At 41.2% G+C, this 60,948-nt stretch overlaps 4 protein-coding genes across 11 annotated transcripts; 1 reads left to right on the top strand and 3 right to left on the bottom strand.

The window, feature by feature from the left end:
* Window positions 1–453: 453 nt before the first annotated feature.
* Window positions 454–7,529, bottom strand: LOC130252227 (histone RNA hairpin-binding protein-like). Its single transcript, XM_056489598.1, has 9 exons — window positions 7,275–7,529; window positions 6,816–6,947; window positions 5,215–5,319; window positions 4,635–4,694; window positions 4,272–4,403; window positions 3,466–3,615; window positions 2,148–2,232; window positions 1,342–1,449; window positions 454–763 (listed from the first exon to the last, which is right to left on the bottom strand). The coding sequence occupies exons 1-9, from the start codon at window positions 7,316–7,318 to the stop codon at window positions 746–748; spliced, it is 834 nt and encodes a 277-aa protein (XP_056345573.1). The 5' UTR covers window positions 7,319–7,529; the 3' UTR covers window positions 454–745.
* Window positions 7,530–10,073: 2,544 nt separating this feature from the next.
* LOC130252226 (histone RNA hairpin-binding protein-like) lies at window positions 10,074–20,904 on the bottom strand. Of its 6 annotated transcripts, none has more exons than XM_056489591.1 (12): window positions 20,786–20,904; window positions 19,191–19,307; window positions 17,857–17,961; window positions 17,375–17,506; window positions 16,967–17,116; window positions 16,017–16,154; window positions 15,291–15,407; window positions 14,782–14,889; window positions 13,624–13,737; window positions 13,170–13,283; window positions 12,225–12,417; window positions 10,074–11,371 (listed from the first exon to the last, which is right to left on the bottom strand). In XM_056489591.1, the coding sequence occupies exons 1-10, from the start codon at window positions 20,836–20,838 to the stop codon at window positions 13,178–13,180; spliced, it is 1,140 nt and encodes a 379-aa protein (XP_056345566.1). In that variant the 5' UTR covers window positions 20,839–20,904; the 3' UTR covers window positions 10,074–11,371; window positions 12,225–12,417; window positions 13,170–13,177. The 6 variants fall into 6 exon arrangements, with proteins under 6 accessions (XP_056345566.1, XP_056345567.1, XP_056345568.1 ...); XM_056489592.1 differs by having other exon boundaries at window positions 12,350–12,417; XM_056489593.1 differs by having other exon boundaries at window positions 12,225–12,400.
* Window positions 20,905–24,863: 3,959 nt separating this feature from the next.
* TMEM129 (transmembrane protein 129, E3 ubiquitin ligase) lies at window positions 24,864–33,356 on the bottom strand. Its single transcript, XM_056489590.1, has 4 exons — window positions 32,894–33,356; window positions 31,405–31,879; window positions 28,979–29,138; window positions 24,864–26,491 (listed from the first exon to the last, which is right to left on the bottom strand). Exons 1-4 carry the CDS (start codon window positions 33,096–33,098, stop codon window positions 26,243–26,245), a joined length of 1,089 nt encoding a protein of 362 aa, XP_056345565.1. The 5' UTR covers window positions 33,099–33,356; the 3' UTR covers window positions 24,864–26,242.
* Window positions 33,357–35,128: 1,772 nt separating this feature from the next.
* TACC3 (transforming acidic coiled-coil containing protein 3) lies at window positions 35,129–54,898 on the top strand. 3 transcript variants are annotated; one of them, XM_056490022.1, is made up of 16 exons: window positions 35,129–35,228; window positions 38,892–39,072; window positions 39,194–39,339; window positions 41,667–42,737; window positions 43,884–43,983; window positions 44,433–44,625; window positions 45,624–45,670; window positions 46,502–46,635; window positions 47,217–47,328; window positions 48,028–48,180; window positions 50,443–50,519; window positions 50,610–50,653; window positions 51,606–51,766; window positions 53,044–53,150; window positions 53,356–53,476; window positions 54,732–54,898. In XM_056490022.1, the coding sequence occupies exons 2-16, from the start codon at window positions 38,893–38,895 to the stop codon at window positions 54,795–54,797; spliced, it is 2,712 nt and encodes a 903-aa protein (XP_056345997.1). In that variant the 5' UTR covers window positions 35,129–35,228; window position 38,892; the 3' UTR covers window positions 54,798–54,898. The 3 variants fall into 3 exon arrangements, with proteins under 3 accessions (XP_056345997.1, XP_056345998.1, XP_056345999.1); XM_056490023.1 differs by lacking the exons at window positions 46,502–46,635; window positions 47,217–47,328 and having other exon boundaries at window positions 35,142–35,228; XM_056490024.1 differs by lacking the exons at window positions 35,129–35,228; window positions 38,892–39,072; window positions 39,194–39,339 and adding an exon at window positions 40,631–40,678.
* Window positions 54,899–60,948: the final 6,050 nt, after the last annotated feature.

Raw genomic sequence — 60,948 nt, 5'->3', positions numbered from 1 at the left:
CTTGGAAGTGTCCCCTTCAGATCAAGCTACCTGATTTCAAAAGTGCATAACAAATTAGACAGCTGTAAGCAATATCACTAGCTAAAATACTCCCCTGAGTAGATGAGTTTAAGGAGTGTAACATCAACACCCAGAAATTCCATTTTAGAGATAAAACCAGGTGAGGTGAATGTAAAAGATGCCCTGTTAGTAAAGAAGATTGAAGTGTTCACCCAGCTCTTGTAGCAGTTTTTTCCTAGAGAACTTGGCAACCAGCTTGTGGACATCTACTAAATTGTCTCAAATTCACTCTGGTGGCCAAGTAAATAGATTTTAAGGTCTCCTCAAAGTCAGAGGATGGTGCTAACACAGATGTATCCTGGCTTAATACCAATTTCAGACACTTGGCTTTCAGTATTTCCCTGCATTTCATTATCCACAGAGCACTGTGAGCAGGAAATGAAGAGTCGTGTGTAAAAGTAAATGCAGTTCTGTTTATTTTCCAGCAACATCCCACACAAAAGCAACAGAAACACAAACTGCTCCCAGCAGAAAATCTGTACAGTTGTTAACATTTACAACAGTTTTACATTAAAAACAGAAAACTGGAAGAATCAAGCACCCTCCCTAGATACTGTTTTCTTGACAGCATTAATAAATGACTGATGACTATTTACAAATTTAAAATTAAGGCTACTGCTTCTAATAAAACCCAAAACATTATTGCATAGACTTTACCATGTTGACCTCCAATTTCTTAAGGGTATTAAACTTCCAATTGTTTCTGAAACATTTTTGCAAAAAAAAAAAAAAAAAAAAAAAAAAAAAAAGTGTTTTTTTTAAGGTAGTTAATCTTACAGTAACTGCAGTAGATGGGTTTACTAGCACTAATCAGTCACATGGCTCAGTACCACGTGCATTACTTAGGTCAGGTGTTTTCCAAGAGCCAGATGTAAAAGCAAGGTAACATAAAAAGAAATATCCCTACTTGGCTCTTGATCTGCAAGTGGACAACTGAAATCATGTTCACAGTGGGGGAGGGAGTGGGGGAAAATTGGTAAGACCTTGCTGTGCTATTTATAATTACTAGAAGATAGCACTGCCCTTGGCTAGTTTTCTATTGAAAAAATTTATTAAAAAAATCTGATATACATATTAAATTAAAAGTTAACAAGAAGTCACAACTTAATTGCAATTTTACATAAGTCAGGTCTGGAAAGTATCTAGACCAATCACAGCTTTGAGAACAGTCTTCAACTTTGCTTAAGCTTTCTTACTATTAACAGGTTATGGACCAAGCTAACCTCTCAAATTTAAATGAAACTTTCTCTAAAACAGTTTGCACAAGACTATTTAACTCACAGTATCAAATTCATCCAGTGGTTCACTTGAACACACTTCCAAGTCAAATTCTCCTTCTGCTGGATAGTCAGCATGTCTAACTTTGGTGGGCGTGCCAGAACAGGTGTCCTGGAAGGGAAAGGTAATTAATATTTACTAGTTAAGTAGAGATTAATAGTACAGGTAATTCAATTAACTTCTGTAATCCATTCAGAGCACCCTATAACAAAGGCTTACAAATGCATTAAAGGCCATAAAAACTCAATACTAGTCTTAAAATCAAAGATATGTAGGCATCTGCCCATCCAACCACATTTGAAGATATCTTGCAAGTGTTCTAAGGACTTATATAGGCAAACATTAAAACATTATACAGATTTAACATTAGGAAATAAAAAACCCAACAAGAAAAGCATTCCTAGATCTTTACTGCTCAGCTGTAACAAGTGCTTTCTGGACATAAAAGGAGCCTACTTCTGTGTGACAAGAGAATTCCACCCTATTTTAACATTAGATATTGCAATCTAAAGTAGTATTTCAACTCTACATTACAGTTCAAAACTGATTTAACAGATAGATTTTCTTTTGTAGGCTATGAAAAAATGGGATATTTTTAATTAGAGATGATAATTTAAGTTCTAATTCTCTAAACCCAAGACGACAGACAGATAATGGCTATAGCTGGAAAATAGTTGAATTTCAAGATTGCACAGCTTTATAAGCAGTCCCTAAATAATGTAGATGATGGGATCTGTGAGGTATTCAGGCTACTCTGGATATAATTCTAAGCAATGAACCAAATATCAAAAAATGACAGATATGCTTACATCATTATCTTGACAGCTTGTTTGAGATTCAGTAGAATTGCTTCCAACAGATTCTGTCTCCATCTCACCAAGATCAACAGGAAAACTGCAAAATCATTTAAAAGAATATAGCATAAAACAAATTGATTTTTTTAGTGTTAAGATGCACTTAGTTGTGTAGTTCTGAAAAAAAAAAACAGAGAGAACAAAGGAGAAAACCAGGAGAGCAAAGAGATCTACAGAGATCACAGGGACAGTGGTGACAAACTGGAGAAAGCAAACAGAACAGCAGGACAGCTCAGTACTGCCAAAATGGCAAAGGACTGAATTAGAAATCTTGAGACTGAATACTGCAACTTGTCAGAGACAAAAACCCAGTACTCAAGCAATGCCTCAATGCAAATGTTAAAGGAGAGGAAGGAATTTTTTTTCCCCAGACAAGGTTTTCATCCATCTGTTTTGCAAAGATTCAATATGCACTATACACAGACCTAGACCCCAGCATCTGAAGGCAGTATTTCAACACCAGTGCACACAACAGGGTTCTGGCTGAAGTACCAACTCCTCTCACACTGATGGCAAGGGAAGCTAACAGAAAGCTTTGCTTTTAGATCCTGTTGCGCTGCACTAGTTTTAAAATCAGCATGCCATTAAGGAAAAACACTGCTTTAACACAAAACTGCTTGCTGAGGAATTAAGCTCCATCTTTGTCCCCTTCATTCTGTACTGCTAGTTTTATGTCACACATTGCTGTGTATTGCTTTCTACAGAGGAAAATGACTAGGGCATCACTCTACATCTTCTACAGGCTCGGACTGTGAAAACTTGATACCTTGGGATGAGTTCACAATTCTCCCTCTCTGGTCAAGAAACATTTTATAACCACTGTTCTTCAACCAGCAAGTGAGAACGGTGAGGCAGGTTCTTGTGCACTGGACTGGTCCAAGCTCAAGATTCAGGAGACCTGCCATTAGTGAGAACTCTCCAGCACTGCTTCTACCAGATAATTTTAAGATTGCTCTGAAAGAACTGGCTCATTTCAATGATGTGGTGATTATTTCATAGAGCAGTGCAGAACTGGTTCTGCTTTCACCATTAAAAAAGTGAGGGATATGTATATGCACCCTTCCAAGGACATTGGGCAAGGACTAGGAAGATATGGAATGTTTTGATGGGGAAGGAACTGAACAGCACTAAGTGTGGATAAATAATAAGTGAAAACATTCAGCACTCACTGACTTGTCTCAAAAAGAACTATGCTGGGGGTGATGTTTATTTCTTAAACGTGAAACTTCACATCATAATTTCTATAAAAGCATCTTCAATACTCTGTACATACATTTCCTGCAGATCACATCCTTCTTCAGCTGGAGGATCCCAGGAATGCAGTGCAACTTTCCACAGTTTAATTTGCTGGTCCCACGACCTACGGCTGTACTTCTTAAATTTGTTTGGAGTTCTGGGATGAACTCCTGGTACACGATGGCATCTATTCAGATATTAGACAGGAAAAATCTATCACTGCTTTATTCACACATACATAACATAGCTTTAAATGTTGACTGATTGCATTATTTACGAGAAGAGACCAATGTGCAAATCCAGCTCTCAAGCAAAGATTTGCCAGCTCCACATGAACTTTTTTGTTTTTCTGACTTCAAGTCAAATGAAACAATAATGATAATAATGATAATAATGATAATAATAATAATAATGATGATGATGATGATGATAATAATAATAATAATAATAATAATTACAATAATAATGCTGCCTGAAAACCTCATTCCAAGCTCAATAGCAACTGTAGCCCATTTTGTCTTGTAGTTAACTCATGAGAAAACTGACTGCAAAAAGCAGATTCATTTCCTCTCATTTACAAGTACATCCAAAAGAACTTTCATTTTCATTTCAGCAGCATGAGGTATTTCTTATATACTGACTCATTAAAATAAAATCCCAAACCACATCTCAGTTGATTGTTAGTGTGATCTAAGAGTTCAAAAATGCCTTGAAAGTTTAATTTGTAGATGCCTTTTATTTGACTGTGTATTGGATACCAAGTTTAGTACAATCATGTGCTTATAAAGAGCAGGTATGACTTGCAGGTGAACATTTACTTTTCTAGAAAGTCAAGCAGCTTACCTAGGAACTTCTTTGATGTATCTATCATATGCAATCATGTTTTTTCCATAGTTTATCTGTTTTTGTCTTCTCATCAAAACCACCTCATCTGTCTCAAATTCTACTGTTGCCGTGGACTCCTTTGAATCAGAACTGAAGAAAAAAAACCACTGTAGGCTTGAGACTACCAGAAAACCAGTTGCACTCAAACAAACCCACCTGTAAAAGGCTATAAATAAACATGTTAAAACTTTTCAAACAAGTGCTCAGGTGTTACTAAACCATGGCTTTGGAATAACTTTAGAGGAGTTTTAAGAAACAACATTGCACAATGAAAATTCTATTTTCAAGATATTCCTCAGCTAAGCTAGAAATTTAACCTACCTTCCTGAGGAGGACTTCCTTTCTCTTGAAAATTCATTTATCAGGAGTTTTCTTCTGTGTCTGTAAGAATTCAAATTAGTTTTAAGAAATTACATACACAAAAAGGAACATGAAGGCTGCACTGTCACAGCTTAAAGTGGAATTATCTTCTCAGAAAAGCAGTGGCACCCCAGACACTGCAAAGTCCTTTTTGCTATGAAATGGAGGTTTCAGTTTTTCCCTTAAAAACCAATAAATATACAAAGACTTTTTCTTTCCTAACTATCTTCCCTGAAGCAACTTCTTATGATGACACCAGTCATCAGTGAGAGGGTATTTTAAGTATTTCAATCTAAGAGATTCAGGAAAAGCTTCTTCCAAAAGAGAGATATTTAGGGATACACATCCAATCTCCAGAGAGCATCCCATGACATTCCTGCAGAACTTAACCCAAAGCTGATCTAAAAGCAGCAGACAAGAGGCTAAAGTTGACCTGATTTTACTACAATGGTGATGTTAAAAATACAAGTTGAAACAGATTCTACAAGACAACTTCCATTTCCCTTCCTCTCACCACTTCATATGAAACACTCAGGGGTACCTTGCAATTTCTTTGTTAATGTTGGTCCTCATTTCATCTTCTTCCACTGCAGTTCCCCAGTCTGAACACCGGGAAAGGGGTCCAGGACCTTCTGGTGTTGTAAAACTAGAAAGAAAAATAAATTAAGGCTCTGTGTTAAAAATTTGGGTTATTGTATTTACCTCCCCCATTCACAGCCTGACCCCTTCATTATTTACAGGACTCAAAATGGCTGTGAAAACCTAGTGTTCTACTGAAATTTAAATCACTGTAAAATTAATAATCAGTTGTGAGTTCCACCTTGTGGCTGTGTGCTTTGGGTTGGGTTTTCTTAAAATTTATGTAGGTATCTATTGAAACATACTACTGTAGCTTGATAACCCAGCCCATGCTTTCAGTAACTTCCAGCTGATGTTCTTCAGAAAATGGTATGTGAAACACCAACTTTATTAATTTACTCACTTGTTTTGACTGCACAAAATGACTTAGCAATTATTTATTCTTCGAGGACTGCAAACTCATTAGCTATATAAGAGGTAAAAGCTGGAACACAGAATTAAGTTGCAAAGCTAATTAATTAAAATCACATGATAGCACCAGGAGCTGCTCCATGTAAATAGCTTTTTATACTTGTTTGATTCTGCACCTATGCTGGGATTATCAAGATGACCCAACCTCATCCTGATCTTTATTTTTGAGAATTTTGACATGGTTGGATTGGCATAAACAAAAGGTATTTTTGGCAGAGGAAGAAAACAATTTCACTCAGAGCTCAATCCAAACTGAAACCAGGAAGTATGCCTGCACAATTCAATACTGGAAGACACACAGAAGTGATGCTTATTTATTGAAACTATCTGTAAAGTTTCACCCTTGTACTGCAGTTCAACCATGCTTCCTGGAATTGGTTTAAGCTGCTCTGGATAGTGTAACCTGAGGCACTGACCAACGTGTTCTCTCCTTATCAGCAAAGGAAAATGGATGGGCACAACCTACCCCATTTTAGATTAGAAACCTTGATGTAATCAACTGGGCTGAGGCCACAACTGCCATCCACAGATCAAAGTGACTAAAGAGACTGTGGCATGAATAGCTCAGACTGTAAATGTGGTATAAAATAAGATACTTAATCTGGCTGTGATAGGAAACACTGAAGGCAGCATTATGAGGTGACTGCAAACCTGGATCCCCCACAAATGTGCTGAAATATAACACAGCTTCTCAGGGTGGTCTGTACTCCCTTCAGAAACATAAAATAGGAGATTTCTAAGAGCTGAATTTTTGTAATTGCTTTTAATTTTACCACAACTTTTTTGTACAGCCTGTATTTACAAACATAATGGGTCTGTACAGTATGAGTTCTTGATAAATGGCAGTAAACCAGTACGAAATAGGATATAAATTATCAAGAACATATCTCAAGAGGTAAGAATGAAAAATGTTGACTCTTAAGAACTGACTCCAAGATAAGAGCACTGCACTCGATCCTTTTCCCTCCTTTATGACCAGCGATTGATAAACAGGCAGGGCTTGAAAAACTGAGTAGAAGGATAGAAAGATCAGCTCGGCAGCTCCTGGTGAACAAAGAGCAGGAAGCCGCTGCCACTGACACCACTGCTCACCTGTCCAGCCGGCCGTCCCCAGGCCTGGGCTTGTTGTCCTCAAACACGGAGGATTCGGGCTCGTTCTGCCTCCGCCGCTTCCCATCGGCGCCGCGTTTCCGAGCCTGGGCCCAGCGCGGGGGGTGCTGCGGGCTGGGGACAAACAGCGACACACGAGCACCCAGCTGGGCTTGAGCGCTTTAACCTCCTTCAGAGACCGCGGTAAGGGTGAAATAATTCACCCGTTTCGTTCCCACCAACACAGAGGCGACGCCGCTCGCGGCGGGCCCTGAGGGGCTCTGAGGGCTCCCTGAGGGGCTCTGCGGGCCCTCTGCGCCCCCCCCGCCCCCTCAGAGAACTCGGCCCGCGGAACGGCGGGGAGCGAAACGGGGCCCGGGGAGCCCGGGGGGAACGGAACAGGGCCCGGGGAGCACGGAGCGGGGCCCGGCGCCGCCACCCCCCTCAGCCCGGCGGCCCTACCTGCTCTGGGTGCTGCCGTGCGGGCTCCTCTGGCGGAAAGACATGGCGCGGGGGATCCACGGGAGGGAGGGCTGGAGGCAGAGCGGGGCGCGGAGAGCTGCGGCGGGCGGTGGAGGAGAGCCGGGCGGTGAGTCTGAGGCAGAGCCGAGGGAGCGCTGCCGCCTTCCCGCTCAGCCCCTTCGCATCTCCCGCCGGCGCTGAGCGGCACCGCCCGCTCCGCCTCCCCGCGGGGCGCCTCCACGGGCACAGGTGCGGAGGGGGGGCCAGCGGGAAAGCGCAGAGCCGCCCCGCGCTCTCACACGCTCACACAAATCCCGCACCCCCCCGCCAGAGCAATGGCTCAGCCCGCTCCGCCCGGCCCCGCCCCCGGGGCGTGTTGGCGGGAGAATCGAGCGCGGCGGCGCGCGGTTTTGGCGCGCGGCGGCGGCGGGACTCACGTGAAACAACGGGAAAAAAAACCAGCCCAAACAAAAAGAAAAGTACAAATACCCGCGATTTAAATATTAAAGATGGCGGTCCCCTGCACGGTTCTACAGTCGATGAAGCGGACAGGGTATTTCAAGGGCCAGTTCAAATCCCACGCCAGACGGTTACCACATAAATTTCGCAATGACATGGCATTAAATTTTGTATCAATAGTGAAGAAGGTTGGGTAATGACACGGGGTGGCTATGCCTTGGTTCGTGGACCTTTCTGGAGCTTTTACTTGCACATAAATCCCATTCATCCTCCTATTGGGCATACACTCACATTTTAGAGCAGTAATTTAGAAATAAGCTGAAGTACTCTAGCAGAACAAAACCAGCTTTAAACAATAATACATTTGCAACCTGAGGACTGGACACTTCAGAGAGATGGTTTTCTTCTGGCCTTACAATCGCAGGATTACTAAGGTTGAAAAAGCCTTACAATAACAGGTTCATTAAAGTTGGAAGAGCCCTCTAAGATGATCAAGTACAACCATTATTAACAAGGCTCTGCTAAGTCCATTGCTAAACCACATCACCAAGCACCGCATCTGGTAAAAGAGCTGGCAGAAGTAGCAAACAAAAATTTCTTTAGTGAGTTTTTCTAATCAGCTTAAAACACAAAAGCAACTATCAAGAAGCTTTTGGAGAAACTATCTGAGCACATAATGACAGGCAGTGTTTGGTTTTGATCTTTTTTTTAAATAAAGATACACCTCAGCCTTGCTATGCATGAAAGGATTTACTTTGAAAATTCCATTACTGTTTCCTGGCCTTATTGTAGTAAATTTTGTACAAAGTCACACATCCCCTTTGTAGCATCTGCATGAACACCCACATTCCTGCAGAAAAGTCTGCTCTGCTGGCACCTCTGCTTTCCCACACACTACTATGGAAAACATAACTGTGTTCTCAAACCAATGTCATGCTTGAAGTACAGCAGAGGTTCAAAACATGCACAAACAAACTCCCCTCCCTTCAGCCTGGCTCTGACTTCAGCTAGAACAGTATGTTTACCTGAACACACCCAAGCAAGGCAGAGAGAGAACAGCTACAGCCTGGAAGCCACACAGTACTTTTAGCACACTATCTACAAATTAAATTCAGTTCACCCAGGAGAACTATCTGCTGAGACACACCTCAGGGATTACAGCTGCACTGCATCTTTCTGTCCCTGTCAGCAAAAATCCTATAGAAAAGCAGTTTGATACCATGGTGGGAACTTAAAGGGAGGAGATATCCTCAGCTGTGACCTCAAAGGAGTTTTACAAATAAAACTAAGCACACACAACCCCGGCATTTCAAAACTGGCAGCAAAGGATGGTTTCCACAAGCACAGATAATGTATCATCTGTAAGGAGACTCTCCCAGTGGAAGCTTGCCAACAGAAGATGCTTGTCACTTTTAGGGAGAAATTGAAACCTGTCTGATGAAGTTCAGGGTATATTTTGGCTTAATTACAAACTGAGCACAGATTTATGCAGAGGAGATTTAATTAAGTTGGGTAAATTTAAAGGAAAAACTGGGGGCGGAGTGCCAGACTTCTGCTTCACTTACCTCAGTTGTAAACTGTGTCAGACAGCCTTGGGTAGGTAAACAAGTGCATGGACAGGCTCCATTCCAGCTCCAACTGATCTGTTTCTACTAATGAGGTTACTAATTAGAACACAGGATGATTCTACTACCAGTGGCAGCACTGCATGAAATGACCTCAAACTTCATCTGCTGTTTCATTCCTTCACTTGTGCTACCATAGCTTGTTCAAGCACACAGATTCTGGATTAGGGAATAAATCTGCCCAAAATTTAACTGCCACAAGCAGATTGGTTATGCTGTGTCTAATCTAATATCTTCAACTAAGAAATAAAAAGATATTTTAAGGACTGCTGAACTTCAAATCCTATGGATGTGCCCTAAACCCACTGCAGGCCCTGTCCATTACAGGGCTCTCAATAACTCATAAAAAACTTAAAATGAGTTTTTCTTGACAGCCTATTACTCTCACCTAGCAGTTCCATCTATCTTCTCCAGCAGGACACCATTCCATGGCAGAATGGGTGCTGGGACTCCAGCTGCTCCCTTCCACTAAGCTACGATGCCCTAAACAAACTGAGGGGCTAGACAAAACCAGAATTGTAAACTGCCTTCAAGAGTCTAATCTTAATCTCTGAAGACTCCTCTTTTCCCCTTTCAGCAAGGGCTAAAAATCCAAAACCACTACCTAAAGCAAACAAAACACTCTAAAAAAAAACCAAAAACAAAAGGACTACTGAACCCACATATTCCTTTTATAATCAAACTGACAACACAACTGCAAAAGCAGACCAACAAGGATTTTTAAAGTTAAAGTTTTTAATTCTTCTGCATAAAGGCAAATTGCCAAAAATGTAACACATTGCTTTATTTACAATCACCATAAATTATAAAGAAACATGCACACTGGACAAGGTTCTAAATAATACCCCTTAGAAAAGTGCTGTACAGATGTGTCCCTTGCTCACACACGCTCTGTGCTCTGTGGTGTGTGACTGATACACCCTTGTTTTAGGAAAAAAATGTGTGAGCATGCCTGGAAATAACATTTTGGGAGTGAGAGTAGTTTCTGAGGAAGAAGCTTACTTATAAATCAGCAGCCCAATGGGCTCTTGGCCCTGGGTATTGCCAGCCCCACAGCATGGGAAAGCAAGACCAAATTCCTGCACAGAGACAACTCCCAGCTCTAGCAGACATTGGTATCCCAGTACATCCTACACGAGGACTGTAAAATTCTTCTAACTGGCACATGAATTTAGTCTAAACCACTGTAGCCACAGCTCTCACTTAAAACTTCTGCACACAGTGCTGGCAGAATTAAAAAAAAGGAGAGCCTATCCCAACACTATCACAACCCTTAGTCTGGACAAGAGCAGCTCCACACCTGCAAATACTGCTATTCATCCCCAATAGTTGCAGGAACAACAGGCACTGAATGCATCCTCTCCTACTCTTTAACTGCAGATTGGCTCTTTGGGTAAGGTTGCAACACACATAAAAGCAAAATCCAGGTATTTAAACTGTGCTGCTGTTCTAACAGTCACTCAGCCCCTTCAAGACAAGGAACTAGTTTTGATAAACCATCCACCTTTCCTTTCTCTTCTCTCACCTGGTTTAGGCAAATGCCAGCTTAATACATTCCAGAGAACAGTAAACAGGCCAAATGGGTGATCACCCAATCCCAAAGTTATGAACAGCCTATCTTTAATGACTGGAGGAAAGCTGAAATCATCAACATTCTTTTAAAGCAGTTCTTCAGGCTGGATGTCCAGTTTTGGTCCAGTGGAGCAGAGTGGGTTCCTTGGTTGGAGAAGTCGCATTTTTCAGTCTGACTCAACACTGGACCAATTCACTGGTGAAACATCAGCACACTCTGAGGAACAAGTTCTCCAGAGGGAAAGGCAGGATCCATCACCTGAAGCAGCCTTTGAAATATCATGCACGTCACCTGCCAGCACAGGCACAGCAGAAATGTCCTCACAAAAGCTTTAAGGAACATTCATTGTCATTGCAGCACAGGCTTCATGAAATCTGAAGTTTTACACTTGAGGCACAGCTTGCAGGAAACAATCTATCCTTATAAAGATCTGAAGAAATCTAAACAAAAAAACAGGTAACAGCATTTTATAAATGCTATATCCAGGCATTAACAATAAAACATTTCCTCTTTTAAGCTCTAGTGTTACAGTAGCAGTAAACGGAAGAGAGCACTGCATATGGTGAGTTTATAGCACATTATAAAGGAGAAACCTACAATGTCCACACTAAAGGAACTGTTACAGCTAGTATGAACATTTTGAGAACATAAATTACTGAAAAAACACAGTACTAGATACCCTATATTTCTGAAGTATTTGTGAGAGAAGAGGAAGCAACTGAGTCTATTTTCCCAACCTCTTGCATTGTTTCCATCTAAATGTCATTATTAATTCATAAAACAGGCTTTTATCTATATTCTAATTAACAAATTTCCACCATACATTAAGTGTCCTATTGACTATGTTTTTTCCCTAGAAAGCAACCAGATACATTCACATTTATTCCTGTTTAAGAGCAAAATTTTCTTTTAGCAAAAACGAAGGTAGTGTGGAATTCCACCAAGCAATTCTATCAAGCAAGATTAAACTTCCACAGATAAAGTTCCTGACCCTTGAGTTAGAGCTCATCACATCTAAAAGCCAAGGTTAAAGGCAATGTTGCTCTAAATACTGATCTTTCCATCCCAGAAAGCCAATGTGGTACTCCACAGAGAAGGTATTTAATTCACTTTATACATTCTGCATCTAACAGAGCTTTTTCTTCAATTAGAACAAGTGATTATAAACCCACTGAATATACACACTCCTTAATGCAGCCTTATTTACAAAAGACCACTGCAAAAAAAAGCTAACTATCAACTGTGTAGAAACCAGAAAGGCTCTTAACTGTGACAAAGAGATGCTTCTTTTACCTGAATAATTTCACCTTATGTTGATTGCACGTATGCTGACTGTAAATCTCTTCCTTTTTCAGTGCAGATCCTACATGACAGCATCCGTTTTCCAAGAGTTGATCTGCTGATCTCAGACTACATACCTATTCTTCAAGTCCTTTTCTGTCACAGGAGAAATTCCTTCTTCAATACTTCTATATACAAAGAGAGACTAGATATTTTCAAATATTGAATTAGCACTTTAGAAAAGTGAATGCATGTTAAATCTTATTCATGCTCAAAGAATTTAAATTGAAAATCAATAAAGACAAAAGAAAAATGTCATCAGTATTTTTTAAAAGCTCTAGCTATCTTTTCCTCACATTGCTATGGTCCAAAATCTAAGTGTAAAACTAATTTTGGCCATATTCTTGAAGAGTTTTATAAGGAAAAGTATTCAAAGATCACTGTTTAACATTTATGTCCTAGTCCATGTTTCTGAGCCTGCATCAAATGTAGTAGATCAAAGACAATCAAACTACACAAAAGACTAACTGCTAATAAAATCTGTTTGACCCAGATTACCACCCATCCTATTAATGCACCACAGGAATCTACAGTCCAAGAGAAAATTTTCACTAAAATCTGCTGCTGCAAATGCCAAGCTGTGACTTCATTACAAAAATACTAAGAAGCAGAAAATGTGCTACTGAAGTACTTAAAAAAACCCATAAAAACTGCCACTTTTCTTTTGAGAGATAAAAACACATTTTCTGGCTGACAGGTAACAATTTCAGTTTACTAAGTCTGAAGCATTAGATCTTTTTATTAAGGTGCTGTATTAAGTGCAAGAGGATGGGATAAAACACTAATGAAATAAAAGAGAAACTGATCTGCCTGAACTGAACAGCTGGATTCTGTAGAATGATACTGTGGATGGGCCACTGAAACAACAGATCAAGTAAGTAGTCAGCACAAACTCACCTTGGTATTTAAAATTTTTTCCTCAATATTCTATCTTCAGCATTTGCACTTTCCCATCCTCTATCAGGGTATTCTGACTGATGTCCTTCCAATAAATTGCTACAAAGTTTAAGCCTACAAATAAAAATTTAAAACAAAATTTAAAAAAAAAGAAGAAAAACCCCAAAGACTGAGTGCCTTCATTATGGTAACTTTTAAATACTAAATACAGCTACAATCCATTTACATTAACACAGACTATAACATGAAAACATAAGAACAGAATTTTACCACACAACATATAAATGTTGATCAACACATCCCTAAGACAAATAGTAAAGAACAGCTAAACAGAAATTAAAACCAAATGTTTATAATAAATGCTTGGATTGAATTATAGCAAGAAAGCAACTAAGCTTCTAAAATAATATGCAAAATACCCCTCAAACCCCAACTGATGAGCTGCATTTGATACCTCTCCAGCCTGCAGTCTGCATCTCTGCAAGTCCTGGAGTCAGGCAGAAAGAAGTTGGATTTCTTCTGTTTTGGAGTGTTCCATCCTGAAGAACAGCTGGCTGGAATCGGGTCACTGTATAAAAACAAACAACTATCATTGCTGTCATTACAAAACAACTTAATCTCTAGGGAGACAGAGTGGAAGCTTCCAGCTCTTAGTCTGAGGAAGTGAGAGGCAAACTTCCAATTTTTTGCACAAGGCAGTGTGAAAGGAGCTCGTCATTTTCCAGCATGCCTGGGATGGCAGTTTTAGCAGAAAGCAACAGATGGAGAGTTGGACTGGAAAAAGCCAAGTAAACTCAGTGTCTTGGGTTACAATGCAGGATGTAACCAAAAGTATGTATTCTATCACCATCTGTTAAAACCAGGTGGGGCAGTGTTCTTTAACTTTTCCACAATCCATCCTTCCTCTCCAGGGAGGTATATTCTGTTCATAGGCCATTGAGTCTCACTGCATGACTGATAAAATTACATCATCCCATGGGGAGCAGCCAAGCCTTTCCTACCCAGATAAAAACTGAGATTTGGAACATCAGAGCAGCTTTTTTTCCACTGGACTCTAGAGGAAAATCAGACCCTTCTACATCATCACTGGACCTTTGGAGGAAAACTGCACCTTCTACAGGAGCACTGCTCCAGCTGAACCACATCTGCCACTGCAGGAGGATGCAGCCACCATTGAATGGGACTGCTGCCAACACCCTGACTGACTGATGGGGTGTCAGCTTGGATTCTGACTCTGGCAGTGCTTTGGTTTTTTGTATTACTGTATTTTAATTTTCCTAGTAAAGAACTGTTATTCCTATTCCCATATTTTTGCCTGAGAGCTCCTTAATTTCAAAATGATAATAATTTGGAGGGAGGTGGTTTACATTTTCCATTTCAAGAGAGGCTCCTGGCTTCCTTAGCAGACACCTGTGTTTCAAACCAAGACACTCAAAGAACAGATATAACAACTGAACATACCTCGTGATGGAGGAAATGTAAGAAGGCAAAAAAACAACCAACAACCAACCAAACAAAAAAACTCCTAGTAGTAACCAGAAGGAAAAGATTAAAAAGACACCTTTACAGCATAAGCAATAAAGAGAAATAACGTAATCACTAGGGTATTTACCCTGTTATTCCTATACTTTGTTGTACTGTCATTACTTCTTCTCTTTCACCAAGGGCTTCCCACTCTGAGCACTTTGAAAAAGTCTCCTGATGTCCTGAGTCAGCAAGGCTGGGAAGAAAATGAAAATGTCTGAATCCATGCACTGTGGTAACACAGTTCCTCTTAATTTTTCAGAAGGTGGCTAAATAGAGAGAAGAAACCATACCTGTATGAACACTTTTACTAAAGTTAGTGTGAAACATCTACTGAACTGCCAAAACCCTTAGTCTTGCCTAAATCTACACATGAAATACAACCTGTGCTGGGTCATCTGACACTTTGCAATGGAACACTGTAAATATTTGCTATCATACAGTAAAATTATTCTGGCATGATTTCCCTTCTTCATTAAACTGCACACATTTAGATAAAATTAAAGCTGTTAACAAAGGGAGGGGAAAATACGAGTCATATTCTAAAAGTTCAGTTCACATCATCAATGAATTCCCACATGGAGAATAATTTCATACCTTTCCAGTGTGTGGTACATCTGCAGATAATGGTTTTTGCTCTCTGAAACCACAGAGGAGTCAGAATTGTTTCTTTTTCTGCGTTTCCATACTGGAGAAGAATCAGGAGAACGAGAACTACAGAAATAGATTTTACACATGTAACATTTTTATCTGTGTTTAAACATTTATCAGTGTTCTGCTAAATAACTGCACATGCTACAGAGGAAGTTTTCTTTTGAGGTATGACTCTTGAGTCACATAGAGGAACATTGAGCAAATCACTCACATTCTGGAAGCAAAACCATTTTGAGCTCCACACACATCACCCCAGGACAAGATTTTTCAGTAAACAGGGAAGTGCATGTCACACAGTCAGTCTCCCTGCTGTTCTGCAGACAGGCACAATACTATTAAGGATGGAGACTCTTGCTTCTGAAAAAGCTCCCCTGCTTTCAGAACATTCCAGCAGTGGTTAAAGAAACCCCAGTACTCCACTGTATAAACTGAGAAGCTGAAAAAACCACTGCATTTCCTTCTGTTAAATCAGCTAATTCCACAATGCTGGCAATTTTCCCATATTCAATGCTGTGTACCACTGATGGATTACATTCAAACAGCAAAAGTGTCAAACTCCAAAGCTGAGTACTAACTCTCCTTTCACACTAAACATTTCCTACAAAAACCTGACAGCACTGACATGTACTGAATTATTTCCCTAAGTTAAGCACAGAAGTTCTCTCATACCTCTCAGGTGTGTAGGCAGTCTGTGTGCCTTCATCCTCACACTCATTTCTCTTCTGCTTTTCATCAAACACAAAGGAGCTAGAAACGTCCTCATCTTTGCAGAACCATTCCTGGGAACTACCTGAAGGTTCTGTACTACTAAACACAGGAGGAAAAAAAAAAAAAAAAGCTTTAAAAACCTACCCATCTGGCTTACTGCTCCAAACAGAAAACAGTTAAGCTGCAGTAATAACAAACAGTTCATCTCATATGACACCCAAATGGTGTAAAAAACTGCAGTTTTACCACAAGTCAATTACAACAAAGGTAAAACTTTACACATTGCAGTAACACAGCTAGGAGAATTCTATTCACTATTCTCCTCCCAATTTACCATTCCAAATCTTGTAAAGTATGAGGTGGCATTAAGTAGCAGAGCCAGCCCTGCTACAGAAATTAAAAGCTGTGAAAAGATAAAATATTTCCTTCTTGAACACAGTTGCCACCATCCTGCAGAGAGCACAGAAATCTCTGTCCCGTCTACTTAAACACCTCAAATCCTCTAACATATTGTCACTGTAGGAGACGTGGTTCCACTGACATCAGGAAAAGGAAAGATGGAAAGTTATCAAAGTCAAGGAACCGTAATTGCCAAGTTTCTGCTTATGGCCCTTGCTTTCCAGAAAGTAATGTTACCTTGTGCCCACCAGTGTAAATACAAAGGGGAAGGGAATGTACTACTGCAGGCAGACCAAATGCCGTTCTCCCCATAACACCTGATTGCAGATTAACTTGAACTAAATAACTGGAATAGCTTGAAGACTAACACAATTCAAATGGCAAACAATGCATTCAAGAAGACTCCCAATTTTGAGTCTGATCTTTTTTCCCCATTCAAGAATGCTCTAAAGGAGCTACAGAGCCCTCCTTTAATTCCTTAAGCCCTGACTTAATTCACCCATATAACCTACACAGGCCTCAGATCCCAGGTTTCTTCAGCAGGAGGATCCCAGGCATGCAGTGCTATCTTCCACAGCCTGATCTGCTTGTCCCAGGACCTGCGGCTGTACTTCTTGAACTTGTTGGGAGTCCGAGGGTGAACTCCTGGGATTCGCTCTTTCCTGCAAACACACAGTAACATTTATTATTTCACAACACAAGGAGTTTTATCCTTAAAAAGTATCCTTAGTCCATCAGGTCTCACAAGCATCAGCTGTCTAATAAATCAAATGTTTGTATTTTTAAACACTTAACTGAAGTGTGTATATTATAAAATACTATCAGAAAGAAGAAGAAAACTAAGACTGTGTGCTATTCTACACACACACACAGGAACAAATAAGAGTTCATTTGGCAATCTGCAACATAGTGCAACTTACTTTGGAACTTCTTTAATGTATCTGTCATATGCGAGGGTATTCTTTCCAAAATTGATTTGTTTTTGTCTTCTCCTCAGGACCACTTCATCAGTTTCCCATACAGCTGGATTAGCACAGTCGCTTGAAACAGAACTTGAAAATAAAAATATGAATTAAGTTGAAAAGAAACTTAATAGCTTTATAAGAAGTTACATAAACATGTATTCTAGGACTGCCCTATATTCTTAATTACAAACAGTGAGCACAACTCTTATGTCACTAGATGACAGAAGTGAAAGCTGTGCTAATCAAATCTGAATCTCAAATAATCACACAAGTAGCTTTTGAGATAAAGCTTCTCAGTGCTACTCCCTCCCAGCTTGATACAAAACAGCCTGTCTGTAGTTCCAAATCTTTATTAATGCATGTGAACTAGTCAGAGATCATCAAGTGGTTATTGCTAAAACCAATGCAACAATAAGCAGTAATAGTTCAATACCTACTTTGTCATTTTTTTATTTGATGTCCTCATTGTTTTCCCTTCTTCAGTGCCACCTTTCCAGCTGGGGCAACTGGAAAGCTGCCTAGAATGTTCTGATGTTGTAGAGCTAGAAAATAATGGGAATTCAACATGAATGTTTGCTGCTTGTAACACATTTAATCAACAGAAACATCAATAATGGACAAAACCAGCTCCACAACTGTAAAATCATGGGCATGTGCCTTCTCCATTTTAGTTCTAAATCACCTTCAGCCTGCCCTCTTGTGCCAATTTTAATGCCTGAACATTTAACAAGTCATGTAAGTAATACAGAAACAGATTTAGCTGATAGTCTTGCCTTCCCTAAATGGTTTCACATCAACAGATGAAATTACTATCCAAGCTGACAGTGTCATTTTAGCACAGGACAAAGATTCCACACTGAAAAGGAACATATCCACTCAGCAAAAGAGAAACACAAAACATTGCTGGGACATCCACTAAAGTCTCACACTCATGCTATACTGTTAGTATTTTTTATGACCACATCAAAGACAGAAAATGCTCCTGAATACAAGGCCTTTCCTAAGCTCTTCAAGATTCATCCATTAATGAAGCAGCATTAAACATGCCATCAAAATTAAAATCATGTCATACTGTGGAATACTCAGGAATGTATGAATTACATAAAAAAATATTTTCGTGTTCCCTTAGTAAAACATTTCCTCTTACATTCTGTTCATTTTTCTGCACATATCTCAGCACTCACCACTTTTCACCCTTGCTATCAGACTGTAAGATACCAATCTCAACCACTTCTTCCACCTTGTATCTTTAGTCTAGATTACCCAAAGGCCAAAGAGAATAATCATATAATTATCTAAGTATAAAATTTTATCTCATCTCAAATTGTCCTCAGTAATGGACTGTGGGGGAAAAAAAAAGGTGCTCACTAAAAACTGCAGCACAGCTAAATATACCAAGTGGACTGTGAAGAGACAAAGATGGTCTGCCCAGATTTACACATAAAGATGCATAAGCAAAGTGTGAAAATATACAGCAAATGGCTTCTTTGGGAGTTTTATACGAATATTGATGACTTCAGCAATAAAGGGCTTAAACTACTGCTTCAGTACATAGCATTTCTCCCTTTCATTTTGAATACTTGCTAATACTATGGTATGTATTGCAATGAGGTAAACTGGATGGTCTTCTTCAGGCATGATGCAGGTATCATCTCCTAACTCTGTGCTACTCTACTATAAGGAAAAATCAACCTAAACAAACTTTTCTTGGAGTCCTAAAGAAGAGTGCATCAAAGTGGAGATTTAAAATAAATTTATACTTGTTCCTTACCTCTCCAGCCAGCGGTCTAAATGGTCACATTGACATTCCTCAAACACTGGAGAATCTGAATCATTGCAGCTTCTACGTTCCTGTTCTTGATGCCAGCAGTGTGGATGTTGCACAGAACTAGAAAACAAGAAATTTCATCTGAAATCAAGTCACTGGTAGTCACTGAACATGGCCTATAAAAATCAAATATGGACAATCTGATTTGGCATACATGTATGTGATTCATATCAGCTTATTCAGACAACACATACTTAACAAAGGTGTTACTGCAATTGCTGAGAAAATATCTTTGACTAATGCAATTAAGACATCAAAATTTTCTAATAAACAGTTAATATTTACATAACCAAAACCATACTCTTCTTACAAACAAAACGGTGGGGAAGAAAAGCCCAACTGAGGACAGCCACCAGCATTTACAGAATTGTGGACATATGCCAACATCCACAGATCATTCTCTGTCAGCAGTGCATTATTTGACATTTACTTACTGCCCCATCCAGCAGTAAACTCATAGAAAAGGCCAGTCCAGAAACTACACTTCAACGCAATGGTTAAGGAGAAGTAGGTCAAATGTTTATGTGGAAACACTTTCACACAGGAAATTCTTGACCAGGGCTGCAGAGCCCTCACAAGAAGACAAGAGCTGACTGTAGTGCTTACGACACACTGGCAGTTCAGCCAGGGATTGCTTAAGGGCTGACTTCTCTACATTCTCCTCCTCTGTTCTGGCGGCCTTGACATCTTAAATGACAGGCTACTAAACAAAACGCAATTGTAGCATCTACTAACACCAGAGCTGGCGTCTGGGCTAAGGACCACATCTGCAGATTCACTGCCACACCTTTCCGAGAGAACGAGCTGGAACTGCAGCCTCTGCACGGCAAATACACCGTGATTCTGTACGTGTGAGTAACAGCACACACACTGCCCTGGACGTGCCAGCTCTCTGCCCCTAGCTCAACAAGGAAGAAGGATTTTTGATATTTTACTTTGTGTTAACCACCCATGTTTTCTTTCCCTTCCTCGCTTTGGGAGTTTCCTGCTCCCAGAGGGCTCCAAGTTACCAACAACAACCAGCACAAACAGCTTCCTCAGAATCACAGACCCAGGCAGAAAGGTCGCGTCCAAACCCGGTGAATTCTCGCTAAGGCAATGCACCAAAAAGCCCTTCTATAACCACCTTAAACAATTACTCGGTTTAAAGAAAAAAAAAAAATTTAAGTCAGCTTAAGTACACTACGGCACATACTTGAAAATGAAAGGGGAAATAATAAGCACAAATTATGTCTTTTAGAAACATTCCCGTATTTGCTTTGCACTGCCCGCCCGCTCCAGCCTCATACCAAGCCCCCAGCGCTCCCAGCCGAGCCCGCACGCCCTGCCCGCCGCTACCGGTCCCTCACTCGCCACCGACAGAGGAGGCCGAAGGAGGCCCTGCACAGAGCGAGGCCGCAGGAGAAGCTTTGCCGGGAGCAGGGAGCGCTGCCTCCGGAGGCGCCCCGGGACAGGCAGCGCCGCACCTCCCCTGCCCAGCGCGGCGCTGCCCGCCCCGCTCCCGCTCCCGCTCCCCGTCCCCCCGCGGCCGCTCCCACCTGCGCAGCCCGCCCGGCCCCGCTGCGCCCGGGCGGCGCGGCCCGCCGGACATGGCTGAGGCGGGCGGCGCGGCCGAACATGGCCCCAGCCCGGCCCGGCCCGGCCCAGCCCGGCGGCGGCCGCAGCGCAGGCGCGGCCCGGCCTCCCGCGGGGAGCGCAGGCGCGGCCGGGCGGGGCCGGGCCGGGAGAGCGCCGGGGAGGGCTGGTCGTGCCTGAGGGCTGGTCGCTGTGACGGGAGGCGATATTAGTGTCCTGCGCTCCCGTGAGGGCCCGGGCGGGGCCGGGCTGGGAGAGCGCCGGGGAGGGCTGTTCGTGCCTGAGGGCTGGTCGCTGTGACGGGAGGCGATATTAGTGTCCTGCGCTCCCGTGAGGGCCCGGGCGGGGCCGGGCCGGGAGAGCCCCGGCGAGGGCTGTTCGTGCCTGAGGGCTGGTCGGTGTAATGGGAGGAGAGGAAAGTGTCCTGCGCCCCGGGTGCAGCTCCCTTGATTTACCAAAATGAGTATTGGTCTAATATCGATACTCAACTGTGACGGACAAAAGACTCTCTAACAATTTAAAGTTCGAAAGTGTATGTTTACTCAGCGCTGGGCAGCAGCGTGAGGTAATCCTCTAATACGCACTGCAGGTGATCACAAAGTGTTTATTGGCAAAGGATTCAAACAAACACATATTCATAATAACAGCCCTTCCCATCCCCTGCTTCCTATGGTAATTAGCTTGAGTAGCTATTAAGCGTGCTTGTTTGACAAATTAAGTCTGGGGTCGTTTTCGTGGGGAGGGGTCTTAAAAGGAGGAAGTAAGGCGTGTCTTCCTCACCCTAAACTCTTAACTTTTTCTATCAATGACAATACAAATGATTTCTGGGGATAGTCCAATTTTTTTCAAAGAATGGGTTTCTGGTTGCATTGTCTGTGTTCTTTTGGGCCTGCTCACTAGTTTCATCTTTTCCCATTGTAAGCACAGTTGAGCAAACATAAAATGACAGACAATCAATTATTTAAGTTTCAGATAACTACTCCCTTCTAACTTTTAATTATTTTCAGCAAGGTAACTAAAATCCTAATTTTCTGAGATTAGTGTTTCACCCTCACACCGATTTCACCATTGCCCTCACACCATGTCCCTCTGGCTGCATCCCCCGGCCCACTCCCTCCCCTTTAATGGAAAACCCTTTAAAATTTTACCTGATAAACATAGCTTTAAAATTAAAATCAGCTCCCACATCACAGTGTTACATCACACAATAGCCAAGGATTCATTTTGGGACAAGTTTTCTCCTAGACATTGTGAGGGATTGGTGGCTGCTACAATGTACAAGCTACAGGAATGTGTCCCACATTTCATACCATTAATGGAATCATAGAACAGTTTGGCTTGAAAAGGACCTGAAAGATAACTTGGTCCAATATTTATATCTCAGCTCCTTAAATAGCTCAAAGTCAACAAGCATTTCTTCTTAAGAAAGACACTCAGAACTTTAGTCTTACTGAGGTTATCCTGACTGGAATGGTACTTAGCTGCAGGCTAGCCCGTTTCATAAAATCACAGAATGGTTTGGGTTTGAAGGGACCCTGACAACCATCTACTCACAACTCCCCTGTCATGGGCAGGGACACCTTCCCCTAGAGCAGGAGGCTCAGAGCCCTGTCCAGCCTGGCCTTGAACAGAATTCCTTACAGGGATGGAGTGTCCACAGCTCTGGTCAGCCTCTGCCAGTGCCTCACCACCCTCACAGTAAGGAATTTGTTCCCCTGTATCTAATCTGAACCTACTCCCTTTCAGTTTAAAGCCATTCCCCCTTGTCCTGTCATGCCATGGTCTTGTCAAAAGTCCCTCTCCAGCTCTCCTGGAGACCCTTTAGGTAATGGAAGGTGCTCCAAGGTCTCCCTGGAGCCTTCTGTTCTCCAGGCTGAACACCTCCTGCTCTCTCAGCCTCTTTCCATAACAGAAGTGCTCCAGCCCTCTGAACATCTTCACGGTTCTCCTCTAGATGCACGCCAATAGGTCCTCTGCTACAGGAATGTGATATAGAAATGTGATAGATTCCTTATTGCTAGTGCTCAGTAACAAATCTGAGCAAGGTCAGGATTAAATAAATGTTTTATATAGGACACACCATTGCTTCATGGCAGTGTTTCCTTGGAAAGACAAACTCATGGAAGAAAATGTCTTGTAATCCATGTACGAGCTTGAGCATCTATATCTCAACTCCTTAAACAGCTAAAAGTCAAGAAAAATTTTCTCTGGTCAACTTGGTCCAGTTTCAACACAATAAAAATACTCATACTGAAGAGATCACATGATAACTTTGTATTTTGGTTTCAAGCTATGCCAAACCTCATGATGGAAAAACTGTACTCATATAATGAATTAAAAATATCTCCTGCTTGGAAGAAAAAAAAGTCTTTTTTGGGTTGACAAATTATTTTGACCTAAAAAACAACAGATAACATATTTTCCCAATAAGCTCTGGAACACTACAATTACAGAAGTAATACAACTGTGGAAATAAATAATATAGCCATGACCCATGTTTTGAGAAAGACCTGTTGAGGTGCAGCATGCCAGGAAATTCAGGCTACACATCATACACTCATATGGGGTATTTGTACTGACACACTCCACCAACAGGCTGTCTTTAGTTTAATGACATCACCTTTATATAATATACTTCAGATTACTAGCACTACCCAGCCACAAATCAGTGATGTGGAAAAGCATACAGCTGGAAATGCAAAACTAAATCACCATTAGTAATTTACGCACAGTAATAAAAAAGAAAATTATTTCAGTAAATATTTTAGCCACTTGCATTACTCATTGCTTCAGTTTTTTGGTTTTTTGTTTTTTTTGTGGTTTTTTTACAAAATGCTGTAAGAAAACTGATTCTAAACCCTATCATCCTATTTAAATGTATCAAGATTGTGTGGGAGGCAGTGGTGTGTTCTTTACTGCAAACAGAGAGGATCTTCTCTAGAAAGGGCCCTGTATGTACATGTGGCTTTTTGGATGATAACCTGAAGCTATCACAAAGACAAATGCCTATTTTTGTACTCTATTATTTTTGTGTTCTTATAGATTTTTTAACAAGTTGTTTCTCTAACACAGCCTTCAAGAAGCACACAAATGTTGGAGGCACGTCCAATTACTTTGAGAATTTAAACTTGGTGAAAACGACTTGTTTTAAGGAATATAAGTCAGATACTATCATTAACATAAATAGTGTTTTTGTTTTGGTAATTATTACTAAGTTTTCCAAGAGGCACTTCTGTGGATAGAGCATTAAAAGATGCAAGAGTATAAACCATTCATGACTGTTGCTCTGTTGTACTTTTATATTGACAGAAGAGGTAGGGTGAACAGAAAGTTCCACTGAAGTGAAAACTTCCCGTTAACTCAGAGTAGATTCCACTGCAAGAGCAATGAGGAATTTAAAGCTTTTATTACATGAGATACTATTGGCAACTGACCTGGTTTTAGTCTATAAATCATCTACAACTAGTTGCATCTAAGATTATGATTTTAGCTTCATATTCTTTACAATAAATATTTTTATCCCAAACAGGCAAAGTGTTGCAGGAAGTGAATGACTGGCAGTGGCAAAAACACAGTTTCCAAATCCTACCCTGTCTTCTGCAAGTGTTTCAAGGGCCATTCCCTTGTATTTGTGCCACATTATGTAAACTTCAGAAGCAAATGTTACAAAATGCTTATTTGTAAAGGCTGCTGTGTGGTGATAGGTGCATGTCAGACAACAACACCACCGGCCCTGTAAGAACCTTCCAAAGGTTAAAAAATCCTGCAGAGACTGTTTTAAATCTGGATATCACTTTCCCACAGAAGTACTAGAAAGTATTTTAAATTCAACTGCTGATTGGCTCCTAGATTTTTTTGCTAGTTTTCAGACTTGCCAACAAATCTGTTTGAAACTCCAGAACTCAATTTAATTCTATTCAGATGAAGAGTGACATGCCACTGAAGATCTCTTTGGAAAAAAGAGATAAATCCACACAACCTGTCTCAGTGTCCAATTTTCACTCTGTACAGTCCAAAACAGCAGGTAATGGAAAACAGAAATCACTGTTATTAACAGGCAGTTTACTTAATTGCATAGTAGATGTCATATATAAAGCAAGTGAGATATGCTGAAGCAATAAATGTTCTTAAACTCAACCAGTTTGAATTTTGACAAGTGAGTATTATTTTTAAATTCCAAAGTTAAAATCCAACACCAACAGTTAAATGTTAGTTTTCAAGCAATGCTGTCAGATCCGTCTTCAGTTCCTTACCCCTGTATGAACTCTTGCTTGCAGCCACACTTGTAACCATTTCCTGGCTGGCTCCAAGTGCAGATGGGTGCATTCAACCACTCACACCCATTCTCTGTAGATCAACTGAGGCTTATGAAATGTTTCATGGTTGTGCTTCCAAAATTGTACCATTTTTACATCCTGCCACCTGTTCCTGCTCAAACCAGTTGCCCGTCATGGTAATCAAGGGGTTGTCATATAATAACTGGCATGCCACCTCTGCCCATAATTTACTGGTAAGGTCCTTTTGATTATTTAGGTGGGAGGTATTAAAGAGCTTTTATTCTTGTAGACCAAAGCTTTAAAGTATTCCTTTCTCTATTTGACCCACCTGTGATTTGAAATTACAAATTAAAGCTCAGATATTTGCTGCACTCCCTTCAAATGTATGTTAAAGAAGCCCCATCTCCTAAAGAACATTGAAACACTAAGCAATGTAGTTCCTAGAAACCAGCAGTATCTAACTATGTAGGTAAATGGGTTGACAAATCCTTCTGTTGGTTGAAATAACGACATCCATCAAAAAGTATGCTAGAGGCAAATTAATGGAATATAAGGTCCCTACAGGACTTGTAAATCTTCAGGAATTACATTTCTTAGCCTACTGCAACCCTTTGTGAGCAGCTGTAGTGGAATTAGCTACTTCCAGCTGAAGGAACACATCTGGTGCACTTGTTTGAAGAACAACTGCAAAGATTAATAGATTAACAACTGGATTAAAGAATAACAGAAGTATCAATGAATTCTAACCAAAACAATTTTCTCAGTTAGCCCTTTATTAAAGAATCAAAACCCAAGTTAAATTTAAAAATGTAAAGAATTTAACCTACATTAAAACCTGAAAAAAACAACAGTACTTCAAATATAGAAGGATAACCTTATTCCATCCAAAATGTAAGAAAGGAAAACAGGGGTTTAAACAAAATTAAAATCCAGAAGCTGACTTCAGGTGAGTAAAATCCAGATATAGGTAGAAGTGGAAAGGAACTGAAAATATTTACATCTGTTTTCAACACTGTAAAATAAACCTTTAGAGTTTGTACCCTGGTAGAACATGAAGTCTCAGAAACAGATCTAGCAGGCCTTTAACCAAACCCACTATGAAACAGTCAAATTAAAAAAGTTAAAACATACCCAAGTTACTACTCATCGTATTAGGCAAACATCTAGAATGCAAAATTTGGCTCGGCAAGTCGGGCAAGGCACTTGGCTGGCCAGCCAGGTCTCTGGGTGCTGCTGGTCCTGTCTGCTGGCAAACCACTTGCCCATGCAGGTGAGGCACCACATGGGCCGGCAGTAGCACTGCTGGCATTCCCCCTCGTTCGGCTCCTGGCAGTTCTTGATCAGCTTGATGTTGGCAATTGTCTGCATACACCCTATGCATGGCTCCAGCTCCTGGGGGAGGAGAAAAACTGTCAAAACTGTGAACTGCACAGAAGTTCCTGTTATTGCTCTTCAAAGGCTTTTAGAAAATCATCTATGGCAGAATAATCAAGGCAGAACTGCCCCACCAAAGGATATCAAATGGTTTTATTAGAACACTCTCTAACAAATGACAGCAAAGCTTCTCTTTGAACAGAAAACCCACTGCTGCCTGAGACTAATGATTAAAGAAAAATGACTGAAAAATAAATGTTCTTTCACTCTCTGAAGAGCTTCCAGCAGCTACAGCAAGGTAAGCAAGCAGCCAGCTTTTTCATTCAAACTATTTTTCAAAAAACACACCAGTATAAAGTAAGGAAAACAAACCAAGCAAAAAGTTCTTTCTACTTAAAATAGCAAATGGCTGTTCCTATCTTCTATCTTTCTAAGTAAGAGACATAAACGAGGAAACCAGGGCTGTACTGAACACAAGAATGCTCATCCTGAAGGTTCAGAAACTTACTTAATTTTTCTTGGATAAAACTGGAATAACTGATTTTGCTCATAGTTAATTATGCCACATGAACTTGCAGTTGCATATGGGGACATCATCTTGCTATGACGTGTTTTACAATTAATAAATAATAATAAGTATTTCCCATGTTTCCAGCTGTCCAAGAACTTGACAAAGCTCAAAAGACAGCACACTGAATAGGCACAGAGACCTGACTATGTTAAAAATGCACCTGGGGGAACAAAAACCAGCTCTCTGTGGTCTCTAATGCCCATCTCCAATGACTCTTTCCTTGTCAGCTCAAGTGTCTGCACAGCTGCACTGTCAGCTGGGCTGCAGAGCAGATCCAGATGAACACAAGCCACTCAGCTTTAACTTGTGAAATTAGGTTTTATCCCAGCTTTTAAGCAGGAAAAATTGTAGCATAGAAAGATTAACTAACTTTTTCAACATATTAATGGAGTTTCAGAATAGGGAAAGATTCAATGTTGCATTTTTAATGTCCTTATCATCATCTATGATGTCATTTATCACTCAATGTCAAACCCAAGTTCAGTAGCTCAGCTGCTACTTAAATGTGTCACAAATTAAATGCTCTCAAGAAAGCAGCTTTAATATCTTCTCTTTATAATGACCATCTCTTTTTGCTAGCAGTGCAATCAGAACACACAAGATAATGTGCAGACACACCTGATCCAGTTTTATTTTAGCTACTTCATAAACCATGTAAGCTGCACAACACTACCAAAGACACCAAGCCCTCACTCCATTAGCTGAACCATTGGACAGAGACTCCCTGCAGGGTCACCAGAACTGGTTTAATTAGTCCCCTCTGGACAGTGCTCCAGTCACACTTCCAACTGCTGCACAAGTATAATAATGATCAGGTCTCTGTGAGCATTACTGGAGGTAGGACTCTGTGCAGTTATAATTAACACCATATCATAATAGCCATAATCATTATAACTAAAGCAAACCCCAATTAAGAATCATTAGTTTATTTCAGCAGAAGATCCAGCAAAACATGGCTGTCTAGAAAAGCAAGCTGTATTGGAGCAAACTGCCTAAAGAACAGCAACAGCAGCTGTGGCTCTGGCTCCCTATAAACCTTCTGCAAGTGCAACATCATCATTTCCAAATTCATCCATGTAACATTTTGGTAGCCATTATTACAGGGGACTTTATTTCACTATGTTATTTCTCATGTCTCAAAACAGTAATGCTCTCAATACAGTTTACTCTCAATACTGAGTTTACTGACACAGCAGGTGATCATTTGTGAGGGAAGCATCACCCTGACTGAGCAAAGAGAGCTTGGGTTTCTGGCATCACTGACCAGGAGACCTGACTGGAGCCAGCCTTGCCTGTGTAGACCCTAAGAAATTGTGCTTGGCTGTGTCTTCTCAGGAAGTTAAGGGATCTAGGCCATGTCTTATCAGGGGCCAGCAAGATGAAACTGTAAATCCCACAGCTGTATACCCACACCAAGGGGCACTTTAACCACCAGTTACTCCCTAAGTGACTGCAGCCCCCAAGCCCATGGAGCTCTCCTGCAGGGCAGCCTCAGGTAGGTAGGAGACCTCTCAAAGGATCTCTTGAGATCAAGAGATCCCTTACTTGGTGTCTGTTATCTACAGCAGCAAGATAACTATCAGTTTATATTAGATCTAAAACATATTGCATGCAAACTAGCTGAATTATTAGAAGTGTAGTGAGTAGTAGGGTGTTTAACTGCTGTTCAATTACCATTTAATTACTGACTGAATATTGCTTAATTATTAAATGAGATTATTAAGCAGTAATCACATGATAGTTATAATTTAATCATAATTTGTCATTAATCCATATTTTTTAATAAAACCTTTTGTTAACCTCACAACAATTAATTCTCTTAATAATTCACCAGAGATAGCCCTAGGTAAACATTTATCATCTACACAGTAATCACAGGCTCATCTATATTGAAAGTATAATTGTTACAGTCTCATATGGATAGAAAGTTTCACCTGAGTGCTTGGAACATGGTATGTCTGGTTTATTTCCACCAGAGATGTAAAGGTTTCTAAAAATAGATCACTAAGGCTTTGATGGATCACAACATTAGCTGCATTGCTGATAGGAGCACGGAGCTTCTCCCGGAGCTCCCCATACTCTGTGGAGTTCAACCTAAAGAAGAAAAGATGGAGCAAAATGTTACCATGATTATCCACCCAAATACCTTGACAGCATCTTGCAGAGGTTAGCATCAAGAAAATGAATCCACAGAAAAGCTGGTATTTATCAGTCAGAATAAATACACAGCATTGTATTTTCTTGTTTTTTTTGCAGTTTAGTTATTGGTTTAGGCACAACTTGGTCAACAGAACACACTGTCCTCACTCATATCTGTGTAAGATTGCCAGCAGGGTATGTCAGAGATCAGCTAAAACATCATACAAAAATAAAGGCTTTTGAACTAATCAGCATGAACAAAAGCAATATAAGTATGTAAATCATGTATTATCTGCAAAGTGCTGCTAGCACCATTTCTGTCATTTTTAATGCCTATTTACCTAGACAATATCTAAATCCTCAGTTATAAACTCCTGAGGAGTTTAGTTAGGAGAAATTAGTTATATCATGCATCAGGCATCACAAGGTGATGTAGTACTACATAAGTAGCAGAAGAGTGTCAATCTATCAGGTTCTGTGATTTTGTGATACAATTTTAGATTGTATCATAACATAATCTCAGGAATTTCACAAAGGTCACAAACCACTGCTGATTTAAGGCTGCAGCAAGCTGTGTTTCACACCAGCTGCTTCTCTAAATTAAATTCAAGTGATGCCCACAGCACTTAAGTGGCACCTGAGACCTCACACAGACCCTAGTGTGACATATCCCTGTTGTCATCCCTTTTTACTGTAAGAGTTCTGAACTGTAGTGTCAGAACTGTCCAGCTCAATGCTTCCACTCATTAAACAGCTTTCATGGAGAAGTCCTGGGAAGACTGTCCTCATTTTCCTACTGTTCACTGAGCTCCCAGAGCCCAGCACAATGTAAGGCTGGCTTAGCTCTAGCTCTCAGTGGTCTCCAATGTTTTTACTGATACAGGACAATGTAATTTAACAGATGCTGTCCATGAAAATCACAGAGACATTTATATCCAGAGGAACAATTCACACTGAACATGCAGGGAAATGTGGCCCACCTGCACAAAAGCATTTTTCCTCCAGAAACATCTCTTTGGTTCTGATTCTGGATATACACAATGATCCTGTATGATTCAGCTACATTCTATCTATTATTGGCATCTTATTAGAACAGCTTTTAAACACATTTCTTCATGCTATTCTGTTTAGTCACAAAATACACTTTGGGCTTAGGACTTTTTTCCCTAAAAGGAATTGTCAAACAAGTCGTGATTTTCTCAGCTAGGGATGTAGTTTTACCACTCTGGCACTGAAGTGCTTGCAGAAGAAAATCATTACTTGTTTAATACTAATTTAGTCACCACTGTCACAGGTCTATAAAAGTCTATTTTCTTAGCATTGTCATGCTTACCTTAACTAACCTCTTGTTCTGAGTTCTGTTCCTCTATTTTTTTACCATAATCACCTCTTTGCCTTTCTCATGCTTGCCCCACTGCAGACTACAAGTCTGGGGATTTGCCTGCTTTTAATTAACTAATTACCTAATAAATGCTCTACAGCAAAAAGACACTCAAATACCTTTTCAAATATAGTTTTGGGAGCACTAACAGGGCTCTTAATAACACAACAACAAAGACTTCAACACCCTTCTACTCAGAGGTTTCTGCTGAACTTGTACTTTAGGCTGGTTACACAGAGACTGCTGAGATAAACAGCATGGGCCCTTGCCAAACAAGCCCTAACAGTTCACAATTGTTATGATTTACTGCTATGAGAACACATAAGTCAGAAAGGGACCAAAATTTCTTCTTTGTTTTAGGGGCAGTTGGTTTGCAGTAGCTCAGTGAGAACTGTTCTGAGCAGTGACGGAATTATGAGCCTTAAGCAAAAAGGAAACAATCCAAAGTCGTGGATCAACAACAGTTTTAGACATTTAGCTATTTCTCCTCACCCAAAATTTAGAAGACCAAAAATTCTACCTTTCATTCCTATTCTCCATCCCTCACCTAATTTTCTCCAGTTACTTCTTTCTGCATCCAGCACAATCCTCTCCCAAAGAATAGATCCAAGAGGAAAATCCCTTTGTTTATCTGCTGTGTATTCAGTGTTGTGTATGAAGCTTTCTAAACAACTTTCCCTGCACTGCATGGCAGACTGCACACACAGCAGCTCTGAACACTAGGCAGGGACCAGGAAGGAAGGAATGAGACCAGGGAGTCTCCAGACTGGGCACAAACGTGCTCCCTCAGCACCATCTAACAGCACACATGTAACACAACAGGTTCAGCAGCTGTTTTACCGGATGTCGAATGCCTTGACGTAGGGATTGACACTGGCAACTCGGATGGTGAGGAACTGCACAGGCACATTGGAGTCTGGTGTGAGCTCGTGCTGTCTGGAGTCTGTCACCGTCAAGTGAATGTCCTGCTGCTGGGCAACATGCAAACAGTAGGTGGTCACTTTAATCACCCACGTGTCCGTAACGATCACCCTGGCTCCTGGCGCTCCGGTGGCGAATTTGTCAATTCTCCTAAATTCCGTGTTGATGGAAGAGGCTACTGCCCTCCAACCCGACTGCGGGAGAGCGTGAACAGCGAGTGTCCGGGCCAGAGGGTGATTATTCCAGCCTTTCCGAGACCAGTAATACGCCAGGGCGCTGGTGATTGCTGGCAGGAGAACGGCGAAGAAGAAGAAAGTTTTCCACTCTTTTGAAGCCAGGTAGAAAAAACAAAGATGTTTTTCAGGTGCAGCAAAGCACATGCCAAGGTAATAACCTGCAAGGAAAAAAAAACAACTTATTTTCAGAAAACAGTTAAGCACCTGCAAAAACAGATACCCCTGAATCACATGGTTATCTAACCAGTGAGTTCACCTCCAAGAGCAGTACTGTACTTCTGGATGACTTCAAGCCTTTTGTCTTAAGCAAGCTGAGGTAAATTCTTAGGGATCACTGATTTTTTACAGAATTATATACCTAAAGGAAAGTGATCTGAATTTGGTTGTTGAATAAAATTATCTGAGAGATATCATTTAGTTTTAGGAGAATTATACAGCTAAAGGAAGCCAATTTGCATTCCTTGGTTAAATCATAGAAGATGATGAGCTGGATGGGACTCACAAGCATCATCAAGTCCAATGCTTAGCCCTGCACAGGACACCCCAAGAGTCCACCATGTGCGTGAGAGAACTGTTCAAACACTCCTTGAAGTCCATCAGGCTTAGTGCTGTGCCCACTGCCCTGGGGAGCCTGGGCAGTGCCCAAACACCCTCTGGGGGAAGAACCTTTTCCTGATATCCAACCTAAACCTGCCTGGCACAGCTCCAGGCCATTCCCTCAGCCTGTCCCTGTCACCACAGAGCAGAGATCAGTGTCTGTCCCTCCTCTTCCCCTCTCAGGAATTTGTGCCTGCACTGAGCTCTCCCCTCAGTCTCCTCCAGGCTGAACAGGCCCAGTGCCCTCAGCCTCTCCTCACACAGCTTCTCCTCAAGGCCCTTCCCCATCTCTGTTGCCCTCCTTTGGACACTCTCTAACTGTTTAATGTCATTTTTGTGCTGAGGTGCCCAAAGCTGCCCCAGCACTGAGGTGAGGCCGCCCCAGCCCAGAGCAGAGCGGGACAATCCCTCCCTTGCCCGGCTGTGCTGCTGTGCCTGATGTCCCCAGCACAGGGATGTCCCTCCTGGCTGCCAGGGCTCTGCTGGCTCATGTTCACTTGCCCAGGTCCCTTTCCACGGCCCTGCTCTCAAGCTGCAGCTCGGGGTCTCTGAGGGAAGCGGGGCGCCGCACTCACCCAGGGGCAGCAGCGAGTGCGCCAGCAGCGTGCCGGTGCTGCGCCGCAGGTGGTACTGCACGAAGGCCGCGTCCTCGCTGCCCAGCCAGCCGGACAGCAAGCTCTGCACCGTCAGCCCCGCCGAGCGCACCTCGTCGGGCGGGAACACGAAGCACACGGCGAACACCAGGTAGGCCAGCGTGAAGGTGACCGCGGGGCTCTCCATGCTGCGCCCCGCGGGGCGCCGCGGTCCCCGGCAGCGGCACTGCCCGCCGCAGCCCCGGATCCTCCAGCGGGGAGCGGCGCTGCCCGCCGCACCCCGGATGTTCCAGCGGCAATTCCCCCCGTTCCAGCGGTAGTTCCCGCCGCGCCCCGGATGTTCCAGCGGCAATTCCCCCCGCTCCAGCGGCAATTCCCCCCGCTCCAGCGGTAGCTCCCGCCGCGCCCCGGATGTGCGGCGCGGGCGCTGCCGGGGCCGCCGGGGCGGGACCCGCCCGGACCCGCCTCTCCATCCATCCCCTCCCTCCATCCATCCATCCATTCATCAATCCCCTCCCTCCCCTCCATCCATCCCCTCCCTCCATCCATCCATCCATTCATCCATCCCCTCCCTCCCCTCTGTGCATCCCCTCCCTCCCCTGAAATCCAGCAGCAGAGAAGCTGAGCACTTGTTCATGGCAAAGCAAACTGGTACGTGCCGTTGAATATTTCCATACAAACTGACGCGTAGCTGACTGATACAGATATATATTTATTTATTTTACTGCAAATATCTCACCTCAGAAGAAATAATCACTTTCTTGAGAAGCAAATCTCTCATAATCACCTTTTCCCTAACTGCAGAGGAGGAGAAACAAGGCCAGGGAAGGTTTTTCAGGAGCTCCATCCCTGCCCATCATAGAACCGAGATGTGTTTTAAATAAAATAAAAAAACTCTCCCAAAACAAACAAACAACCAAAAAAAAAAAACACCAAAAAAACCTCGTCCACCAGCCCCTGCCAGCAGCCTCCGGCGTTGTCCACGCTCCAGGTCACGCTTCACAACCTTGGCAGAAAAAATCGATTCCAGTAAAACATAAAAGAGCCCTGTTGGATGAGAGCAGTGTCTTTCTGAAGCAGGGAAATGGCCTGATTTACTTAAGCATCGGAAAAAGCTACTCTTTGTTTCTCCTTATATTTTATGTAATGTTTTCTTATGTTTTTCAATAAGACAGGGATGTAGGCTCTTAAAATGCCTTAAAGGGAGGCATATTTCAGGGTATCTTCATACACCCCTAAACACAGTAAAGGGAGAGGCCTGACTGGAATATCTTGTTACTATTGATGTACAAATAATAGCTAATAGCCACAAGATTCGCTGTTTCTCAGGGAATGTAGGAAACACCTTGCACACACCCTGCTGTAACTACAGACTTCCATATTTATCTCTTTTAGAGAAAGGCAAGATTGTATAACTGGAACAGCACAGCAGAGAAAGCTGCATGTGATGTTATAATTGCACTACTGATGGCAAATCAAGTCAATAGTAAATGCCACCCATGGAATGTGACATCCTAATGCTGGCAGATGGCTGATGTGTTACTGCTGTGATGGAGTTCGGGAATTCACTCTTGTTGAGTGACTCTTGAGGATGGTTACATCAGAAAAATCATGCTTGGATTCTCTGCATCTTACTTCATTCTGAAAGACATCTTTGTTAACAAGTTTATTGTTTTAACAATCATTTCATTGTTGCTGTCTGATGATTCAACAGCAAGGACTGTTTTAATGTGCTGAATGGACTGTGAAGTTCAGTAATATAAAACGGGTTGTGAAGCAGCAAGTTATCTTTCAGTGATTTCATGCAAAAGCATGTTGAAGCAGAACAGCTGGGAATGTAGAATCATAGAAACTTTTAGGTTGGAAGGAACCTTAAAGTCCATCTCATTCCAACCCCCCGTCATGGGCAGCGACACCTTCCACTAGCCCAGGTTGCTCAGAGCCTGAACGCGGCCAGGGATGGGGCAGCCACCGCCTCGGCGGCTGTACTGGGGGACGCGGGGACACATTTGGGGACACATTTGGGGACACTGTTGGGGACACGGGGACATTGTGCACTGCCCGCTCCGCCCCGCGCGGGGGCGCACTCTGGGGAGGGCGGGCGGGGGAACGCGCAACAGTCACGGCTGGCGCTGTCCCCGCCCCTCCAGCAGAGCGCTGCTCTGATTGGCGGGCGCGCCCCGAACGCCGCTCTCTGATTGGCGGGCCGCGGCTTCCGTTGGGTTTGAAATCGTGTGGCGGCGGAGGAGGGGCCGTGGCCGGTGGTGGGTGCAGCGCGCGCCGCCTCAGCTGAGCTTCCTCAGGACTCGTCCGGCAGGTACGGGGGGCTCGGGGACCCCTTGTGAGGACATATGGGGCTGGGGCGGAGTGTTTAGGTGTCCCTTTGTGAGTTTGGGGGCTGCGGCGGGCTCGGTGACCCCTCTGTGAGCGGTGCGGGGGAGGGGACAGGCTCGGGCTCTGTAAGCTTGAGGCAGTGTGCGGCTGGGAGGGGCTGTGTCAGGGCCTCCTTGTGAGGCTGGAGGGTTCGGGGAGCGCTTGGGGTGCTGTGGGGGTGAGCTGAGGGGCCCCTTTGGCAGCTTGGTTTTGGGGGCCTTTCTGTGGCTCTCGAGTGCCGGGACAGGGGAGCTGGGGTTGCTCTGTGGGTCTGGGGGGAGGTTCGGTGACCCCTCTGAGCTTGAGATGGTTTGAGTTTGACGGGGGCCCTGAGTGGCGCAGCTTGAGGACCCCTCAGTAAGCTTGGGGCGGGGTGGTGCTTGGGGTTTCAGCGACGAGCCCTTTGTGAAATTCGTGCTTGGGGTGCTGTGGGGCTGGGGATACCCCCTTGTCTAGGGGTGTCAGGGTCACTTCTGCGAGCTCCAGATTAATACATTTGGGAGTTATTTCTGTGAGTTTAAGGATGAAGAGAAGGCAGAAACTTGGGCCTAATGGCAGGCTCAAGGGTGGAGCTCAGGTGCTCTGCCCCACTGAAGTCGGGGTGAGGATCTTGGGAACCTCAAGTGTGTGTTTTAAGGATGCTGTGGGGTTGATGGGGACTCCAGGGTGAGTCAGGAATAAGAGAGACTGAGAAAGGCTTGGGTTTTTGGAGGGGTTTTTTAAGTGGCTTTTTTTTGTTGTTGTTGTTGTTGTTTTTTTTTTTTTTTTTTTTTTTTTTTTTTTTAATTTAATTTAATTTTATTTAAAACACATCTCGGTTCTGTGGCGGGGCTCCTGAAAAGCCTTCCCCTGCAGTTAGGAGAAGGTGTTTATGAGAGAGCTGCTTCTCAGGAAAGTGTTTATTTCTTCTGAAGTGAGATACATGCACTAAAATAAATATATATATATCTGCATGAATCAGCTACGTGTCAGTTTGTATGGAAATATTCACAGCATGTACCAGTTTGCTTTGCCATGAACAAGTGCTCTGCTTCTCTGCTGCTGGAGTTCAGGAGGATAATGAAGTAGAAAAATAGAAGGATAATTAAGCAGAAAGAATAGATGGATAATTAAGTAGAAAAATCCCATCTCTGCCCTGCGTGTTCAGTGGTTTTTCAGGCATTTGAGACTACGGTGGTGTTTTGGAGAGTGTGTCCCAGTATTTGTTAAACAACAGGTTACCTGGAGCACTTTACACATGATGGATAACTGAGGATTAATTATCTGGTGCCATGTCATTGGATTTATGTTGATTCTTAACTGTAGAATGGCAAGTTCCTGAATGTGCCCATGTAAGTATTCCTCTAAAACAAGGAGCGTTTCCATTTTTGTGAACCTTGATAGATCCATGGAAAAGTCTGGGTTGAAAGGGACCTTGGATATCATCTAGTTCCAACCTCCCTCACAGGGAGAGGCTCTCCCAGGGACATGGACACCTTCCAATAGATGAGGTTGCTCCAAGCCCCATCCAGCCTGGCCTTGAGCTTTGTTTTGCTACAGTGGGAAAACCTGATGCCTTTCATAGCATTTGTGTGCCTTGGATGCTAACCACTTTAAACAAAGGTATTGAATAAGGCCTCCCTTTCACTTTATCACACCTACTAGCTAATGAACTTGTAGAATATAATTTAGATAAAATCTTGACAAATCTTAACAAAATTTTTAAAAGAAAAATATGAATTACTTTTAATATTTTAATCCTAGAAAGACATTTGATTTTTAGATTTAATATATAAAGTGGTATATGTATATGGTGTCAGTTTCTTTGGTGACAAAGCTGAAAAAGTCTTCAATTAAACCTGCCCTGCTTATGGAGCTTCTTTTACAAGGTGTTGGCAACTTTACCATGTCCTAGGCTTGTTTCTAAAGTAATTACAGTAAAAAATCCTGTTTGTAAAGTTTAACTTCATCTGTTGTCTCAATTTTTTTTTTTGAATAAAGGAAAGCAATGAAGTTCACTTCAAGTGATACAAGTGGTTAATGTAAAAATACTGAATACAAAAAATAACCTGAACTGAAGCATTAATATGAATAAAGAAGGAATGAAAAAATAGCTAATACTGGCGTGCTTTGCATACCATTGCTTCTGCAGCTATTGTTTGCATTCCATTGCTGATTAAAAATGCTGCTGTCAGGCTTGCAGACAAAGCAGCTGAGTTCTGTGGAGATAGGAAGCAGATTTTCCCATAAGAATTAGTGTAGGAGTGGAGCAATGTTAGGAGGGTTATGTACAGAAATTTAAATACATTGGGGCAATGAGATTGAAAACATGGCTTAAAACTTTCAGTCCAAGTGTTCTTATTACTGCTTTATGACACTGAAAGCAATCATATGTAGTCTTCCTCAGCTGATTTTTCTAGATTAATCCTGAATATATGATGGAAAACAGGCTAAGGATTACATGTTTGGTCAAATCAAGCATTTGAGATCACTTAGAATGATTACACATGGCAGAAAGCCAATGTCTCCTACTTGATACTGATTATCTTGCACAGGTGATAAAAGATAATATGTCTGCTCTTATTAAATAAATTGCTTTGATAGCAGTTTTTCAGATAAATAACTGCACTTCCCAGGTGTCATCCTTCATGGACAGTGGTTATGCTTAGATCTTCCTTGCCTTACCTTTTGTCTCTTTTTCCAAACCAGCCGTCCAACACTGTTACTGTTAAACCTTTAAGGACAGCAGAGGCTCCACTGGGAATAAAAAGTAGGCAGAGCTCAAATACATGCAGCATGGTGGCTTGCCTGGTGTACTTTAAATGTGCTTTTTCTCTGTTTCTAATTTATTTTCATCCTTGATCTTTGTTGCAGCACAGGCTTTAGTCCTACACACTAGTACAATTAAATCAGAATGTAACAATTTACTAAAGCTTGTGCATGTCCAGAGGAAGAGCAATATTTCAGAAATACCTTTCTAATCATGATTTTTCTCAAACTTGTGTAGTAATAATGCCTATGCTGCCAAGGATTCCTAAGTACTGTGTGCTTTAGAAGAGCAGCATATCCTCAGACAGTGCAGGAAAAGGCTAATTTGATCCAAGGCTCTGATCCCAAACACACCCTAACGAACCAAATTTGTTTCTGCTCTTTGCTGGCATGCAGTGTAGTCATGAGACCATGTGAGTAAACAGAGAGATGATTGTCATCTGTCTCGTCTGCCCCTTGCAGAAGCAGTTGTGTTGCTTAGCTGAATGTCCTGCTATGAGAGACACGGCTCCACGTCACTGGCTGAAGGGCTGGGAAGGAGGAAACTCTGCAGGTGACAGAGTTCCCTTTTAAGGACAGGCAGCTTAGTTAGTAAGGCTAGAATGTGAGCTGTGAAAGGCATAATATCAACAGTTAGCTTCTCAAGCCCCTACCAGAAGCAGAGGGGCTGTGCAGTGCTGCTTTTAGGTACTGCTGAGATCGACCTTTCCCTGTGAAGACTTTCCATGCTTCCAAATTTCCCTTTGAAGCTGTTAGTCTTGGCTAGTGCCAGTCTGCCAACTTCTTCCATTATCTCCAAGTGTATCTGGCTGACCACACCCACTCATTCATGCTGCCTTGCTGTGTGTTGATGTTCTAGAATGAGTCTGCAGATTTTAAATGCAGAAAATGGAGAAAATGGAGGAAGCATGAAGGATGATTTAACAGCAGAGGACTGTGACTTTTTCTTCGCGCCGCCGGAACCGACAGGAAGACCTTCTATCCTTCGCCTGTCCCAGAAAGAAAACTTGCCACCAAAAAATGTGGGCAAAGCAATGAAGGTAAACTTTTGGTTTTGTATTATTTTATGATCTCCACTACTGAATGTATGTACTATTTAGTTCTTGAAAAATACTGTGCTCATGTTCTTCCTTTTTCTTTCCCCCCACCCCTTTCTTAAAGGTAACCTTTCAAACTCCTCAAAGAGATCCTCACACTCGTAAAATCCTGAGTCCTGCTATGACAGACAAACTTCAGACTGCTTTTGCGCTTGATGATTGCCGTGAAGATGTGGTGGATAATGTTTCATTTGCACCCCCTGATGCTGAGTGAGTAGTGAATCCACTGCTTCCTGTGTTAGCCGTGTGGGACATGCTCAAGTTAACTTTTCCTATTTTAAACCTGTATAGTTAAATGTAATTTTCTATTCTATAACAAGATGTAAACTATGCAAGAGGACCAAAATTAATACTGAACAATGCATGAGCTTTTTCAAAGATAACTGATTACTTTTAAGAAAATTATATCTTGATTGTAATATTAATTATTGAACTTCATTTCTAACTTCTCTGTAACTGATTTCATTAAGGTAACTTATGGTATGGATAAATAGCTTGAGAAGAGATACTGTGTAAGAAACAGTTTTGTATTCTCTACTTAATGTAAGGTGTAAAGTTTTTGTGTGAGAATACAACTATTCTGAAGCTAAGCCTTAAAATATCTTATCTTGTATGTTAAGTACTGTTGTATCTTCAGGAGTAAAAATCTAATGAGCTAAATGTGAAGGGATAGCTTGAGTTGACACCTTGAGTTAGGGAGCATTAAGATTTTCTTTAATCTAGCAACACAAAGTGAATATAACCTCAGTCTCAAGTGTAAACATGTTTATGTGCCTTTATAGTCTAGCAGCTTGAGTCTCAAAGTGGCTCATCGTAACTGTTTGGAGAAGAGTATAAAATCTGCAATGTTTCAGTTTGGAGGTGTTGTGACAGTATTAAATGCAAAATTTTAGCCCCCTTTCAAACTAGTATAAACATCTAACACCTGTAATTCCCACCAGCAAGAAGTCTCAGGTCTTAGTTTTGCCTTCTGCAAGCAAATACACACTTTTGTTTGTTTTCAACTACCCAATACTTTCATTTGATCCCTGTTTTTGTTGTTGGAGGGGAAGAAAGGGAAAAAGGTAGCAACACTTAAATGTTCTTTAAGTGTATAACTTTGCTTCAACTGTTTATTTCCATGTAGAGTATAGTTCTGAAAACTATTTCTGAACTAACAATCACGGTTTAATAATATAATGGTATTTATGCCCCAAACTCATTGCTTGCAGAAATAAACAAAGATTTAGTACTTAAAAAGTTCGAGTGAGTCTAAACAATCAGCACTGAATTGTTTTAGGGCATGATTGTATAAATGCACTGCTTGTGCTGAACATGTCCTCTCTAGTTTTAAAATGTGAAATGTGAGGATTTGTTTGTAGCAGCTGAGTGAAAGGTCTCCCTGTTGCTGAACAGGATCACTTTTGACTCCTCACGAGTGGTTGAGGTTCCAAGCAGGTGTCTCGCTCCTGACTGGCATTTATTAGGTTAAACACTGGAGGAGAGTGGGAGGGGCCCGAGTAGTCGCAGCCTGGGGCTGAGCTATTGCGGAAAGAGGTGCTCAAACCGGGTGAGGAGAACTTTTCAGTGCTTATCTCCTGCCTCTGCTTTCCAGTTTATCAAAGAGGTGTTTTTAGTGAGTGGCTTTTAATCATGTTCTGTTCTGCAGCAGATAAGGAGGGCACATAGAAATAATAACTTTATGGAGGGACAAAACAATGGGAGGAAATACTCTTTCAGGAAGTAATGGCTTAACTCTCTGTAGTCTGAGGCTAAACTTTCAGAAGTTGTGTAGAGTTTGGGGAAATAAAGAGGAGAGCAATAACTTGTAGAATACTCAGCAATAGTGAGTACACAAACTCTTTAACTGTGTCTTTGACTAGAAAATCTTACCTTTCTCTTACTGGAGAAGTGTTTTCTTGTATGTCACTCTTCTCAGATCTGCTGTTGTACAGAATTTAGAGTGCCTGAAGTGCAGGTTCTGTTTTCGTATGTAGGCCCTCAAAAATAAAATGTTGGTGCATACTTTTGATGCCCAGACAAAGTAACAACTAGTGTGGGAGAACCTGAATCATGACTTGGTTTGGTCCCAGACTTGAGTCTGTCATGACTCAGATGAATCTGCATGAAGATGGTACCACAAACTGTGCATGTGTTTGTGCTGCTGTCAGTAACTCCTCCCAAGCAATGTGTATTTCACTGCCTAACGAAGGGGCAGTGTTCAAATGGCAATGTCAGAATGCTATGGTGGGTAGATCAGTCTCCAGGGATGACTGGAATAAGGCAGCAAGGCTGTGTAGAACAGGTAACTCTTAACTTCAAAGGTTGATCTCCTATGCTTCATGTGTACCAGAGCTCATAAGCCTTGACTGACTGTTTAGATGACAACTGAATTCCTGCTGTTATATTTTGTTGTCAGCTGTCTTATTGCAAAAAACAACAAAACATCCGATTACTCTAACTATGCAAAGCTATTTGTGCAAATCTTTCCAAAGATAATTTCAAACTATGCCTGCAAAGTAATTATCATATTTTTTCTCTTTTATTTTTTAATGCAGCACATGTCAACAAAAGACTGAAACAAGCAATACACAAATGCCAGAGAAGGTCAGCGTGGCTCCTTACCCAGACGATGAGATGCCAGTGAAGAGTCGAGGTTCCTACAATCTTGATTTTGATAACTTAAATGACATCAATCCTTTTCAAAGTTCTGTACAGTTGCCTCATTCTCCTGAAAATCTGCAAAAGTCTCCTCTAAAAGTATCCAGCAGCCCTGAGAAAACCACTGAAAAAAGCAATGATTCTCTTCTGTGGGATAATGCAGTTCCTTTTGCTTCAACTACAGCAAGTACAGAGTGTTTAAGTGAAGACAAGGCTCTCATCTCTGAAAAAGAATCTGCACTGAGCAAGCCTGAGTCTAACAAACCCAAGCTGTTGCCTAAGCAAGCAACTGGTGACTCTGAGCAGGGTGTGAAGTCTGCTTCCACAGATGCAAGCCAAACTGGTAATTCAGTGGTATTAGCAGAGGCACCTACACCTCCTGTACAGTCACCTGGCAGCTTAGGTCCCAGTAAATCTGATGTAAGTAACTCTTTTAAAACTGAGGAATCAAAGCTTCAGAATGTTTCAGTAGCAGAAAAAGTCTCTGCACAAGAGTCAAAGCCTGAAGAGCTAGGTGTCTCCAAAGGGAAACTTGCAGAAAAGCCTGATGTCACCAAGGCTGAACCCATAAAACTGGAATTTGACTTTGATAATACCACTGCTAGAAAACCACCTCCTAAGAAACTAGGTATAAGACCTGGAATTAAGCCACCTTCCAGAAAAATTCCTATTACCAAAACAAAACAAGAGAATGCTGAAGTGCAAAATAAAAGTAATGTGGAAGATGAAATCCCTCTTCCTAAAGCATCTTATAAGATTGACTGGGACCAACTTGATGATCCGAACTTTAATCCATTTGGAGGAGGTGCTAAAATTTCCACCTCACCCAAGCGTTCTAAACCCAGCCACCAGAAAGTTCACCTGCCAGAGCAGGAGAGTACCTCACCAAGAAGGGAACCTCTTCCAGTGGAGCAGGATAACAGGCCAAGTACCTGTGAAACACTTAAGAGAGAAGAATCCAAAAATCTGTAAGTGAATCTGTAGCTGAATGCAGAAGCACCTTGAATTCATGTGAGGAAGGTTAGATGGTATCTCAAAGTAGTCCATTCCTACTTCTTAGATTGCATCCTTCCCAAGAGACTGGCAGAGTCTCCTGTAATCTATAACCCAATGTTGTAACAGCAAAGATCTTAACTGGGGAGACTCCTGAGATGACTAGCTTTAGGCAAAGGTGTTCTTAAGTCTGGGAGAATACAGGCTTAGATGGGAAGAGCATTGTTCAAATGGTGCTTTCCCCACCCCTCCAAGATGAAAGTGGGGAGGATCAGGTGACTGCTACTGTCTCTAAATAAAACAGAAGTAGGCAGCAGTGTTGCACATAGTGCAGCATGGGAAGGGATCAGGCCATTTTGTTCTCTGCTGAACTCTGAGGTGCTGTTTCTTCCCTGCATGTTCTTGGTATCTAAATGCCATCCCCAATAAAAAGACCTGCATCTGAAGCTGCGTTTTGGTTTTTTTTTTTTTTTTTTTGGCAGCATGCAGACTTTTTATTTGGGAATGGAATATGTTGTTACCTTTCCTAGAAAGTCTAGTTACTAATGTTTCTGTAGACAGTCAGGTGCTTGCCAGAACGAGCCTGGCACAAATTGTTCATTTGACAAAAATGTTTGCACTCTTGCTCCCTGTGTAATATGATCAATTACTTTGATACCAAGGTGAAGAGTTTACTTACTGCTGACAGCACAAGTGGAGTACAGGACTTCTCTAATGAAATTCACACCAATAATCACAGCATTGCCTTGGAAAGAGGAGCAAGCTGCTTGCAATTCTGCTCTTAATTAAAGAGCCTATCTTAAAAAAAGCAATGAGCCTAACAAATGGAAATAAGAGAGCACTGTTAAGTGAATAGAAAGAAGTGATGATGCTGTGACTTTCTGCTTCCCAGGAAACACTACTTCTGATGCAGGGGGAGCTTTCTGTCACATAAATTGTCACCAGGCGAGACAGTAAATTTATATCTCTACCCTCTGTGAAGCTTCTTATGCTATGGCTGTAGAATCTCTCAAAGAAGCTACCTTTGTTCGTTTCATCTGATAATACAGAATTTGAACTGTGTGATGTAAATACTGTTTTTTTATTTTCATTTTTTTATTGTATTTGTTTGTTTTTTTTAGAGGAATTGTTGAACAGAGTGTGGTGGAAGACGTGCCGAAAGCTCAAGAAGAGAAGCCAGGATTTCAAGCAGAAGCTGATCTTCCAGGAAAAAGAGATGTGGTAAGGTATAGGAAAGATAGCTAGTTCTTACCAAGTTGTTCCATCAAACAGTCCTCTGACTTAATTGACTTAATCTTGTGAAACCTATTTTTGATATTTTGTCTAAGAATTAGTGAGTTTATGCACCTTCAGCAGCCCTAGAAGGAATGCCAACTGTGCAGACCTGTGTTTTGAAGGCAACATCAGAAATAGCCAAATTGGTACCCTGGTATTTAGTATCTATTTTGATCAGCAATTGCATATAAGGACAAACATAAGGGTGTGAACTCTAAAAGAGTGCTTCCTGAGCTGTGCTCAGTGTTGATATTTTAATTTTTATACCTGTGAATTCTTATTTTATTATATTGGCTGTCCAGTTAATGACAAACCAGTTTGTTCATTAAAATTATTTTCATTGCATTTAAAAAAAAAATATTACAATTTAAAATAATATTGGTTTTTCTCATCAGGAGAAGCAAATGAGCCCACCTAAAATATCTCCAGCTAATGTTGTCCCCTCTCAAGATAATTTAGTTTCCACTGACAGTGGAAAAAATTCAATATCTACAGAAGAAATTAAACCTAGTTCCCCCAAAATTGAAGTAGCAGCGGATGAGACAGCTAATGCTGAACCTGAAGAGCTTTTCAGACCATCATCAGAAGGTAAAGGCATTTCTTTTAAACAGACTGAAAATGTATTGTTTCAATAGTGTGTGTATATATATTTTTCTACTTAAGTTATATTATGGATTCTAGTTTTGTTTTTTTTCTTGCATTCTGCCCTTCTGAAAGGACTCCAGAACCCACAATGATTAGCAGTGCTGGGAAATGTATCTAAGCCTGTTCCTAACTTCCTCTGGCTTAAGCTAAGTTCAAAAAGCTGGCTATTAGAATTCAGCCACCTGAGGATGGGGTTTAGGCTGGTACAGAAACAATCTTTTTAGAGTTTCAGTGGCAGTTTCTGTGCTGAAAGATTGCTCCCTTAAAATAATTCCTGGTGCTAAAGACTTTGTAAATTGAGAACCTGAGAGCTGTACAGCTCTGTGTTTGTGAGTCTTGTAGGTACTGCAGGCCTTAGCACTACTGATTTCATATTGCAGTGTGAATGATCTTCCTGACAAGGAAGATTATTCACACAACAATGCTTGTTTTGAGAGCTCCCCACATAGCTGTGAACTTAATCACGTTGTGTGGCAGGATGAGCAAATGGTTTGACTGCAGCACAGTCTGTCACTTATCTTCATACTGGAGTGAAATCACTGTATTGGAAAATGGTTATAACTTCATTCTTCAAATCTGAGCTGTATGCTAATTTTAATGGTCAGATTGTCAATCTGCTCTTTCATGGGCCACTGTGTGTAACAGAACATCTGAGTGTGCTTGTCACTTTAACCATAGAACAAAAGTCCTTCAACTGTCTGTTAAATCCTATGTATTCTTACAAGTATTTGGGACCACATGGAAGTTATAAGTTTGTGTAGCTTAGAAATCTTTGCTTTTTTCAGGTCTGGATAGAAAGACAGTATTTTGAACAAATGAGCTAGAAGTCATGAGGATGAGAGCAGAGATTTACTTGCTTTATACACATGTGTTTGCTCCTGTCTGTGATAGGACAATTTGGTAGTATTGCATCCTCATTGTATTGTTTCCTCTTTTTCCAGTTTTTGGAATGGGCGTAGACTATCTGGAGCAGTTTGGATCTTCATCAGTAAGTAGGACATTAAATATTTTGTATTCCTTCTTAGCAGTGTGGAGAGGAAAGCAAAGATTAAGTGTCAAGCCTTAAATGTTTTCATGAATTATCTTCACTTTGAATTGACCACAGAAATTGTCATCCATTCCAAAGGAATGTGATGATGAGGCTGGGTGGGAGGTGATGGTAGGAAATGTAATTATGAGCAACTCAACTGAAAATCAAAGGTCTCTGGCTGTCAGTGTGCAGAGGTGCTATTTTTCTTTAATAGCAGTGAAACTGAGGTGAATGATGTTTCACTTCTGGCCAAAACTGCTCTAACATGGTGCTTTAAAAGTGCAGGATCATTGTTTCAAAAACATTTTTTCTAAGCTCTTTTGCTTTTATGACCAGTTTCAGGAAATCTGTTTCTAAGTGGGGCTTGTCATGTTTTAGTCATTTCAGCTTAGATTTCCTTTCTCCTGCTTGGGTCCAGAATAAGAGTATCTCTGAACAGTGAATGCACTGTATTGAAATTGTTTTGGTCATGCTGTGTTTGTCCTTATTATTTTATGACCAAAGAAAATGGCATACACTGCTTTTTTTGCTTATAATACTATCCTTCTCAGTGTCTTCTGGTTTGACATAGTTCATTAATGTTTTCCATTTTGATTTTGTGAGCAGATTGAGTTCTCTTGATGTTACATAAGGACATAAGCATGTGGGCACAGAGTTCTCTTATGTAATTTTTCTCTGGCCACTGAAGAATAGGCTCACCCACTCTTCAGAGGATTATTTGTGTGTGGGTGGGATGTGTATTGTGCTCTGAAGCAGCAAATCTGCCAGTTTATGCCTCTTTCCCTTCAGTTCAAAGAATCAGCCTTGAGAAAGCAGTCACTGTATTTGAAGTTTGACCCTTTGCTGAGAGACAGTCCAAGAAAACCAATTTGTGGTACTATTGAATCAAGTGAGAGTATCATGGCAGCTCTGTCTCAGCCTGGGTAGGTATTGACTTAGTACATAAAATCAAAGTTTAGCTTGGAAAAGACCTTTCAGATGGTCAAGTCCAACAGTTACCCAGTAACCATGTCCCCAAGTGCCACATCCACACACTCCAGGTGTGGTGGCTTCCCTGTTCAAATGCTTGACCACCCTTTCATTGAAGAAATTTCCCCTAACATCCAATCTAAACCTCTCTGGTGCAATTTGAGGCTGTTTGATCTAGACCTGTTCCTTGGGAGACCAACCCCCATGTCACTACAGACTCCCCTCAGGAAGTTGCAGAGTGAGAAGGTCCCTGAGCCTCCTTTTTTCCAGGCTGAGCCTCTCAGTTGTCCTTTGTCAGACTGGTGCTCCAGACCCTTCCCCAGCTTCTTGCCCTTCTCTGGACACACTAAAACCCCTTAATGTCCTTGTAGTGAGATGCCTGAAATGGAACACAGGATTCAAGGTGTGGCTTCAGTGCTGGATACAGGGGGACAATCTCTGCCCTGGCCCTGCTGGGCAGACTATTGCTGGTACAAGAGCTTTGCAAAGAAAAACAGCACTTGAGTTTAATGGTGTTATGTTTGTTCATTTTTAGTCCTGTTGCTGATTTAAGTAGCTTGCTTGAGGAAACTGGAAAGCCTCTAGTGAGTCTTCAGAGTGAAGAAAAACCAAAAGGACTAGATCTTCTGGGGACATTTACAACCTCTGTAAGGGTGCCTGGAATGCTATCAGGTTTCATGTTGATAGTTTGGGAAGGGGATAGCCTAGGTTCTGCATTTAAGACTTAGGCAGATATTTTTGGGATTGCAGAATATGATGAATGTTTATTTAAACAGTTGTTTTAAACCAGGTTGGATACTCATAAATTTATGTCAAAATTCAACCTTGTGATGAACGTTTTCTTAAGTATTAAAAGTATTTGTGGAAACTGATGCCATTACACATGGTGTAAGGGAATTTGAACTGTTTTTAAGAATGCTCTAGTCAAGCAATCTTTGTTTTTTTTATGCAAGTCAAGCTACAAAAGACAAGCTTTGTATTGTAACTGCAGTGATGGATGAAAAACACTTAGGTTAAACTGGATGCTCTTGCAGCTGTGGTGTATAGTTTGAACAGATCTGCCTACAGCAGCTCATCCTGAAATTAGTCTTTTTCACTTGTGAAGAACAGTATGGTGTCATCTGCTTTGTTTCTTGCAACTGTAATTGGTGGACAGCAGTTCTGGTTCTACCTTGTAGGTATTTCTAAGAGCTGTATGGTTGACTTCAAAGTAAGTTTTATGCTAACAAAGTTCTGGAGGTATCTTTTGTATTTGAGGTACTTGACTTGGAACTGAATAATGTGTATACACCAAATCAATGGTATGACAATAGGAATCTGTTGAAACTTGATATTTTTCTTCACAGGACACTGGTCCCCTGATTCCAGACTCCCTGAGTAGTAATGTTCCTCCAGTCTCTTTTGACACTTCTACAAACACTGCAGTGGATGCTATTATAGATGTGCTAAAATATAGCCAAAAAGACATGGATGCAGCTGTTGAAGCAGTGAAGAGAGAGGTATGGTGCAACCTCTTCCAAAGTGGAACTTGGCATAGCCTTGAAAGGTCTTTTTGTTTGGATTATCTGGGATAAATCTGTACTTTGCAGGTGTTTTTTCATCAGACTTGACATAAGTATCTCATTATGAAAAGCTTGCTATGGACTTGATGGGTGCTGTAGGTATAGAATTCTTTAGAGCTAGCACTTAAGGGAATAGGATAAACTTGATGATTAGTCATGTAATGTCTTAGATCTGGTCACTATTAAAAGGCCCATGTTATCAGATGGGATCATTTGGCTTAATATCAGTGATTTATTCAACAGGCAGGAAATACATTTTCATGCCAATGGAAGAGAGTGACTTGTGTAGTTTCCCTAAAACAAGATGAAACTGTTGTGCCAGTTCAGTGCTAGAATCAATTCTTTTCCTGTGGGATGTGAGTGTATGACAGTGTGTCTAGCTAATAAAGTGAAGATGAGATCTAGTGCTCACTCCAGAGAAGGACATTAGTGAAGGAGGGGAAAAAGTAGGTGGTAAGATTTTAAGCCTGTTCTGTAATTGCAGAAGTTGCCTTTAAAAGCCCATCTTCTGACTGATGCAAGAAGTCTTATGTATCCACTCATTTCAAAAACTGGAGTGCTTGATTCATTGTGACTTCTGAGTTATGTAACATTACAAAGACTAAATAATGTAAGAGGAATATTTAAGGATAAATGTCCTTAAAGCTAATTGTTTCACTTCAACAAAAATGGAGCTTTCAAAATTCCAGACTGCTCTACTGCAGGCAGTGGTGCTAGGGACACCAAACTAAGATAACTTAAGCAGCAAATAATGTTAGGTTATTATTTTGTTTTAGAGTACAGAGACTGTGGCTTTTCTAGGAATAACTTTTACTTTGTCATGTAGGAGGTGACTTTCACCTAGCATATTGTTTAGGACAGGAAAACAAATGTAGCTTTAACAGGGAACAGCTTTTACTGCATTAATCTAAAACTAAGAATCTATATAATAGCAGGGGTTAAAGCTTTTAATATCTTAAAAGTGCTGCTCTTTTGTAAAGAACTGCTTTAAACCTGCAAGCATTGTTGTGTGTCTGGATGACTCTAGCTGTATCACAAATAAAAAGGCCTGGAGTTACAATATCAACCTGAAAGGAAGACAGACTAAATTTTAATTTTTTTTTTTGTCTGTGAAACAACTCAGGAGTAGGAGGAAAGTGAAAACCTGTTTTCCTCCTGAGCAAATACAGCACTTAGGAAAGCTTGTTTTTTTGGGGTCTACTGAACCTGTTTTTTTGAGCTTTCGAGTGCAAGTTTCTAACTTGTTTCCATGATCATACTTTTGCTTTTGTAATATTTTTTCTAGCTTAGCTATCACTACTTCTCTTAGTAGTTTGTACATTCTCTTTTCACTAGTCATCTGAAATATTGCAATATATTCAAAATTAGATTGCTCTAAAAGAAATATTGAAAAAATATTGTACTACAGTTTACTAAGTAGTTTTGTGGAAAAATAGAGTAATCATGTTTTCATTTTTTTTTAATTCCAGGTTATTTTATGTATTTTGAGCCTCTTTGAAGGCCTCACACAGTGCAGTCAGGTGTTACAGTTCTTAAACATAACTTTGTCCTGAGGTCTTTGTTATGGGGTTTGCACAAAGTGTTTAGCAAAGAGTATTTGTGCTGCTTAATTCTGTTACTGAGAGCTCTGCTTTAATTTAGATGATGTGAAATAGGTATCATTATTCTCAAATTAATCCTCCCCCTTCCATGTTCCTTAATTTAGTGTTGGATATAAGTTACTGCAAACAGCAATTTGATCTTGAACAGGCTTCTGGTATTTGTTCTCTCATGTGTTAATATTAGCAGGTTGGTTGTCTTTTTTTTTTTTTTTTTTTTTTTGTCTGCCCTGTGAATAAGAGGGAAAAGTGTCTCACTTGAGAGCATATTGCTTGGCCCACTGTGTTCTCTCAGAAGTTACAGTTACCTACACAGACACAGTGAGAGCAGCCAACAGGTTGGCTGAGTTGGCTCTGATCTTGCCACTTGAAGAGATACTGGCAATGTGCTGAGAATCATATATGCAAAATCTATGTATTACTCTAAATTTGAGTCAACTTTGTAATTAAACCATTTTGATTCTGTTAAGCAATTAGAATTTATTTCTCTCTCTGTATTAAGGTAAAAGTATACCCAAGCTGCCCTTCAGACTGTTTTTAGTATCAAATCTTTAATCTCTTTTTATGCAAAAAGTAAAGGCTTACCTTTTCATTCTCCAAGGTTCGAGAGAAAGAGCTGGAGATTCAGAAGTTGAATGAGAAGTATGAAAAGCTTCATATGGACTACAGGGGAATGGGGTATGAATACATCCTGGCTTTCATATCTACTTAGTTATTTCAGATGCTTTTTCTAACTTGTGTTGAACTTTTCTTTTTCATGGTTTTTAGAAAAATATTTGATGAATTTGAGCAGACATTACTAGACTTTTTGGGTAAGTTCCATATTTACACTTTGAGTGCCTTGTGGGGGTGGCTGGAGCATGCTTAGCACAGAGTTACCAAATGATAAGTTAGTACTCTTTCACCTCTGACATTAATATTTCAGGTACTTCCAGGATAAGTGTAAGATTTAAGATAAAGTAGAGTAACAATTTTATGCATATTTATATATATACTTGATATCACTTGATAGGTAACTGACTTTTTGAATCAGGCATGAACACAACTTTTTCTTATTCTCCATTGGAGTGTGAGTTGTTGGCTTATTAAAACTGACAGATCCAGTTGTCAGCTTTATATTTAATTGTTTGTCTGGCATCATTTAAGTGGCAAGGTATCACTAGAAGTTCTTGCTGGACAGACCTGGCCTTTTGCTTTAGTCAAGTTTGTGGCTTCAAAACTAGGAAATACATCCACTGAAGCTCTTGTTGCATAGCTACTTTCTTAGCTCAAAGCTGAATTAGGCACATCTGTGCCAGCTCTTCTGAGGCCATGGGAAACATAGCTTAAAGCTTGGGTGTGGTAACCCAAACTTCTTCTGAAAGTCTACTGTGCTAGTCTGACTTGTTATCCCAGTCTCCTCCAGATCTTCCAGCTGTTGTGTGTGTTTAATGAAAAACATTTTTGGATTCCTTGCTTCTCTCATAACATTCAAGGCTCCTGTTACAGTAAACTCAAGTGGAGTATTTTAACTACAGTGCAGGAGGAAAAATGCTTTTGGCAAGCACATTGCCATGGTGTTTAATGGCCTTAAGTTTGGTGTGAGGTAATATATAACAAAGATACAAAGACTTAAGAGCACAGACATGTTGTCTTTACAGGTGAGAGGCTGTTATCAAACCTGTTTAAGGGGAAGAATTGAAAGTGTGGGGTTATCTGTCTCTACTATGGAACTGGTTTTATGCTAAAGCAATAACTGTCATGGGTTAACTCCACTTTGTCTAGCGGATGCTGACAAGCAGAAGGAAAGCTTAAGGAAAGACATACAGAAGCTGATGGAAGAGAAGCAGCAAGCTCTTTCAGATCTGAACTCTATGGAGAAGGCCTTCTCTGATCTCTTCAAACGATTTGAAAAACAGAAAGATGCATTAGTGGGTTACCACAAAGTAAGATGACTTAATGTGAATAATATCCTTCCAAAATAAATGGGATTTAGTAGAGAGGAAATGGTGGAATTTCTAGAGCAGCCATTAATTAGGTAGTACAGGGACTATCTGTATAAAGAGGTGTTAAATTGTTTGTTTAAAAACTATAAAGAACTACTAATTTGTGTTTAATGACTGGCATAAAGTAAAATAATACCTTAGAAGGCAAAGTTTCTTCAAACAGAAGTGAGCTATTTCTTGCTGCACCACATCTGTTTTGCTCATCATAGAGACACTTGTGTGGCAACTGCTGCGTTTCCCCTACATCATATTGAGTGGATGCTGAAGAGGATGTGCAATTACAAGTCAGAATAATAGATTATTAGGTGCTCCCTACTAAGATGCTTGTGGGTTTTCTCTAAAGCTTAAGTCAAGCCTTTGTTCTTCAGCTTCTTCAGAGGAAGGAAGCTAATGGGGAATATAAGCTGTGGGTTCTTATTCCATGAAATGCATTAAAATTGATTCAGTTGGTGCTTTAAAAAAAGTGCCTTCAGATTTTCTCATTCAGTTATCCTTTAATATCCCCATTTATTGAAACTCAGAAGCTTGCCTGTTAGAGGCTTCGTGGTAGTCTAGGTTATAGAAACAGGCATAGTGTCTGTTACAACTTCAGTTTCTTCTTTGCTGACCTGTCAGGCTTCCTCCATCTTGTCTCTTCCATCTCCACCCTAAGTTCAGAATTCCTTTCCTTAGAGCAGAGATAAACATTGCTTGGAAACACAGTTACTAAATTCCAGCCCGACAATTAGAGTCTTAGCAATTGTTTCAAACAGTTCCAGCTTCCTGTAACAGGTAATAAAACTTGTTCATAGTGTGACTACCAAGCTAATTTTTTTGATGTTAGTGATGGATTTGTTTACATCAGGGTTCAAAGCTTGAATCTTTCCATGGGTTCTTTGGAGAAGTTGTATTTCTAGCTATTCTTGTGACAGTTGCAATTTAATGCAAAGCTTGACTTAAAGAGCAAATCAAACAATACCAATTAGTGGCTGATTTAGTGACCTTCTTTACTAGAGTTTGCTACTAAATAATGCATTGTGGGGAAATAGGGTGAATAAATGTTTGCCAAGTTAAGATAGTTGAAAGAAGGCAGTTTAGTCCATATAGGCCTGTGGGATTTCATAGTTGTTCCTGTTACTCAGTGAGCAAATACTGCCACTGAGGTTTAGTCAAAGTGGGGAGATTCTTCTGTCTGCTAGCTTAAACAGCTAACTGAACTTCTCTGGATTTTGGGACAGAATGAAGAAGTTCTGAAGAAATGTGCAGAAGATTTCTGGGCTAGAATTAAAAAAGAGGAGCAGAGATATCAGGCACTCAAAGCACATGCTGAAGAAAAGCTGGAGCAGTAAGTACTATGTCCAGAAGCCAAGTACCAGGAGTGGCGTACATAGCTTTCACAGTTGCTGCAGAATGTGGTCCAATAGTGCCAAAACTTGGCTTAAACGTATTTCATTTGGTGGTTTAACCCAAAGTACAGGCACCTAGTGTGATTCTGTGAGTTTTGCTGTGCTGTCTGAGGGGATGCAAACACCACCTTGCACCTGTTTCAGGACCAATGAGACCATTGCTCAGGTTCGCAGCAAAGCCGACGCAGAGACTGCAGCACTCCAAGCCACTCTGCGCAAGGAGCAGATGAGGACCCAGTCTCTAGAGAGGAGCCTTGAACAAAAGGTCAGTCACAGTGGGTGGGCGAGTCTCTTCAAGCCATTGCCTTAGACTAGGGCAAGAGCTCCCTTATATCAGGGCTAGAAGGAGCCTTGCTAACTGTGCTGGTTGTGATGGCTGCTGTCCTGGCAGGTTTGGCAAACTGGCATTGAGACCTAAGACACAACTGTCATGTCAGGACTTGTTTGTATGTTTAGATTTTCTTTTTGTTTTTTTGGAGCATGAGATTTGTTTCCAAACCAGCCTGGGCTCCTGTGTCACAAGGTTACCAGAAGCACTGAAGGTGGTGGTGCTTAACAGATACACAGGATGCAGAGCAGAATCTGGGAGTAAATTTTGGATAACTGTCTGGATCAGCTTGTTCATGAACATGACTTGTAAGCTGTTAGCACAAATATATATTTAACTGTATGTGACTCAAGTTTTTAATATTGTTTAGGGTACTAATCCTTGTACTTTACCTAGGAAATATGAAACAATATAAAGTCTTAAAATGTTTTGTAAAGGCATATCCTTTGTTGGAACCCTTCAAAGGAATAAGCTTTTTGAAGGTTAGAAGTCACTGCTGGAAATGCGTGCTGTTAGTTTTACTGCATTATTTTTGTTGCTGCCAGTATTGAAGACTCAAAAATTGATAGTTCTGACAGATTCTTATTGTGGAAAAAATCCATATTTGTGAGTCTTCAGGTTTATGGCTGAAATTTGCATAGCAGAGGAAACAGTAGGCTTGTACCAGGGGAGATGAAACAAGCCATTTAACATAGAACTAGGTTTGGTCTTATAAATACAGTAACCCTTCCAGAGTTTTTATGAAAATGGTTTAACTGTTCCATAAGCAATCCTACCAACTGGAAATTGCCACATGTCAGTAAAAGTATCAAGCTATCATTTTAAACAGTCTGTCTTGTGAAGACTAAAATCTAAACTGTCCATGTCTTGAATTTTGGTTTACCTAGCAAAGGCTGAGTCCTGAGAGTCTTGTTTCCCTGGATCAGTTGGTCTCCACATATTATGAGCATGTCTGTGGAAGCAGCAGAAACAGTGTAGTGGATTCTGGCTCATTTCCTGAGGCTCCTAAGGATGCCATGTGACCTTTGGCATAGTAGACTGTCCTTTACATTAAATTTGCATGAGCCCCTATCATGTAAATGGGCTTTCTATTGCATATACTGGCAAACAGGATTTATTGCAACTCAGCTCAGTACAAGGTTGTAACCTAGTTTGGACATACCTAAAACTCACTTTTTTTTCTTTCTTCCAGACTAAAGAAATTGATGAATTAACGAAAATCTGTGATGACTTGATCTTGAAGATGGGAAAAAATTGATATCTTAATTGTCTTGTAAATATGTTTATTTTCTGACTTTGTCTTGTGTGTTCACTCACTCTTTTATGTATGTGGGGAAAAAAATAAAGTTCTTGATTTCATATTATTGGCTGTATCTTTTGTAGGAAACATCTATTAACTTAAGTTCAATTGCTGCTTCCAGAAAGTAACAATGTCTTTCCTAACGTTTTCACACATTGCTCAAAGGAATGGAACTTAATCAGTGTACCTTCAGTCTCTTCCTGTGTAAGAACTTCCAAGTTCTATACTCTTGACCTGGCTTTCCTGGGGAGGGTTGCCATGGGCATTCTCTCTAAATTGCACTTGCTCCTCTCTCACTTAATTCAAGGCATTCCAGAGTTACAAGACTGATATCAAACAGAACCTGCACAAATGCTATAAAGTATTTAGTAATGTAAAAGTTTTGGAACTTAACTCTGTCTTTGGTTTGTGGGTTTGGATTATTATTATTTAATTTATTATTATTAGGAGGAGCTGGAGTGACTTTGTTTTTGCAGATAAGCTAAGCAGAGGGTTTAATGGCAGGGCTAATTACTGCTCCCCTTCTCTGGGGTTTTCCATGTCTGTCTGACACTATTGACTATAAAATCTTCAGTTAGTCTTCAGCTCTGCCTGTAGTGGAGAGCCTTGAGAGCTGTGGGCTGCAGGTCACAGGTTATGATGAAGTCAGCCCTAGGCAACAGCAGACACCTTGGGTAAGCTGTTATTACCTGACAGAGAGCAGCAGGAGTGTCTCAGTGCAAGCTACAACTTTTGATTTCTAAAATTACTTGGAAGGCTATTCCCTCACTTCCCTGACTTGTAGATGCATCTCCCTCAGAAGGGCTGTTGCTGCTGAGTGTGGTGAGCTGCACTTGGAGCCCTTCCCTTAAATTAGGGTAGTCTGCCTGAGCAGGTGGAAAAATGAGCAGCAGTGCCTTGAAGTCCAGAGTAAACTCTTTGAGGCAGCTACTGCTCAGTGTAGGTAGCAGGAATACCCTATAGATCAAAGCTAGTTAATCAACATGCTTCAGGTTTGTGATTTCTGGGATTTTCTTTGTGATTTCTGCACTAATGTCAGAGGGTGACAGCAGTGGCAATGATATTAAATGCCTGACTCTTGTAGAAGTTGTGCTGTAATTTTTAATTTATAACTTGGCAAAGTGGCAGATGGAAGAGAAGAAATAGCCACAGAAATGTACAAAACCAAATGTCACTGTCTCCTGCCTCTACTTCAGACTGTAGGACTCCCTTGGGCTGTTCCTTTGTAAATAGACAACCATACTGATGAGAAATGGTGTAATTGGTTTAATTTGGGAAGTGTCTTAGTTAATGGAAACAGCTTTTCACTGGATTAGCAATAAAATAGCTTGAAAGGGACATCAAAGACCATCTCATTCCAACCCCTGGTCCTGGCAGGGATACCAGGTAGCCTGGCCTTAAACAGTTCCAAGGGTGGGTTATCCACAGATTCTCTGGGCAGCACAGGAGGCTGACACTGAAGCTGCTGCTACTGTTATGTTACAATTAGCAAGGGTTCAGCATTCAGTCCTGGAGGCCAGACCTGTGCTTTGCTCCTCTGTGTTCAATCATTGCTGTGATGTGATGAGCCAGACTGGGCTGGGGGAAGGGGTAGTGAGTGGTTGAAGCAGCTGTTCCACAATACATAAATGTGTTCTGCAGGTTCACTATATTGTGCATAAAAGAGCAGAGCTTTTCAGGGCTAAGGGGATATTTATTGGGGGTAAGCCTGCAATCCTAAGTATTTCCACAAGATGTAGCTGCTGCCCTTTGAAATAGGGGCTTTACGGCATGGTGCTTCAGCATGTTTCAGAGCTGGAGGTTGTCCATCTTCTGTTGTGCTTAATGTTAAAATACAATTGTGTTTATGGATTTCTGTTGGCATGGATAAAGAGCTGCACAGTACTGTATGGTAAGTAGTAAACTAAGTAGTGGCGATGCTCCGTGGAGATTTTGTGCTACAGGTGCCAAAACCTTATACCACTTGTATACACCTTTGGGAAACTGCTGCATCAGGGAGCACTGGGCTCCTCCTTACCTGTATTCTTTCAGGGTTAAATTACTTTCTATTCTTCCCCCTGATTTTCTGTTATTTATGCAGAATATCTGTAGCCCAGTTTTCTGGGTGAAGAGAGACTTGAGCCATATTTTGTTGTTGAACACAACTGTACAGACACCACCACCCCCAGTGTGTTGATGGAGGTGAATACAGAAGGCCAGTAGAGACCAGCATGCCAGATACAAGTGCAAGGGTTGTGCTGGTGCCTGAAAATTCTTGTCTGATATCAGAAGTTTTATTAAGAATTACACCTTGTATGTCCAGTTGCTGCCTGTTGCTATTAAATGCTGTAGTCTGTGACTGCTGCCTGGGAAATCTGCCCAGGGCTCTCTTGTTTGCTGCTTGTGTCAGGACCTACAAGAAAATGGACAGTATATGGAAACCAATGCTTGAATGGAGATGGCTATAAAATGCTAGAGCACTGAGCAGCATGAGTGAACAGCTTTTGTCTGTATGAGTCCCTGAGGCTCAACTTCAGTGCATTGCCTTGGATAACTATTGTCCTTGCCAAAGGCTGGGGGCAGGGAAAGCTTCTGCATTTTAAACTGCTCAGGATGGTTGATTTTTCTCTGCAGGTGCAATGTGTACCTCCAACTTAACATTCACACCATCTGTAAGAATTTGGTACTTTGTAATTCCTACCTGAAAGCATCATTTAAGTGTTGCCTTCCTTATTTAAAGGGTTGTTCTTGTTACTATCCTAATGCTGGACAGTCCCTCAGAACTCACCTCTACAATGGAGGTGCCTAAATACATATTAGTCAATTTGTGTGAACTGTTGTGTGGAAAAGACGCATGGGTTTCAGTAGGATTAGTTAGTGTTTGCCTACTAAGATAAGAATTAAGCTGTCTTGTTTTTTACATTTTTGCCATTTACTTACTGATATGAGCTGCCTGTTCTGCAAGCAGGTTATGGGATGGAAAAGTGATACTACTTGGTGCCTCTGCCCACTTAGTTTTATTTCTCATGTATATGAAAAATTGTCAGGTGCTGTACAGAGGATGAGAGTTCCAGACAGCCTGTTTCCAGTTGAAGTACTTGGGAGCATGTATTTTTGAGTGAAGCAAAGGTACTAAGCTTTCATCTCAGCCATTTCCATTCCTATTCCCACCAAAACAAATTTTCAGCAGAGTGTTCATCATGGTCCAAGCACACGCTTTAGTCTCTTGCACAGTTCAAGACTGCTGTTCAGGAATTGTGGCTTAAACCTCTTTGGAGTCAGGGAGTCTCTCCAGATTGATTCTAGAGTCAGTGGGTTTTATGTTGACCAATTTTCAGTCCTATTGTGCTGCTTTGACAGCACAGAAAATGTAAAGAAACATTACAGTTTCATATGAGGGAATTCCAGGGTTCACCTTGGTGTGAAATTGAAACCAGGCAAGGGCTGAATCAAACTCAGACTTCAGCTGGACTACTGAACATACAGCTTTACTTCTTAGGTTGCAAGTTACACCTCTAAAGCAAAGCAAGTATTTTTTTCCCTCCCTGTTGTAAAAATTAAAATACAGAAGAAAATCAGAGAAATAATGAATAGTCTCCTTTTTTTTTTTACTCAGTTCGGAGGATGCATTTATTGCCTGAACAAAACCCAACAGAATATCTTAAAGCAGAAAAGGGAAATTAGTACTAGTTTTCCATTAGAAAACAAATGGTAAAAGCATTTAACTTCAGCATGCTGACTTTGGCTGTATGAGGAGCTCTCCATCTCTTTAAAAGTCATTAGATCATGACATGGCTAATCCTTTTATGGTTTTGAAAGATCTGTGTGGTTTGACTTTGACAAATGCATCAGTCACAGCATCTACTTTCTTACAGATTTCTTTTCCTCTCCAGCACATCTAATACAGACAAAAGACATTCTCTATATTGGTCAAGTGGAAGAAAGTTTCTTATGAGTTTTGTCCCATTTTTGATGATAGTGCATGTAAAATTAACAGCAATTTATATCAGTTTTTGCTTTTCAGCTCCTGCTGCCAGGTTTTTGATGGTGATGGCTCTTTTTTTGAGTGTGTCTTTGTAGTTTGCAGACAAGAACCCATGTCAAATCCTGATATTTTTTTTTTCTCCTTGTTGTGAGAGGGTTTCACAATGAAGTTCTGCTGCCCTCAAGAGGTTTGTGGTGTAACTTTATTCATCTTGGAGTCCCTGCTGGCTCTGTGTGTGTAAGGGGACAGTCCCTCGAGTAGTGCCTCCTGTCAGAGCACTGCAGGAGCTCTGGAGCTGGGGCCCAGCTTGCCTGACTGTGTGTGATAGGCCCCAGTGGCCCAGAAGCAGCTGTGGCTGTTCAGGGGGCTGACACCTGTTGTGGCACCAAGTGTGCTCATCAGTGTCACATGGCTTGTTTGGCTTTAGGAAAGAGCCCCTGGGGGCACAAATGTGGTGAATCTCCCTCCCTCCCTCCTTCTCTTTAAATCCACTTAGACTTGGAGCACATGACCATGTGGGGAAGATCTTCAAGCCCTTCCAGTACTAACTCCTGTATCACCTCAGCCCCAGTCTTGATGACTTTTGTACAGTGCCAGGGTCAACTTCAGCTTCTTCTGGAGGAAATTATGCAGGATGGCACTGAATTAGCTAATGAGTCATTTAAGTTTTTTATCTCTTTTCCAAGCTTGCTAAGCAACATTGCATCCTGGAGCCCAGTTAATTGCTTTGCTTTTTACATTTTTATTTCTTCTAATGCCTTCTCTCCAGTGCCCTATCATTATTTTTCTCTAAGAGCCTATATCACCCCCTTCCAACACAAGTAAATGTGTGTGTCAAATTCAATGAACCTATTTCCTTTTGAATAAGTTCTTGAAACCAGTTATCCATTATTTCCTCTGAGGAATGCACCAGCTAAAAAGAGAACGAAGTCCCATGTCTGGGATTTGTCTCCAGTTTAATGGGCAGGTAGCATTAAAGAAACAAAAGCAATGAAACAAACCAGGAGTGGATGGTAGGTCCATTTCTGGGAAAGTTAGTTATGCAACATTTCAATATGCAGGAAGTTCCATTGGTTGCCTTCTCTTGGCATTTTGAACACCATTCCCTGCCTTTCTTTCCATTAGCAAAGCCAACTGGCCTGTGCTGGGAGGCAAATGACAAGTGTTGCCCTGGCTTACACTGAGGAGTTTTGTGAGAGCCTGTGCCTGACAGTTGATAATTATATTTATGCTCATGGCATCACGCTCCACTGTTCTGTTTGAAGGCATTGTTGGTGTTACATGGGAGAGCTATGTTTGGGTTGGAAGACAGGTCTAAAAATACATCCAGCCTGGCTCCTAAGCTGAGGAGACTCAGATGCCATGACTGCTTTGTTTTCCCAGTCACAGCATCATCTGCTGCTACTCTGATTTTTTTCCTGGTATTCACTATGTTCCCCAGAGTTTAGACGCAGAAAGTCACGAGATATAATCCCTAATATCAGTAAATAATATTGTTTATTGGATGTTGCAGTAAAGATGGGGTTTAGTTCATTTCAGGGTGTAATGACCTTGGTGATATGAGGTGAATTTTAGCACAGGCATCTGAGGGCTGAGTAGCTCTTGGAGAAACCACTTTGGTGCTCTGCACCTCTCTTTCCCATGGAGGTGTCTGGAGATTAACAATATCTGTTGCTTTGACACCACACACCTGAGGTGCTCAATTCCAAAAACTGAGTGTGTTGCTAATATTTTCCATCTGAGGGGCAGCCTGGAGCTAGCACTTCAAATTTTAGCTGCCCAGATCTCATGCTAGGAAAGCTGTTGTTCCAATAGATGAACTAATTAAGAATGAAGCATCACATCTGGTTAAAAAAAATCTCTGCTATAGTTTCTATGGAGATTTCTGTAAATAAATAAAATCCTTTCCAAAACAGTGTTTTGATCAGCAGTTGGTTTCCAAACAATAGGACTCATATCTGGGTCCCAAATCTGAAGTCTCTAGACCAGCTCTAGTATCACTGGAATCTGGGACAGCAGGGCTGGTAGATTTGCTGTGAATTTAACTCTTTAATGTAGGTGATGCCCAGAACTTCCCCTGCCAAAGAGAAACCTGATCTAAATTTTTTGGGTGCTTTTTGCATTACCTGTGACAAGCAGTGTAGG

The sequence above is a fragment of the Oenanthe melanoleuca genome, chromosome 4 (genome assembly GCF_029582105.1).
Source record: "Oenanthe melanoleuca isolate GR-GAL-2019-014 chromosome 4, OMel1.0, whole genome shotgun sequence".
Classification (NCBI taxonomy): Eukaryota; Metazoa; Chordata; class Aves; order Passeriformes; family Muscicapidae; genus Oenanthe; species Oenanthe melanoleuca.
The sequence above is the reverse complement of the archived record's forward strand: the minus strand, read 5'-3'. Positions and strand labels throughout refer to the sequence as shown.

Excerpts from the sequence above, each read along its gene's own strand:
- LOC130252227 (XM_056489598.1), bottom strand. The coding sequence starts at position 7,318 with ATGTCTTTCCGCCAGAGGAGCCCGCACGGCAGCACCCAGAGCAG. Across the intron at positions 4,695-5,214 it reads ATTAACAAAGAAATTGCAAG|ACACAGAAGAAAACTCCTGA; the intron begins GTACCCCTGAGT and ends GAATTCTTACAG. Across the intron at positions 1,450-2,147 it reads CAAGCTGTCAAGATAATGAT|GACACCTGTTCTGGCACGCC; the intron begins GTAAGCATATCT and ends TTTCCCTTCCAG.
- TMEM129 (XM_056489590.1), bottom strand. The coding sequence starts at position 33,098 with ATGGAGAGCCCCGCGGTCACCTTCACGCTGGCCTACCTGGTGTTCGCC. Across the intron at positions 29,139-31,404 it reads GTCAAGGCATTCGACATCCG|GTTGAACTCCACAGAGTATG; the intron begins GTAAAACAGCTG and ends TTTCTTCTTTAG. Across the intron at positions 26,492-28,978 it reads ACCATGTTCCAAGCACTCAG|GAGCTGGAGCCATGCATAGG; the intron begins GTGAAACTTTCT and ends CTCCTCCCCCAG.
- TACC3 (XM_056490022.1), top strand. The coding sequence starts at position 38,893 with ATGAGTCTGCAGATTTTAAATGCAGAAAATGGAGAAAATGGAGGAAGC. Across the intron at positions 39,073-39,193 it reads ATGTGGGCAAAGCAATGAAG|GTAACCTTTCAAACTCCTCA; the intron begins GTAAACTTTTGG and ends CCTTTCTTAAAG. Across the intron at positions 53,151-53,355 it reads GCTGAAGAAAAGCTGGAGCA|GACCAATGAGACCATTGCTC; the intron begins GTAAGTACTATG and ends CACCTGTTTCAG.
- LOC130252226 (XM_056489591.1), bottom strand. The coding sequence starts at position 20,838 with ATGTCCGGCGGGCCGCGCCGCCCGGGCGCAGCGGGGCCGGGCGGGCTG. Across the intron at positions 14,890-15,290 it reads ATGTACCACACACTGGAAAG|CCTTGCTGACTCAGGACATC; the intron begins GTATGAAATTAT and ends TTTTCTTCCCAG. Across the intron at positions 13,284-13,623 it reads GCAGACTGCAGGCTGGAGAG|GCTTAAACTTTGTAGCAATT; the intron begins GTATCAAATGCA and ends TTTTATTTGTAG.